Here is a 65,809-nt window from a genome sequence, read left to right on the forward strand (position 1 = left end):
ACACCACCAGGAATACCACATAACACGAAGAACATCAGCGGTTTAGCAAAATAACCAAGAACTCACACAATGATTAATGCAGATCATCAAAACAAATAGGACACAATTAGGAAACACCAACAAGAACGTTAGAATCATCAGTAACAACTATACCAACACCAATTATCAAATCTTCATTAATCAACATTTAAACTCAAGAATACTCAAACAACAACAACTGGCACAAAGAAAGATAACTTGCAGAGCACAAAATCACTAACCATATGAAATGAAGATACATAAGACCATCCCAAACAATCTGCCAAAAACTCAGCTATACCGGAGGAAATACTGAACTTTGCAAAGCACTGATCAGAAAAACAAACTGCAAAGCGGATCATATGATATGATCAATTAAGCTTTTTGGATCACCAGAACCAATACAAAAGAATATAATGATACTAGAAATACTCCATACATTGAACTATGATCCCCATAAACCAATCTGCAATCACCTGAGCAATAAATCACATGAATATGTTGACATCAATGACACCAACATATCCTAGCAACAAAAATGTCCAACAATATCTTGGTTTGTTGATTACTAATGTTATAATGAGTTGGCATGTTTCATTGGATATGTATCTATGAGTTATACAGTTTGTAGGTGTGTACAACCTATTGATTGTAGTGAGATGGCTCAAATGTGGACTGTCTATTTCCACGAGATTGTTTTGATGGTGATGTTGACTTTGTTAGTTGGCCTTATCTATGGTCATTTGTGCATTGGTATGTTTCTTTGAGATAGGAGGTTGGATATACAAAGACTTGATTGCAGGTTTAGAGTTGATATGTTGACAACATGAAGTTTTATCTATGTTGGTATACCTTGGTTTGAGGTATGGTTATTTTGGATGAATTGCAATTTGCTATGGTTGCTATTCTAGGTGGTATGAGTATGACACTTAGATCCTTTGTTATCATTTCAATCTGATGCTTATGTTCATGTAGAGATTGGTGTGGGTTTCAGTGACAATTGACATGGTTCACCTTGGCATGTTCCCTTTTCTTCCATATGTGGCATATTGGAGGATGTGAGGAGTTTGTTGCTTGATGGTGGTTGCCATGGTTTATTTTGCAAGTGTCTTGTTGGAGCATGAGAGCATGGTGAAGATTCAGAGTGTACATGGATGGCTAAGGGATGGTTTTCCCTTGTTTGTGATTCCTATGGGTGTATTTATAATTTATAGTCAAGTGGGAGAATGTTAGGATTAAGGTGCCATCTACCTTGTAAATCCTATGACACATGGTTCCAACATCCTTGGAAAGTGTCCTAAGACACTTAGGATGTATTAGAAAAATAATTTGTAATATTTAATTTCTCACCATTGTTTGTAATACATTCATAATGGGTGATGGGTTACACTAGCAACACAAATATTTTATATTATTGTCCCCACTTATGGACATCTAGAATAATATATTCAATGGATTAAGAAAGCCAAAAAAGAGTGACCTATGGGATTCCCAAATGGGATTATGGAAGAGGCAACAATTGTATGTTGCTTTTCGGTCATTTATTACATTTAATGTAATGTTCATCTTGCAAGTATATGTGTCAATGTTGGAATGAAGGTATTGGAAGCTAAATTAATGTCTTTTCAAGTTCTGTGGAGCCATTTCAAGGGTTGTGGTCATGAGTAATGAAGAGTCTTGTTTGGTAATCTTTGTTGGTGGTTTTGAAGCTCTTGCCATTCTATAAATTCAACCTTTGGGTGCATATTTTATGTGCAACAAAATGTGGAACAGTTGAATGTATTTTTCTTTGTAAGGCATAAGGCGGTTGTTCACATGTACATAGGTGCTGCTATGGTGGAGGTAAAGAGGAGAATGAAAGTGATTGTATTGTAAGCACTTTTATTGTTATTAATACAAGCTTTTCCTCTCTACTTGGTGGAGTTTTTTCCCACAAGGTTTTCTCCATGTAAATACTGTGTTATGTGTGAATATTATGTTGCTGATTTATGCCTTATTGCTGTTATCTTAAGTTGATGTTAATCATTATTTATTTCTGTTGTAAGTTCATATAAGATAGGTTCATAAAACATGGTTAATAGGCTGATTTTTGGCATCATAAAGAAGGATTCAATCATGGGTTTTCCACAATTAAGGCAACTTTATTTTCAGATTTGCACGAGTTTCAGATTTTTAGGTTTCTTCTATCCAAGCCTTGAATCTCATCCTTTTATTACTTTATTGGATAGAGATTGATCTTCACAATCTTTGGTTTCAAACTTGTTTGTTTCCCATCAAACATTTCAATCATCAAACATTTTTCAGATTTGGGCCAAATGCCAAAAAAATTTAAATTGGGGATCCACTTAAGAAATGTGATTCTAAAATTAATTTTATTATTAAATTAGTGAAGAAATATTACAATGAAACTTTTTAAATAAGTGTACATATATGATTTTTATTTTTGCAGTGATGGATTAAACATACTAGATTATGTTTAAAATTAATAATAATAAAATCAACAAACCATAAAGTTGCAACACATAACACAATGTATGTAGAGAGGCCCTTTAAGAAAAAATATCCACAATCTAAGAGAGGCTCAATAATATATCAATAGTATTAATTTCCTCTAGAGTATACAAAGTTTAAAAAATGGCCCAATCGAGTAGACAAAGCAGGGCAAATATCAATAGGTGGGGGAATGTGTCATCAGAGATTCTTACCTTTGTCATAGGTGCGAATGTGATTTTGGTAGGTGGAGAAAAAATGAGATTCCACAAAGGTGCACAGATGGTAGGACAAAAACCTCTAGCGAGGGAGCAAAGGAAAAAGGATTCTAGGTTTGGGAGGTCTTAGAACAAAAATGATGGATTCAGTGCAGGAAGGGAAAATTGGGGAGCTTATTTTGTCACTTGGAGCAGGGCATTTGTTATTTCATCCAAAACCATAGTCTTGACCTAGGATCATCTTAGTAATTATGCTTTCTTTGTAAAATGGTGCAACATGAGTTGTCCAATTGAGCGAACCATACAATGGCGGATCAAAAACTATGGTGGCCGGGTAAGTATCAAATCATACTCTCATTGTTTTTTCTTATAGAATGTGTGGAAAAATTATTAAAATAGGAAATCCTTTTTGGACAGCCTATGTTCTTCAAAGGATTTATCTTTTATTGCATACATTGGGGACCTAATTTCAATTTGTCAAACCATCAAATGAGAAAATTCATGAGATGGATTAGGTTAGAGAACCTGTCTTTTGAATATTGGTGTTTGGAGGCCCTTAGAAAGGTAGGGGAAGAGCTAGGTTCTTTTCTAGGAGTAATAGATGAGTTATGGAAAATTTGGATACAGATCAAGTCAAGGAAACCCTAGACAATTTGAAGATTATCACATAAAAGGCAAATGGTTTTAGAAGGTGGAAATTGATTTAATCCGTTTGGGAGGCCGATGCATTTTGGAGAAAGGTTTTCAAATTAGTACCTCTACACAAGCTGCAAAGAGGCCTGAGGCTCCTAGAACTACCCAACAAGTCGCTACACTTCTGGAAAACCCTAAACAAACTTTAGAGGTTCAAACAGATAAAATAGAAGATTTGAGTTCTCAGGGGAAAAATAAGGGCAAAGTCCCTATGGTAGCCATAGAAAATGGGGAAGTTTCAAAAAACGAAAATTATCCCTTTCCCTTGCTTCATTGAGTAAGAGATCTACCAATTAGGTAGTAGCTAAAATTAGCTTGGCTCAAACTATGGATGACTTCATCTAATCTAATCAAATAGTTTTGATAGACCACATTATAGAGCCGAAGCAAGTAGAAGGAGATGCTATTCTACATTAGAAGGGGGTTCAAATTATGGAGCAAGATAGGCTAAATCTTCAGAGCCCTATAGTGGAAATTATTAGAGGGCAGAAGGAGACAACCTTCCCAAGGACCATAAAAGATCCTTTATTTTAGATATTGGAAATTAATATACAATTAAAGAAGATTCCCTATGAGGGTACATACTTAAGCCTTTCCCTTGAAGTAGAATTAAGAAATGAGGATTCAAAGAGCTCTAAGCTCTCAACAAAGAAGAAGTTCTATAAAAAAATATGAAAGAAGAAGGGGATAACTTAGATGAAGAGACGATTCTACCATTTGTGGATATAATGAGCCTAGAACCAACAAAAGAATCAATGGAGAACCTTGAAAAACTAGGAGTTTCTCAAAAAATTTCCAAAAGGAAGAAACTAGATTGTGACAAAGGGAAATTCAAAGGAAAATATTCTCTTCAAGTGTTGAGGGCCTTAGATGGGGATGTGGAGGGACAAGCCAAGATAACAATGATGATGCTAAGATCTGGGGAGGGTGTTGAAGTAGTCACCAATTAGGAGAGAGATCAAAGAGATCAATCTAGACCGGTCAACAAGAGAAAACATAATGGAAACACAAAGATATGATGGAGGCAATGCATAACAGATTGAATTATAGCATTAAAATTGATTACAACCAACTGGTAACAACTGGGTCATAGATACTGGGTCACAGGCCTGCTAAACATGCTCAAAATACAAAACAAGTCACAATTGGGACCTCAAATCTTAAGATCTATCTTCTATGCTCAGTCTAACTTCTTGGTTACATTATAATGCTCTATTAAAATGATTTATACAATCCAAGGGGATCTGGTCAGCCCAAAAAGGGATCAAAACCCGAAGAACAAGACCTAATGTGCAAAACCAACAAGGTCGGCCTCTGCCAAGAGATTCCTCCTGAAAATCCAAAGGATGAAGTGTAGATCATGAGAAAAGGTTGGCCACATGCCAAGGAACATCAGAATCAATGCTTAGGGCTCTGTAAGCTATGAAAGGGATCTAGTAGATCATAAATGCAAATAGGTCCAGACAACCGATATCAAGAAATTGTCAACTGGTAACATGAAACTGTCTCAGAGTCTGGTAGTGATAACTTGCCGGAAAATGATCCAAACACTCCACGATTTGGGAATAAGGAATATGATCAAGTCTTCAAGCAAAATCCAAATCCATAGGATCTAGTGAGCCAAATCCAGGACACACATAAAAAAATGCTGAAACTGCAAACAAAAAGCAAAAACAAAAAGGAAAATATTTTGGTTGATGCAAGATTTCTATGCACCGGGGATGCTCCTGCATCAGGTGTCCCCTTTCTTGAAAATCCATGAGGTTCATATCCTAGAAGGGGCTTGAATGGCCGTAATAATAAACACTTGGTCAATCACATGATGGAGATCACTAAAGTTGATATCATTCTCATCGAAAAAATAAAGATGACCAATGTTAATTTAGATATCTTCAAGAGGTAAATGAAGTGTTGGGAATTTTAGGGTGTGTAATTTTTGGGTGCCTTAGGTGACATTATGACCTTTTGGAAGCCACAATCAATGTGTCAAAAAAAATTGTTGAGGGATCAAGCTGGACAGGTCTTAAAATTTGGGTGTTTAGGTAAATGAGATTTAATAGGCTTAGCCTCAAAACCTATTGGGAAAGGGGCTGAGCAGATATTGGAATCCACCTACCTATTTTTAGTTTAAAGATGATTTTGAAATGATATAACTTGAATGCAAGAACTAGGGTTGATAATGTAAAATTGATAGCGATTAGCATGCACAAATAGTTTCAGAACATATATGCAGATATAAAGAAAAAATATAGAAATGGGAATTAGAGAGGAACCTGTGGCTAAAATATGGGCTAAAAATATTGGTTAGTGATGCTAGGCAATCTGGAACCAAAAGTGTCAGATGCAGATAACAAAATGGTTTTAAAATCAAGATGTGGGTTTGAGTATCTTCCTAAAATTTGGTTAGAAGAGTGTTAGTCAATGAAGCTAGTTGAACTTGACCTAGTATTTTTGCTTCTTCAAAATATGGTTGTGTGTCTCTATTTGCACTTTTAAAATCTATATTCGTTGTCTCCAAAATTTGTTCACTTGCACACACATGAGGGAAAAAAGGTGTTGGGTTGATAGGGGTTTGCGTAGATCAAACCTTAGATTTGGAATTAATCCTTAATGAAATAAATGAAGGAAAGATCAAAAGTAAAATCTTGGATTTTTAATTTTATTCCTCAAGCTTATTGATGCTAATAATGGTGATGATGCAATGCTCTTTGAATATGACCTAACAATGTTGATACAATAATATGACATGACAAGATATAAAAAAAGATCAATCATTAAAACATGCTTGCATGAAGAATGTTGCAACTTTCTGCTCCATAATACTCATATATGAAGAAATTCACCAATAATATATTCTCTAGAAAGTGATCTTAATAATGCTCAATGTTGTGGGATTGTGTAGGCATGGAAATGAACCAGGAAAGATGCTCTTATATAGGGTTACCAAAGTATTTTATAAATTAGGTTGTCCTCCAATGGTCACATTGAAATACAAGGATTAGGGATCAACTAGCAGTTACCAAGGCACTAACATATATTTAAAAATGGGCCCAATCTAGCTGGGGGCAAGGATGCCTAGTGTCCTTGACCATGCAAAAAGGGGTGAAACAAAAGTGGTTTAGGTGCACTAAGGCTTAGGATAGAGACCTAGATCACCATATGACCATATGACAAAATTTTTGCAGTGCAAATGCCAAAAATAGGCTTGAAAAAGAGCTAGGAGGGGAAACACTAAAGAAATGGCATAAAAAGGAGTGTAAAACTATATATGATTACAATTTACAACAATACACTATACCCTGTATAAAGAAAAGAGAAGTTTGTGTTGAATGCACCAAAAAGTAAGAGGGGGGTTAATTATTCTGGATCACAAATAATACTTAGTTTCTAATCTTTAAACTTTAAACCTCAACCATATAATGATAACAATAATAAATCATGGAAGAACAAAGCACAACACACACATGAACACCAGATGTACGTGGAAAACCCATGTAGGGAAAAACCACGGTGAGTATCAAACTCACAATATAAATATAATTTATTGCAAATTTTCCTCCACTACTCATTGCTCCTAAGAGGACTTATAGAACTAAGGTGCACAACCTTAGGGCAAGATACATCTAACTTGAAAAAATGAAACACACTATCTTAGGGCAAGATACATAAATTTGCTAAGAGACATGCTGTCTTCCAACAAAGAATATAATAGTTGAATTGAAAGGAACAATTTCTCCTAATCATGAAATAGTCCTTGAATCTCTATTTCAAGCAACCAAAACCATGGAAAAGATATTTGACTTAAAAATCTATCTCAAAATACTATCATATAGAAGATATTATCATGAAAGCTCTTCACAACTATTTTTCGCACAACTCTAACTCCAAATCTTCTTGCAAACTATTAACTTCTGCTTTCCTATCAATTCTCACTCCCTCCATTCCTTCACTCATATATCTATGCTCCTTTATATACAAGATTAATCATTAAAACCTTTAAGTAGGCCGACCACAGATAAAATGAACAACATTACATAAATTTGGCTGCTCAGACCAATAACAAACATTGGGGTCCACTCAGTAGATAAATAGGACCCCAAAACATCTTAACACATCCCTTTCAATCAAATTCCAATGAACTACACATGCTAATACATCCTTCAAATTTGGCATCAAGTGAAATGTGTAGATAAACATTAAAACAAGTTAACTAGTCGACCCAAAACTATCCGCCAATACAAATTACACAATGCAGATCTCCACACACCGTGGTGAGACCCTAAATACTAACCAAGCTCATTCTCCAAAGAAAAATTGTACCAAAAGAATATGATCCAAGTAGGATACATCACCATTGTCAATCGAAAACCAGACCAATTAACAAGATAAAACTCATAAAATCATAAATCCATTTTCCAATCAAACCGTCACGAAAAAACTGAACTGGAACACTACACAAACCAAATGAAGAAGTCCTCCAAACTATAACACATGAGTCCATATATCCATAAGCCACCAAACATTCTTCAGACCTATTCTGACAGACACCCTTACTATTAGAGACAACAACTCTAAGCAATAAAGGACATGCTAATTTGATAGTGCAATATAGATAGATCATAAATACCGTATCCAGAGCCACAACACATAATCTTCACATATTAGAGGAATGCAAAACATTCTTGCACTGGGACATCAAATATTGTTTCCTGCATACTGAAACTTACATGATACTATCCATATTTCAACATCTCCACAAGAAGACATAAATACTCTTTATTGCATATTAAAATTTCACTACACCATGCTTACTTTAACATCAATGATAAGATAGGACAAGTTGATATCAATGACACCATAAGATAGGTTGACATAAATGAAAACACAATACAACAACTCAAGTTTTCAATAGCTTGGGGCAAATTGGATACTCTTCTTAGCTTCAACCTCAATCAATGACACATTTTGGGGTGCGAATTCAATACTATACTGATGGACAATGATAAAAAGGCTGGAATCCTTGGCAAAATTAGTCTCAAAAGGATTTCAAAGGTTAAGTGGATGTAAATAAATTTGTAGATAGGCCTATCAAATGGGGCCTAGACTTGGACCAATAAAAGAATGTGATTTAATTATATTGTAGACAAACTAGATAGATTCTTGTTTGTTGGGGATCTAGGCTCCTTCCCTTTTTTCAGTTAAAGACTTGATTGTTCCTCATTTTGGTTTGGATCACTTCTTGATACAATTAGGAATCATTGGAGAGAAGATCCCAACAAGGTGTCTTTTCAAGTTTTAGAACATGTAGACGAAGGACATATAATTTTAAGGTTTGCGTATGGATGGTAGAAGGAATAAAATCCCATTGCTTCTAAGATGTTTTGTTTCATAGCCAAGCTCAAACTTCTGAAGTAGAAAATTAAGCATTGGAACCTAAACCATTTCAAAATATCTTTGAAACCAAGAATCAAAATGAGGAGGACCTAAATTTTTTTGAGAAAGAGGTTTTAAAAAATGGTATAGATCATACTTGCTTCACCAAATAAGAGGAGCTAATGCAAGGATATGAAGACATATTGGCTAAAGAATAGGTCTTCTAGCACCAAAAATCTTGAAAAAAATGGATTTGATTCTAGGGATAGAAATACAATCTTTTTTCATAATTCTACCAAGAAAAGAAGGTCTATTAACATGATAGCCTGTTTGAAGCTTCCTATTGAGATGTTGACAAAGGATCCAAAGGTCATCACCATAGAAATAGTGAATTTCTTCTACAATCTCTTAAATACCTAGAGGGCTCTAATCTTTTGGTAAAACAAAAATGAATTGGAAACATCCCTTCTCTGATCTTCGAGGCTCTGACTAAAATGTTGAGTGAATTTTTTTTTCTCAAGAGATTAAGGATGTCCTTTTCTAACTACACCCTAATAAGGCCTCAGGTACAGATGGATTCTTGGCTAGTTTCTTCTAGAAGTGTTGCAGTACAATGGGAGTTGAGCTCACAAAAGCTATTAAGGATTCTTGGAACTCAAGGAATTTCCTTAAGGAAGTGAATAACACCTTTGTTGCTTTGATACCCAAGAAAGAGGATGCTAATTTATTGGATGACTACCAATATATCTCACTTTGCAACACTATGTATAAGGTTGAAGAAAATACTACCAAAAATCATCTTATATGAATAGATAGGCTTTGTTCCCAGTAGGTCTATTTTGGATGGGATCATAATTTCATAGGAAGATCTTCATTCTCTACAAAAAGATACAAAGAAAGGCATGATTATGAAGTTGGATATTAAAAAAGCTTATGACATGGTTCATTGGAATTTTCTTTTAAAAACAATGGAGGATTTTGGTTTCAATAAAAGATGGCTAAATTGGATATTTAGATGCATTTCCACACCTAGAATCTCTATCCTTATCAATGGCTCTCTTGAAGGATTCTTTGAGATCTCTATTTCTTTCCCCCTTTTTATTCATCATTATGACTGAGGTGTTCAGTAGATCATTGGAGAATGAAATGAATGAAGGGAATGTGGAATGTTTAGAAGTGATTAGTGGTCTTTTGGCTATAACACACCAATAGTTTGTAGATGACATAATTATATTTGGTAGGTCAAAGAGGAGGGAGACGATTGTGTTTAATTCTATTTTGAGCTTTTATTCAATAGTTTTTTGTCAAAGAGTGAATAATAAAATTTTAAAAGTTTTTTCCCTCCATACCCCAACATGGAAAGAACAAGAGATCTTGAGAATCTTGAATTTCAAGAAAGGATAAATTCCATGCACATACTTGGGTCTCCCATTGGCAAGAGGGCTTCAAGTTGACAGAATTTGGTATCCTCTAAACCTAAAAATGAGGTCAAGGATGTCATCTTGGAAAGGAAAATGACTCTCTTGGACATGCAGAATAATAATGGCAAAGGCAATGCTATCGACTATCCCAATATATTTTTTGTCCTATTTGGCATTACTAGATAGAGTAAATAAAAAACTCCACCAACATATGCGGAACATTTTTAAGAAATTAATGAATGACAAATATAAAATTACACTCATTTCTTGGGCGACAATTTGTGAATCAAAGGAAGAAGGTGGCTTGGGGATCAAGAACCTTTCTTATCAAAATCAAGCGTTGGGGGCAAATCTTGTTTGGAGGATGCTAAAAGAACCTCAAAGGAAATGGGAAAGGTTATTATAAAATAAATATATGGATGCAGTTGAATATTGTGAAATCTTAACTACCTCAAACCCCTCTGGGAGTTCAAGGAGTTGGAGCTTTATGTAGGCTTGCAAGATAGTTATTAGTGCTTAATATCTTACCTAAGATATCCATAATGTTCAAAAGACTATTTTATGGGAAGACTGATGGTATGGTTTCCCCAGTTTGGATAGTCAGCTAAACATAACTCAGACAAAATATACTTTGAAAGACCTATGGGGTTCACATGTTAGGGATTATGTCATTTTTATGGATGAGGAATGAACCCTAGGTTGAAAGTTGAAGGACTTAACCTTCTTGAATCTCCCTGCTTTGGAGATAGATCTTCTTACTCTTGTTCCAGTAAAAAGAGTAGACTCGCTGTTTTGGGGAGGTTCCAAAATAGGGGAATATAATGCCAAGGATGGATATCTTTGATTGAATCCAAATCAGGAGCAAGATGTAACTAATTTACCCTTGGACTTGTGTTGGAAAATTTTTTTCCTTTTGAAGGTAGGAACATTCTTTTGAGCTTCCCTTCAAAGGAAAATCTTGATAGTTGACAAATTCCAAAGAATGGGGTTCCATGGCCCCTCAAGATGTGTTCTTTGTAAATCTTAAGATAAAATCATTAATCACCTTCTTCTAGGGTTCCCATTCTCTCAAGAGTGTTGAAGTTGGTTGCGTGCCACATTAGGTTGGTTGGGAGCCTTACCAAACGATATACTTAGTCTCTTTCAATTATGATCGATGCTCAAAATAAATGTAGCCTTTGGATGCCTCTGGATTTTTGGCCCTTCAATTTTGTTGTGTAAGGTGGAAATAATTGATTAGGAGACTATTTCAATATAAGGTGATGACCACTAATTCACTTTATAATAAGATGGAGGTTTCCATTGTGGTACCGGTAGACAACATAATTTCTCTCCTCAACACTAGAAATTTATTTTGATAGATTGGGATGCTAAAATCAGGTTTAATTGGCAAGTGATTAAAGTCCTACCTTGGATTGGTAAGGGAGGTTGAAAATATATATCTACAAGGGGGCTTACATTTTGGATGCTATCCAAGAAAGGGTAGATCAAATTAAAATTTGATGGATCTTTGAGAGGCAACCCAAAAAAATTGAGTTGGATGTATCATTTAGAATTGGAAAGAATTAAACATTCAAAGCTCTTCAAAGTGTCTCTCAAACAGTACTAACAATGAGGCCAAATTTCTTTCTCTCATTCATGGCCTCACTCTCAACAAAGAACTTGGGGTGAAATTGTTAGAAGTTAAAGGTGACTATGCATTGGTCATCAATGCTTTATGTGTCTGTTTTATAGCCAATTGGAACCTTTGTGCTCTTTTAGAAAAGGCTTAAGAACTGTTTAGAAATTTTGACATAATTTTGTTTAATCATATTGTTAGAGAGGACAACTTAGAGGATGACATGATGGGGCAGACGAGAAGGATAGTATTTTTATTAGAGATGACATGGAAGTGAAGCAGTCACTAGTGAGGAGGAACCTCAAGGAGATCAGTCGAGATCGGTCAAAAAGAGTAAACACAACAGAAACACACAGATATGATGGAGGCAATGCATAATAGATAGTTTTATTGCATGAAACTTGATTACATCCATCTGGTAACAACTGAGTTACAACATATCGACACACAGGCCTAGTAGAATAAGTCACAACCGGGACCTTGAATCGAAAGATCTATCTTCTAGGCACAGTCTATCTATCTGATACTCTGATTGACTCTAATTAATTACATTCTAATGCATGATTACAAATATATATATCGATCCAAAGGATCCAGTTGACCCAAAATGATCAAAACCCGAAGAACAATACCTAACGTGCAAAATGAATAAGGTTGACCTTCACCAAGAGATTCCTTCAAAAATTCCAAAGGATGAAATGAAAAAGGTCATCCACACACCAAGAACACGAAGATCAATGCTCAAGGCTCCACAAGCTTTAGAATGGGTTCCGATAGATCACTAGAATAGGTCTCAGGCAACCAATAACAAAGGAACAACCGGTAACAAGAAACAATCATGGAAATCAATGGTGATATCTTGTCGGTAAGTGATCCAAATGAGATACGGTTTGAAAGCAAGAAATATGATCAAGTCTTCAAGTAGAGTCCAACTCCACAAGATCCGGTGAGCCAAAACTAGGACACACAAAAAGAAACATTGAAACTGCGAACTAAAAAAAATAGAAAGGAAAATGTTTTTGGTTGATGTAAGATTGTTGTGAACCGGGGATGCTCCTACATCAGGAAGCTATCTTGACTACTTGATTGGACCCAAGATTACAAATTCCTCCTTTTAGATTGTCCATCTCCATTAATAGATAGACAAAAGGTATTTTAAATATGCTTTTAATCTTGATAGATCCCCTTGCCTTTGGAAACCTTCATTGAAACCCTAGTCGATATTATTAATCATTACATATGGGACGCCCTATTTCATACTTTCTATTGTGATGGCTAGAGCATTTAAGTCGAAGCAAAGATATCATCTCAATTGGATTTGAGCCCAATTTTGGCTTACATGGCAATCTGTTCATTTTAGTGAAGGACATTCTTATTAATGAGATGTTCATAATTGTTTATTGTTTGTGTGTGGGAATGGGAGTGACCACCTTTAAATTGGCCTCAACCCCTAGCTACCCTCATACTTTGTTTCCTCACTGCCATAAATTCCCCAATTCATCTTTGTAGCGAGGAATGATAAATGTCCTTTCTTGGGTTAATCTTAGACATGATATTGCAATCAATGTGTAAAGTTCCAAGGCTTCTAGCTATGGAGGCGATAAGGATGGTTCTAGGAAGAGAGTTTCTCACTTTGTCCAACCAATATCAAGTAAATACTAAAATTTCCAATCACTTTTTGTCATCTCTTCTTGATTTGGGTGGCATAGAAGTTAAAATTCTTCTCATGCTTCATGAGGTGTTTATGGAATAATTCCTTCTAAATGATATTAAAATTGTGGTTTTTGCTGAAATGGATGTTGGCATACCATGGCTGAGGATATTTTCTATCTCTTCTAGTTGAGGGAAGTGATGGACAAACAAGCATTCTTTTATAATACAGATGCATTGGACTTGCTCTGCATCAAAGATGGGTTGCGATGGGGAGATATTTCTTGAGGAAGGGGGTGGGAATTGACATTGATAACAACTTCTAGTGGCTGGATAGGTTTGCAAAGATTATTTGCTGAGATGCTTTTTATGGCGAAGACTAATTTGGGGCTCAAGTCTCTTTTTGGTTTTTTTGCCCGAATCAATTTTTTGGTGATGGTTGCCCTATTTTGTTGATGGGTTTGCTTCTCAAGGTTTCATAGTGTGGTTGCCATATTTTGTTTATCCTTGGTTTGGGTATGGGTTTACATGTTTCTCCTCATTATTATTTTATTGTGTTTCTTGGTTGTCTGGGTGGTTGGGGCTTTTTTGTAGTGGGGTGGAGGCATACTAAAAATGGGTTGTTTTGGTCTTATTGAACTCATGTAGTCAAAATCGTGTGTAAAGAGTCAGAAATCCGTATGTAATTTTTTTGATAATTAATATAAATTTCCCATAACCTAGTGTTGCATTTAATGGAACAAAAATATATATCTATATTTAAAAATAGAATACATATGCAATACTCTAACTCCCTTCAATTTGACAACACTTTGACAACACCTATAGTTGTAAAATAATATAACAAAATATTTATCTCAATCCTCCAATTCATAGAGAAAAGAGAAAGGAACACCACAAGTAGTTTCACAAATTGATATAACATCAAACCATAGTAAAATGTGAAATATCCCATGGCTTGAATACAAAGAAAATATGACACACATGAAAAAAATATATTTCATACTACTAATAGATGACATATTTGGCTCATAACTCTTCCATAATAGCCCATATCCCAAGGAAATCATCCACATTGACCATCAAAATCATATAGACCCACTAAATACATGCAAGATGCTCCACTACTCAATTCTCATGCCTAAGTTAAGGATTATGTTAAAAATAATATTATAACTATCACTATCAACTCCACCTCATTCATGAATCTCATCATAAATAATATTCTATGTTAATAAGGAGAATAATAATAAAATAATTATCTCTTCAACAATGGGGTGTCCAAGTATCCATCCCACTATTGTTGGAGATGTATAAAATAATAATATTAGCACTACTCAAATATCACACTCTCCTAACATTCTCTCCTTATATGATACATGCAACAAAATCTAAAATAATAAAACATATCAAGTACAAGATTGAAGGCCCATGGATTTCATACACCAAGAGAATTTCTTCGTGCTCATTTTCTTGACAAGGGAATTCATAACATTATGATGCGTGTCAATGTTCTATAAAAAGACCCTACCATTCTCTATCATATTATGCACAAAGCGATATTGAACATCAAAATGCCTGGAACATTCGTGATACATGGGGTTTTTGTCCAAATTATAGCACTTTGGTTGTTACAACCAATTCTACCCAGCATGCAATCAAAATTGATACTTGGAAAAAGTCTCTATAACCATATCGCCTTCTTAAAGGTATGTTTAGTATCCATATACTCTACTTTGGTGGTGGATATGGTTATAGAGACTTTTTCATTGAATATCCATATAACCAAATAAAGAAAATAGAGCTATTAGTGGATCTTTGAATATCCAAATCACTTTACCAATATACATCCACAAATCATTGTATGTTCATTGTTTTATCCATGTAACACCCCACTAAGGAACCCCAAAGGACAATGCAACAACTAACTAAACTCAAGGAGGAAAACACATTTTTTTTAAGAGAGATACATTAACTCATTAAACTATGATAATGAACAACATGATATTAGGCATGAGAACAACTAATCTAAGAGCAAGCAAAAACATCTTAAAGCAATGACACCTTTTTCCTCTAAGGTCCCCTAACATTGCTACAAGGCAACACTATCACATACTAAGGCATAAGAATAAAATCTAATCTAAACATTTCATAAAATAATGCTTAAACATAAGTAAATGGATACTAACTTGAAATGGAATCTATTAAGAATTATCACATAATTACTCCTAGGATCTAGGTTCATTTTAAATCCCAAATCCAAATGTTCCTGAGATCAATTCCTACATAAACATATAACTATAACATCGAATCTTAAAACATGATACAATGCTCATGAAATAAAATCTAATGCATTACATCTAACATCTTACTTATTAAGAATCTAATCATCCATATAGGATATATTGTACCAACACCAAACTATCTAAACTCATATTACATTCACAAAGTTAACATCATTACTTTAAATAATTATTACATCTTTCTCTCAATGAGAGTGTTCTTATTACATTATCAATATAAATGGAAGCCTATTATAAGTACATGAATGAATCATTACATAAGAGAATGCTTCTACATCATGATTCTAAAACTCTTGCATATGAAGAATGTAAACGTAATATAATTTCCAATTTAATGGAGAGGTTATATGCAAGCTGGTGTATTTTAATTTAATATTATGTCAATGATACTAATATTGTAGTCTTTTCTTTTTACTGCAGGTAAGGAGAATGAACATTTATTGATTTCGATGTCATCTCCTTTGATCAGAATGATGTATAAGTATTAGTGTGGCCACGATCAAGTGGCACCTTGATCGAACATGTCTTTTAGACATGTCCGACCAAGATGTCACTTGGTCGTGACCCCTGCTAACAACAGCCGATTCATAACTAATCGATGCTTCATACATACCCGATGACGAATCAGTATCTTTAATGATAACAATGTTTATACCATGCCCGATAATGAATCGACATCATTAATGATAACAACATTTATATCATGCCCGATAATGAATCGGTATCATTGCTGATGATAATAGTAATCATATCCAATCGGTATGTTATGTTAATTGTTAATTGTTACAGATAAAACATACCCAATTATGAATCGGTATCAAAGCATATGGATTATAAACAATAACAATGTATGCTATCGGGTTAATACCCCGATAGCATATTAATGCCGATATGGGTCGACATTAATATGCTATCGGGTTAATAGCTCGATAGCATTATAGATTGACGCTTAACATAGTTAAGTAGGTCGTCAATCTAATTCAATATTAATATCATGATTGTGATCAAAACATAAAGCATGAAATGAGTAAACAGAATATAGGAGATTACTGAGTTAGAAGGTTCTTATCTTGCAGAGGCTACTAATGCATTAACACTCCCTCTTAGCTTTTGGAAGATAAGGTAACCTGCATCACATTTCTTTTTCAAAGCGTCAGTCTTCAAGAATATATATCATCTATACATATAATATGAAGTACCATAAGAACATAGGATACAAACATAAAACATTATCCTAAGTATGTGACATAGAGTATCACCAATCTATGTGAGATAATAGATTCATCATTTTAGTATGACAAGATATCACCTAAACACGTGATATCAGTATTGCCTAAACACGCAATACAGAGGATAAACATATGAGGATGGTTGAGTTCTCATCTTATCCAAGTTGTGATATGTGTACAAACATTTCATTCAAATATTTTATCACAACAACATCATGGCACATCCATGACATACCAAAGATCTAACATGATAACTGGTTTGAGAATCAGAAGATCGTCACCTTATGATGTTTGCATGCAAGTGTTCATAATCTGAGAGATCGTCACCTCTTAGACATGAGCACAGGGGGTAAAAACCCAGAATGTCTCAACATGACAAAAGAAGTTTACATTTTCAACATCTTATTTACAAGGCAGATTACCTTTCTATCATACCTAAACTCTTTCAGAAGTGATCAACCTTAACTCTGGAAAGTGGTTTGGTCAAAATATCTGTAGTCTGATCTCCTGTACTAACATGTTCTAATTTGATCACATTTTTGTCTACCATATCTTGCACATAATGGTATGGGATCTCAATATGTTTGGATCTATCATGGAACACTAGATTTACTAAAAGTTTTATGCAACTTTGATTGTCGCAATGGATGATAGTAGGTTTCATCAGATTGCCAAACAATCCCACAAGCAACTTTCTAAGCCACACTGCTTCTCGGGCTGCCATGGAGGCCGCAGTGTATTCGACCTCGGTGGAACTTTGCACTACAGAAGACTGCTTTCTGCTGATCCAGGATATCATGGCTGATCCCAAACTGAAGCAGCACCCAGAGGTGCTTTTCCGATTAGTCACACTTCCAGCCCAATCTGAATCTGAGAATCCGTGTAGATTAAGATTAATTTTCTTATGCTTGAGACCAAGGTTTAACGTGCCTTGCAAATATCTCACAATGTGTTTTACTACTACTAGGTGTATTTCCTTTGGATCACACATAAACTGACTCAAGGCATTTACTTCATAGCAGATATTTGGTCTTGTATTTACAAGATACATAAGAGACCCAATCATTTGCCTATATAGAGTAGGGTCAACTGAAGGTGATTTTGCTGCTGCTTCTTTAAGTTTATGAAGATTGGTTTCCATTGGAGCGGTCATAGGTCTACAGTTGAGCATTCCAAATCTCTTTAGAATATCTAATGTATATCGGCCTTGGTTTAGAACAATATTGTTAGGATTCTGCCATACTTCCAACCCTAGGAAATAATGAAGGAATCCCAAGTCCTTCATATCAAATTCTTTGGATAGCTCTTTCTTGCATTGATCTATAAGATGATCCTCTCCTGTGATTAATAAATCATCAACATATAAAATCATTATTATCATATCACCTTTATTCTGTTTGTAGTAGAGATTAGGATCTGCTTCATTTTTTGAGAAGCCTAGTGTTGATAGATATGTGTCAATTCTTTCATACCAAGCCCTGGGAGCTTGTTTGAGCCCATATAGGGCTTTCTTGAGTCTGCACACATGAGATTCTATATGATGGATCTCAAACCCTTTAGGTTGCTCTAGGTATACTTCTTCAGATATCTCTCCATTAAGAAAAGTTGTCTTTACATCCATTTGATGTACCTTCCATCCCTTTGTTGCTGCAATAGCTAGTATAGCCCTTACTGAGGTATATCTGGCTACAGGAGCAAATGTTTCTTCATAGTATATCCCTTCCTTTTTGAGAAAAACCTCTGGCTACAAATCTTGCCTTATATTTTTCAATGCTGCCATCTGCTGCATGTTTGATCTTGAAGAGCCATTTAGAAGAAACAACAGACTTCTTAGTTGGCCTAGGGACAATTTCCCATACATCATTTTTCATTATGGATTGATACTCTTCAGACATAGCATCCTTCCATACTTGATGTTTAAGGGCATCTGTTACATTGTCAGGTTCATTTTTAGATAGGTCATTCATAAGAGCAACATAGCTAGTAAACTTGTTAGGTCTTTTTCTTTCTCTGAAGGTTCCAGAGGGAGCAACAAACCTCTGAGCTTCTTCTACTATTTTGGTGGCCCATAGTAGTCTTTTCTTGATATTTCTAGGTGTGTTTTCATTTTCATTTTCATTTTCATCTAGATTCTCCCTCTGAAACTCAGGGGCAGGATTTTCATCTAAGTTAGAGGTAGGAATGTAGATTTTAGGTTCCATGAAGTTCTGAGCTCTTTTGAAAGCTAGGTCTTCTGCAAATATTACATCCCTACTTAGTTCAATATTTCTTTGACCAGGTACATAGATTCTGTAGGCTTTGGAGGTTTCACTATATCCTACAAGCAATCCTCTTTTTCTAGAAGGTTCTAGTTTTAGTCTCTTTTCTTTAGGTATATGGATATAGACAAGACATCCAAATATCCTAAGGTGACTAATATCAGGCTTAATCTTAGTGAATACTTCCTCAGCAGTTTTATCCTCAAGATGGGAGTGAGGGCACCTGTTTAGTATAGATACAGCAGTGCTAGAAGCTTCAGCCCAGAGATTAGTGTTAAGGTTTTGATCTAGTATCATGGCTTTGGCAGCTTCAACTATAGTCCTATTTTTCCTTTCTGCTACCCCATTTTGTTGAGGGTTATAAGGTATAGTAAGCTCCCTCTTAATCCCATTATCTATACAAAATACTTTAAATGAATCTGATGTGTATTCTCCCCCATTGTCGGTTCTTAGGGTTTTAACTTTGTTTCCTGAGTGGTTTTCAATTAGTGATTTAAATTCTTTAAACCTAGAGAGGATCTCTTTTGATTCTTTACTTTTCAGAAAGTAGATCCAGGTCTTTCTAGAGTAGTCATCAACAAATATTACATAATACAAGAATCCCCCTAGAGAGGATACGGACATAGGTCCACATACATCAGAATGAACTAACTCTAGAATTTTGCTAGTTTTCCTAGTACTATTTTGGAATGCACCTTTGGTATTCTTACCTAGGGCACATCCTTTACATGCCCCTGAATGATCTTGCTTTAATTTGGGTAGACCTGTGACAAGGTTTCCCATTGAAGATAAAGCCCTAAAATTCAGATGGCCTAATCTTCTATGCCAAACTTCATTTGCATTAGTGGCTTCATGGATTAGAGCTAGATTGGTTTCTGTGCACAACTCATACAAATAACCCTATCTCTGTCCAATGGTCTTTGCCTTCTTGATGGAGGAGTTCCTTGGCCAGGCCAATACTTTGTTGTCCATGAACGTCACTCTGTATCCTTTATCTTCCAGTGCTGATATAGAAACCAGGTTTCTTTTGATACCGGGGACATATAGTACTCCTTCAAGCTGTAAGGTTATGTCTGTCTTCAATTTGATGGTGCAGGTTCCTACTCCTCTGACTGGATATGTAGAGTCATCTCCGATGGTTACATCCTCATCACTCTTCTCTGTCATGGAATCAAGTGCTTTTCTAAACCCAGTGATGTGCCTGGATAAACCACTGTCAATTACCCATGAGTTGATTTTGTTAGAAGCTTGACTTGTGAGTGCCGAATAGAATACGTATTTCCTGGAGTCATCTTCTCCTTTAGTCTTCCTTGCTTTGACAAATGTAGCATGTTTCTTGGTTCTTTCTAGGCATTTTGCAACGAAGTGTCCGAACTAATCACATCTGTAACATTGAATATGAGATAAGTCCTTCTTTGGAGTGTTCTTGCCTTGATGACCTTTTCTCTTTCTAAACTGCCTTTTCTTGTTTTGCTTGTTGGAGTTGGTGTTTAGAACCTGCAGGTCTTCATCTATATTCTTGTGTTTCATTCCTAATTTGTTCAATCTTGATTCTTCTTGGAGACAATCATCCCTTAATCTTTCAAATTTGGGATATTTGGACCTTGCACTGATGCCTTGGATGAATGTGCTCCATCCACTAGGCAACCCATCTAAAGCAATGAGTGTTAGCTCTTTGCCTCGGATCTCGTAGTCCAGAGTTGCAAGTTCATCTTTTAGAACTGATATCCGCATGAAGTAGGCATTGATTGTCTCCCCTTCGTTCATGGTGATATGATTTATTTCTCGTTTTAGTGCTAGAGTTCAACTTGCATTTGATATCTCAAATGTGCTTTCAAGAGCTTTGAACATTTTATAGGTTGTCTGATGTTTTCTTACGCTGGGCATTATGTTGTTTCTCACCCCATCAACTATTATTTTTATTGCTTTCTCATTTCCTTCAATCCATGCTATTTTGTCAGGTTCATTCTCGGGTTGATCATTTTTAGTTTGAACAAACAAATCCACTTTGTTCTCCTTTAAGATCATTTGAATTCTGAATTTCCAGGATGAAAAATCATCGCCACCTCTGAGTTTGTCTTCGAATCTGATAGCACTGGCCATTAGAAGAAATGTGATGTAGTATATAACCTTGTTCTTAAATTTGTTTCATGAAATTAAATAGCCTCAAGTTCGATCAACTTGGCTCTGATACCATGTAAATGTAATGTAATTTCCAATTTAATGGACAGGTTATATGCAAGCTGGTGTATTTTAATTTAATATTATGTCAATGATACTAATATTGTAGTCTTTTCTTTTTACTGCAGGTAAGGAGAATGAACATTTATTGATTTCGATGTCATCTTCTTTGATCGGAATGATGTATAAGTATTAGTGTGGCCACGATCAAGTGGCACCTTGATCGGACATGTCTTTTAGACATGTCCGACCAAGATGTCACTTGGTTGTGACCCCTGCTAACAACAGCCGATTCATAACTAATCGGTGCTTCATACATACCCAATGATGAATCGGTATCTTTAATGATAACAACGTTTATACCATGCCCGATAATGAATCAGCATCATTAATGATAACAACGTTTATATCATGCCCGATAATGAATCAGTATCATTGCTGATGATAATAGTAATCATATCCGATCGGTATGTTATGTTAATTGTTAATTGTTACAGATAAAACATACCCGATTATGAATCGGTATCAAAGCATATGGATTATAAACAATAACAATGTATGCTATCGGGTTAATACCCCGATAGCATATTAATGCCGATATGGATCGACATTAATATGCTATCGGGTTAATAGCCCGATAGCATTATAGATTGACGCTTAACATAGTTAAGCAGGTCATCAATCTAATTCAATATTAATATCATGATTGTGATCAAAACATAAAGCGTGAAATGAGTAAACAGAATATAGGAGATTATTGAGTTAGAAGGTTCTTATCTTGCAGAGGCTACTAATGCATTAACAAAGAAGACATAATCCATCCACGAAGTCACAAACATAACACCAAGATTCCCAATGGATGAAAGAATCAACCACTCGACCATGTGGAACCAAAAGGTCCACCCCCCATACTCTAGAGAAGGAAATAATGCCCCACATGCACCATTATACCTCTAAGGATATTGTGTGGGGGAAAAAGTGACACTAAGCAAACATGCCCTAATCTCACTTTCAATCACACACTTGTGGAATACGAAAGAGCCTAGAGGTATCACACAATTGGCTACTTCTTTTTGTGGAAGAGAGAGCCACGGGCTACCTATTAGGATTTCTATTCCTTTGTTGCAAATGATAGATAAAATGATGCAAGTTCAACTACTAGCCCTAGAGTGCAAGTATGAACTACTAACAAGACTGCAAAATTGGAGCTAAACAATGGAAAGCTGCAAACACAAGGACAAGGAAATAATGCAAATACGTACCCGGAGTTAAAATCTGAGTGGAAATGTTCGGGACGGGGGCGCGGGCGCCATTGTCCTGCTTCTGCTCCTGAAACTGCTGTTTTGCAACTTGAAAAGCTGTCAGAAAAATGCTGAAACTTGCTGTCTGACAGAAGGACCAGGGCGCTGGGCGCCCCTGTCCCAGGGACCAGGGCACCCAGCGCCCCTGTCCTGGCAGGACCAGGGCACCCCACGCCCCTGTTCTGGTCTTTTGCTCTGAAATTTGGTGTGAAGTTCTGTCTCAGTCTGCTTCTGTCGGATCTGCAACTTGCGGCGTCGTCCGAATCCCGAAACCTGCACTTATATCTGAAAAGGTATGGTGGGCGGCTATATAGGGTTTTGCCTTAGTCAAACCCCCGCTTCGGTGATTTCCACCTCCACGAATAGCCAAGTTGTATTGTAACAGTAATGTGTGTGCAGACCTTGTGTGTGTGCAAGATCCCAACCCCAAGGGAGGGGTACAAGCCAATCTTCAGTCGGTGATCCCTTATTGCTCTTCAATGTCTTCAAAGCCCTAAATGGATGAATGAAATTGATGAATGCTTGATGGATGGATGTTGAATGTTTTTGAAGTCTTCAAAGATCTGCTCTTTCACTGCATAGAAGGTCCCTTTTTTGGCCAAAATCCGGATCCTTTCAAATGAAGAAAGAGAGCTCTTATATAAGAAACCCTAGGTCTTAATTTCAACTTTTGGCCGACCTAGAGATTGAATCTCCCGCCAATTTCTTGGGGTTAAGCTTTATTTTATGATTGGATCGCGCTCCTAAAATTTCAGGAAAAATGTCCGGGACCGTGTGCACTCCGGGTGCCATGGTCTCGACAACTTTTCACCAAATTTTCAGGGCCGTCGGATATGATGATTTTAGAGCGAATCTCAAAGTTACAGGTGATTTCGAGATGTTTTGACCCCCGAAATCAAGCCCCCAAGTTCAAAATAGGACCTAATTAGGGTTTTAGATTAAATGATGTATTGGAAGAATAAAATGAAAGGGGCACACTTTAATGAAAAGGGGCCAACTTTATGATATGGGAGATGATAAAATAGAACCTTAGACCTAATTAATTTAATTAATTAAGTGCTAAAGGGGAAATGCAATGCAAAATGCAAAATGCGCCAAGGCGGGTGCTAAACTAGGTGTGAAATTGTACCACCAAAGCAAGTGCGTACAATTTACGACACTACAGATATCACTAACAGATCCATGGAAAAGCAATGAACACACAAATACAACAATGACAAGGACTAGGGAAAACATAACACTGACTACTCCCAATTCTCATGTGACATTCATGCGGAACCAAATCCACATCTCATGAGGACAAGAAGGTACGGTTTGCCAACAAACCTTCCCAATCTCATCTTGAACCTATACGAGTAGTGTAGGCGATGAGTTGGGGGCAACATCATTATCTTTTTAATGTGAAATATACTTCACTCATTAATACATTTAATTAAGTTATCACTTATTAAAGAAAATTTCAATAAGATGATCCTGACAACCACTTTGGGCCCCACCACCTACTTGAAAGCCACTCCCCCTAACATGTTCCTAGCCACCCCTAGCTTATGGTTCTTAACATGAAACATAAACACATAGGATCATACGAATAATCAAATAAATTAGATTACATTTAATACATATCACAAAATAATTCATAAATCACTTCTACTCAACATCACATCCTCTTATCCAAATGTACTCAAGGTACCATCACAAATGCAAAATCAACAAACCCGAATGGGTAAATGCAAAAAAATGAAAGGGGAAACATGAATATAATTCATAAAACTCACACAACCTCTAGAAAACTCATATCAGAAATTAGAAAACCAAGAAAAAACCCATGGACTGACCCGGATTAACAGGGGTCCTAAAAACTGAATTGGGAAGCCAAACTAGGTTGACTTTGGGCTCAAAATTCAACAAACAGACCAACCGAAAAGAAAACTATAACTAGAACCCATTTGAGAGGGGTGAAACCCTTTTCTAGAAATTCATTTTGATCACCACCAAGAAACATAATACATTTGCATGAAACCAAACACTAAAAATAGACCAGAAAAACACTACATAGAGAACACATACTCCATTTTTAATCAAATAAATAGCATTGAATGCATTAAACTTTCAAAATGAAATCATGGCATAGAAAACAAAGATAATACAATCATTTCAAATCCACAAATAATTTTGATGCATAGAAATTAAGTAGCACACCAACTTGGAAGTAGAAGAAAATGGACAAGAAAGATTAAAGGCCAACCCTTGCACATTCAACTCCAAATGAACAACACTTTTAGAAAATCAAGCAAGTATTCAGGTCACAAAAATAACAATAACCAATCTCCAACAAGCCACACAAAACCCTCTCCCAAATCTTCACAAAAACTCTCCAAAACCCCTTCAAATCAAAGCAAAAATTGCTCTCCAATGTCACACACAAATCCCCTCTCAAACTTCAATTTTTTCTAGCAATCATTCAAGAATTCTTCAGTATCCATAAACAACCAAAACATGTTATTTCTTGCACAAAACCATTCCCAAAAATGGGAGTTGGTGTTTGTACGGGAAACAACCAAATTTCCCAACAAATCACAACTAATCATAAATTCATATAAACCAAGCTTATACTAATAATACAGTTATAACATATTATCCCTCTAAGAGTTTATTTTGCATATAATTATTTGTTCCCACCAATAAATTCTCAAGTCAATTCTCAAATTATTCCCTCTTAGAAAATAGGGTGGGAAAAATAGGAGAACATAAACATAAATAACCATATATATTCCATGTTATATTATTTAATACAAACAGAAATACACATATTAAATGCAAAGGGTGACATTATAATAAATGCACCTAAACTTATAAAATAGACATTTAATTTATAAATTAATATTATTATTAATACTATTTATCCATATATCATAATAAATCATTAATAATTCAAATTAAATAAAAAATAATTAAAGTGATAAAGCACAATTACTCACATAGCCATCCACAAGACCACATAACCAAAATGAAGATTAAACCAAAGGTAAAACAATCAAGACAAGGGTCAAAACTAAGACATGAACTAGGGTTAGGTGTGGTAGGGCCTTATTGTCACCTTTGATCAACTACCATTGGGAAAGGAGGCATGCTCAAACCTGTGGAACCAGGTAGAGTTGATGCCTAGTACCTGCACCTTGCACAACATAAAAATTGGACAAACATACATACATACATACATACATATATATATATATATATATATATATTATGTATATATGTATATGTATGTATGTATACATCAATTCATCATAGTTAGGTGAAGGGAATTAAAATATCACATCCTTCTCATGATGAGTGATGTGACATCATCCCTAATAGGTTTGCAGACAATAAAACATCATAAACATAGATATAACCTTTAAAAGCAACCAACATCCATATCAAATGAGATTATCAAAATTAGGGTTAGCACAAACTATAACATCATAGGAAGTGAACATAAATTATATCACCTAAGAAATGCATAATCACAAAGTCCATCAAATGTTAAACCCTAACATCATCAAGTAACCCTAAATATAGAATCATCATCATATATATCATAATGTATTTACTGAAATGAAGAAGTATCTCAACAGGATAGAGCAAAGCATGAAAGCATGGAGTAACAAGACATAGAAAGAGTCCATTAGTGTCCATCACAACCATCAAAGAGTAGGAATCATGGAGGGGCACTACAATTCACATGATCAATACCATGATAAAGTAAATAGTAATTAGAAGTCCTTATAATTTTTTTGAAACCCCTCTTAACATGTTCAATGCTCCTACTAAAGTTAGACATAAAATTTATCAAAATTCACACTACTTGGGCAATATCTAGGCTATTTGTAAGCAACAATGATACCAACAACACTAGCATAAAATACATTAGCCATAACCTCAAAATAATTATTCAATTTGGGACATATAATTAAAGAAATATTAGTTCCACTAGGAAATTAAATACTCACAGGTTTACAATCATGCATATTAAATCATTATAAAATGGTAGCATCATACTTACTTTGACTTAACCAAATATTTTTATGTACTTGAGATTTACTTATCTTCATCCCAAGATATTTTGTATCTAATCCTTTATATCAAATGTTCTAGAAAGTTAAGTTTTGAGCTCCCTAATCATCTCCTTGTTATCAATAAACTTGTCATCCACATGCAAGACAATGATTATAATATGATCATACTTAATTTTAACATAAACATAATGATTCTCCTTGTTCCTAACAAAACCAAAACTCAATGCAAAAGCATAAAACAATCTTGTATCACATCTTAAGTGGTTGCTGCAAACCATATAACAAATGTTTTGACTGCAAATCAAAATTTGCTTCCTTTTCACAATAAAATTGTTAGTTTGTTGCATACAAGTCTCCTCCTCAAGTTCTCCTTGAAAGAAAGTTTTTTTAACATCCCTTTAATCAATATAAAAATCATAACTTGCATTAAATGATAGTAGGTATCTAATAGAAGTTAACTTAGTGATAAGAGATTTTTCCACTAGAATTAACTCCCTCTCTAGAAATATACCTTAGCCACTAGTTTTGCCTTGTACCATGGGTATTTGTATATGTTGTTTTTTCACACTTCAAGTTTTAATCTTTTACACAATATCCCTTCTATAGTATTCTTTATATTTCAATTCTATAAAGAAAGTAACTCAAATGATTATAAAACCTTGGGCATAATAACTTATACCTATGTTCCTTGAAAGGTTTTGTGAGGAAAACTACGTGCGACTTGGATACTGTCTAGAAGTAGGTATGTAGGTAATCTGTGGATGAAGGATGCCTCTAGAACCAAATCAATAAGAGAGAGCTCCAAGGTTTGGAGTTGTTTTTCAACATGTTCATTCCTCCCTCTTCGATGGGCTTGATATAATTTTTTTATACTAAATGGTTGTGAACTCATCCTTTCAATTAATATCTCCCCACTATATAGGTCTAAGCTAATAAAAGGTAACCCATCATTATCAAGCTTGTCTACATAGAGGTTTTGCGGGTTTTGGCTTTCTAAATATACTCCAATTTTGGATGAAATTCTAGAGTCTCCATCATCATGGTTATGTGAATGTGTGAGAATACCTCTAATTATACTTAAACTAAAATAATTAGAGTTTTTTTGTTGAGCACTATGGCCTTATACCTTGGCTTAGGGATAAGAATAGGAAGATATGTTTCAGCTTCAAATGAGGTCTATTCTTCCAAGAAATAAGGGCATGATAAGCTTGGTCATGCCATTGCTATAAATGAGTTATGAAAATTTACTCATGTTTATTTAATGATGGTGTTGATTTAAACAATTATGATTAAATGGTATGAACAATTCTTATTCAATTATGGAAGGTCTGTTGCTCTAAATATGTACCTTAATTTGTGTTGACTTTGAGATCGAGTATCATATCTTTGACTTTGCCAATTGTGGAAACTAACAATAAGTAGTACATAGTAAAATTGGATATTTTGTCTTTGTATCTTTTTGGCGGAAAAATAGATGAAAAGCTTTATGATTATTAATACACAAAAATGTTATTGAAAAGTAGGATAATTAGTGTTGGTGCTTCTAGATATGATTGCATGATTTTTTTTGCAAATCCAAACCGTTGATACAAAATAATTCATGCAATCAAATCTAGTGCTACATCCCACGTGCGCCCTAAATGTTTTGATGATGTTTATGCATTGAAACTTGATGTTTATTATTGTTGAATGGTGATTCACAATACACATGTTGATGATTTGGTTTTAATCATTATGACATATGAGTTTATTCATTTTTACCAATATATGTAATGATAGAGTTATGCTGAGGACTAACTACATGATTTTGACCTAGTGGATGCAAGAAGATGTCATCCTTTGAGAAGGGAGGGAAAGTATCATCAGGAACGGGAGGTAATAAAGGAAGGATCTAATGCCATCTAGAACCCTAACCGGTAAGTTAAGACTTATTGAGATGTGGTAGGATTGATATTGTCAGTTCAATATTTATTAAGGTAACCCTATTGGCCAGTCTAGGTGATTAGGGTTGTATCATCCATGTCTTGGGTTATGTTAATCATTTAAAACAAATAATTAAGGCCTTTTATTTTCTCGCAATATGTGTCATATGACAAATAAATATCATTTTATTTATGAAATAGTGAGAATATTATTATTATTAAAATGTCATTTTATGCACACACAAACACACACACACACATATACATGTATATATGTATCTATCTATCTATCTATCTATCTGTATATGTGTATGATATGTGTGTGTGTGTGACACACACACACATATGTACATGTATATATACACACATATATGTATATATGTATACATATACATATGCATATGTATGATGTACATATATGTATATGTATATATACATGTGTACACATATACATATGCATGTATATGTACATATACATTTATATATATATGCACGTACACATATAAATAAGCAAAAACTTGTTTTAATCTTTTCTTACCTTAATAGTATATGTGGCCTTATGGACCCGCCACGATTAAGAGAACTATATTCATCGAATGAGTTCATGTTATAGCAGGATTTTCTCTTTTGAATAAGTTTTTGTGAGATCGAATTGTGGAAGCCACGACTTATAGTTGGTGGTAAAGAATTAAATCTTAACTAAGTCATGATTACTGCTTTCAGGAAGAAGGAACGGGAAAAGTGCAACGTGGCGTTAATTCAATGAAATGAACTCTAATTGCCTCAAGATAAGTTGGAATGCAATCAACCGTTTCATTAAATTAATTAATGGAAAAATTTGGAGTCTGAATGTTACATACGGGAGGAGAGAGTCTTTTTAAAGCAGACAGATTTTTCTTTGAAAATAAAAAAAGGAAACAAACGGACTTTTCTTTAATAGAAACTTTGTTCTAAATATATATATTGCGCTACCACCATAGCTGGAGGGGCATGCTTCAATATTCCTTTCCAAAGTGTAGACTAGACATAACTGAAGCCAGTTGGGGATAGTTCATCTTCCCGGGAGGAAGGCCTCTTGCATTCTATTCAGGCTAGCATACAAACAGGTCATGCACTTGTTCATTATAAGTTTTGTGTAGTATATTGAACAACAAGCATTAAATTTTTCCCTTTAATTTAAAAATCTTACATCTCTGCTAGTTAAAAGATGAAAGTAAAGGATTTTATTTTTAATCAAACGACATAAGATTATAAGTCTTTTCGACATTTATAGTTAGTCTTGCTTATATAGTGATACGTAGCAATGTATAATGAAAACTCATAAGCGTTAAGGGAAATGTGTTATTACTTCTCTCCTTGAATAATGTTGAGGGTCCTACAAAGGATATTGAACCTTCTTGCAACAAGAACATCTCAGTTAAATGAAGAAGTCAGAAACAATGACTAGTGAGACATGATTGTAATGAAACTTAGGAACCCAAATTGATGTCAATGAAGGCTAAGGTTTTGGGAGACAAATTAAATAGCAATGAAAGGACTAATTTGGGTTATGATTCAACATTAATGTCAGATATTAAGGGTGAACTATTGGTCTCGTTTCATGAACAATCAGTAATGAGATTGTTGCAAAAAGTGAAACAATATAACTTCTACAAGGTAAGACGAACAAAATATGATAAGGAAGATGTCACATAAGAATGAAGGTTAGTGAACTCTACATTTCTTTAAAACATAGGATTTCATTCTTGTACTCATGAGTGAGCAGATTGCTAACTTAAGAGCACCAGTATGAACTCAGAAATTTAGTAACCTAAACAATTGTTAAAAGGAAGATTATTCCATAAGAGATAATGTCACCATGAGTCTATATGACCAACATGTGAAACTTTAGTCTAAACATGAAAATCAACTAGTGAACCTCTTTGGAGTAAGAATGCAGTTGGCACATGAGATAGGCATGATGTCTTGGAAAACCTCCTTATGTTTTAAGTCTTGCTGAGTAGGGTGATGAAAAATGACTACGTGTTGGCATGTTGTAACTCTTAAATCCTTTGGCCAAGGTGATGCTACAAACTATTAGCGTCAGTTAGTTCCTTTCATCCAATTATACAACCCAGTCAGAGGTCATACTAGTTAGGAGTAGGAGGTATGGTATATGATCGACTAGGGATTGTGTATGGTCAAGCACCAATCTCAGATGACATTAAATCCAACTTCTTTTACTTCCCTGCGAAGAGTTGGGGCTTTCCAGTCAGAAAGAGCATGAGGGGCTAGTAAGTTCGTGGTTGGGTGGAAAAGCGCCCTGATGATACTTTCCTTCTCCAAACAATGTAAAGATCATTTAAAGTTTAGAATGAGTACTAGGAAAACTATAAATAATAAACCTCTCTTGATTACTTGCTTATGTTGTACTTTGATATATTCATGGTTATGCAATTGTTTACATCCTTTCTAGCATACTTTCTTTCTATTAGTTTCAAAAAAAAAGTTAACTGGTTTTTCATGCTTATAAATTTTAGTTCAATATTTTATGTTGATGCAAATTGTTTAGTAGCTAGATAATGCAAGTTACATATGGTATTAGAGCATCGGGTTTGACTAGGCTCCCCATAAAGAATTTTAGGATAGTAAAACTGAAACAAAGCATTTTAGTTTTTTTTTCAGGATATGGATTCAAACCACAAAATGAAAGAGAGCTCGAGATCCAATTTATTCTCAGCTTTGGAGAGTAATAAGTCTAAAACATGACCACTCATTTTTCTCTCCACCCTCTGACAACTAAACTCTTGGTGATGCAATTAAAAGACTAAAAAGAGAGAGACAACTCTGAACAATTTCAAGAAGAGAAGCAACAAGAGCAACTATCCTGGCCAAAAAAACACCTAAAATTGAAAACAAATCAACAAACCCAGTTGCTAACAAAAACGAGTTTGTTGATTGAAAGGAAACTTGTGTACCCACTTCAAGTTTCTAATTAGTTCCAATTTTTTGAAATTGAAGGTAGGAAAAGCCTATAACTGAATCTGAAAGTAGCTCTTAGATAGAGCCTTGATTATGTAATAATGTAAAAAGTGATTTTGGAGTGAATAATAATAAAATATCAAATTTGTAGTTTTTAAAAATTGTTTCAATTACATGCAAGTAGATAATATTGAGATTGAATGAATGTTTAAATTCACAGATCATTAAAGTAATATTAAGATGTCTCATATGCAAGAGGGCGAAGGAGAATCTTGATCACCAGAGACTCCAATACTGCAAGACACCCAAAACAAGCTCCGAGTTTTGGAACAGAGGGAGGGAAGTGAACACAAGTCTCAATTTAGAGATAAATAATCTAAAAAAGAACAAACTCATCAGAGTGAGTATAGAGGTATTCAATCCCATACCCAACATAATAAGGATAAACATGTAGCAGGTGTCATCTCTGATGATATGAAAAAGGGTAAACCCCCTTAATATGATGGATTAGAGGGTGATGATTCCACAAAGGCATGGTTAACTGGTGTGAAAAAATATTTTGAAATCTAGGATTATAGCAAGAATATGAAAGTAGTCTGGGGGGCCTACCAACTGACTGGAGAGGTTGTTGATTAGTGGGAGAATAAGAAAGCCAAGCTAGGTTTAAAGTCAACCAATGTGACATGGGATAAATTTGTAGAGATCTTTAGACAAAGATGACTGCCTCTGTTATTCTTTGAGCAGAAGATGACAAGCTTTCAAGATCTTAGACAAGGGGAACTCTCTATGCATGCCTATCGGGAGAAGTTTACCCACTTAATTAAGTATGTGCCCCAATTCCAAGCAAATGAAAAGTACATGATTATGAAGTTTATCATGGGTCTTAGCAATCGCATAGGGGGGATATGTAGAAGTCTTGGTGCCTTCAATCATTAATGAAGTCTATGAGAAGGCTGTCCGACATGAACAAAAGCTCTGAAAGGATGATTCCATTAGGGGGTAATTGGTCTCAACCTTCCCAAACTTTTAAAATGGAGACAAGTATAAGTTAGGTATAAAAAATGGTTGGATTCAAGGGAGGTCGATAGGACAATTGAGGGGATCAAAAGGGTTTTAATAAATCTAAAAAAAGATAGTGAAGGGAATAACAGAGGGACAAAAAAGAGAGGACCCCCAAGGGGATGCTATACATGTGGAGGCAAGAAAGACGTCGATTAGTGTCCAACGAAAAACACATGGAGGACAGCAATAGAGGAGTCCTCTGCCACCACAACAAACAACATTTCAATAGAGGATACATGCAACGATGGATAACTAATAGGCTAAGTCTTAGTTCACCCTAGTAAAAACTCCAGGTATGCTTTATGGAAACCCCATAATAGTGCTAATAGATACAAGAGCTACAAAAAATTTCATTTCTCCTAGTCTACTTAGTAAATTTCCTAAAAGATCCAGTTTCATGGCTAAGCCTTGGTTTGTTGAGTATGCCAACCAATGGAGAGCTCAGGTAGAGCAGTGCTTATTTGGGGCAAGGGTTGAACTTCCTGGCTTCACCTCAAAAGTTGATTTATATGTAGCACCCTTAGACAACTATGATGTCATTTTAGGTATGAATTAGTTGGGACAACACAAAGATAGGGTTAATTATTATGACAAGACACTAGAGTGCTTACATGACTTAGGAAACAAAGTACTCTTACAAGGCACCCGTGAAGAGGTCAAACTGTAACAACTCTCTGCTATCTAATTAAAGGAGAGTGAAAGGAAAGGGTGTCAAGTGTTCACATTTAAAATGGAAGAAATTAATGAATTCAATGATGTCAGATACCATGACGACATGATGATGTATGAAACTAGTTATCATCATGGAAGAATTTCTAGTGAGAGCGTGAAACCAAAGGACTCATTTGAAGAAAGATATCCTTATCTTTAAAATTACTATGACGTATTTCCTGAGGAACTACTTGGGTTGCCACCCAAAAGAATATTTGATTTCTCCATTGAATTAGTGTCAGGGTCTACCCTAGTGTCGAAATCTCCCTATCATATGATAAATGTCATACTCATGGAATTAAAGCACAATTGTAGGAGCTACTGAATACGGGTTTGATTAGACCTAGTGTGTCACCGTGGGGGGGAACCATTAATTTTTGTCAAAAAGAAGGATGGGACCCTTTGTCTCTGCATCAACTACAAAATGGTGAACAAATTAACCATCCGAAATGAATACCCCTTGCCACATATCGATAATTTGTTGATCAAATGCATGGAGCTGTGATATTCTCCAAAATAGATCTATGCTCAATGTACCACCAGTTAAGACTTAGGGATGAGGATATCCACAAAACAACCTTCAAGAATCGCTATGGGCATTACGAGTTCATTGTTTTACCTTTTGGACTCACCAATGCACCAGTTGCATTCATGAACTGTATATTCCATGATTTCCTCGACAAGATTGTATTGATATTCTTAGACAATATTCTAATATACTCTAAGAATGAAGAAGAGAATCTTCAATATTTGCAAAGTGTTCTTCAACATCTATACAAAAACAAGTTTTATGGAAAGTTATCCAAATGCATTTTCTTTCAGAATGAGGTGCAATATTTAGGACACACCATTTTCGCTAAGGGAATAGCTGTAGATCCAGCAAAAAATAAGGCTATTTTCGAGTCGACAACTTCTAGAAATGTGCACGAAGTAAGGATCTTTATGGAACTAGCAGGTTACTATAGGAAGTTCATAATAAACTTCTCCAACATAGTTTACCCAATCACTTCATTTCAAAGGAAAGGAAAGAGATTCAAATGGATTGTAAAGTGTCAGAAAGAATTTGAACTCCTAAAAGAAAAGTTGACCATGACACCGTTATTAAAAGTGCTAGATCTCGAGGGTCATTTTATAGTAGTAGCCGATGCATCAAGGGAAGAATTGGGTGGAGTTCTAATGTTGAATGGATATGTTATAGCCTATGAATCCTAGAAACTCAAAAACTTTGAACATAACTATGCACCCCATGATTTAGAGCTCACTACAATAGTGCATGCCTTACAAATGTGACATCACTACTTGTTAGGTAAACCTTTTGAGCTTCGATTTGATCATTGGGGGCTGAAATATATTTTCACCCAACACAATCTCAATGCATGGCAAAGACGATGTTTGGAATTAATCTCCGACTATGATTTTGAGATTAGTTACATCAAAGGAAAATAAAATTAGGTGGCAGATGCCTTGGGCCGTCGATGTCACATTAATGCCATAATTGCAATATATACAAATTTTAAGAATCTTGTGCTTCAATAGTTAGAAGGTGATAGATATTACCAACACGTAAAAGAAGCCCTACAACTTAATCCTCAATATCTAAGATATGAGGGTTTTTGAATTGAAACAAATGGGATACTAAGGTACCAAGGTAGAATGTATGTGCCCGAATTCCCTGAATTGAGAAATTTAGTATGGAAAGAGGTGCATGCAATACCATATTCTGGACATCCAGAAGTTACTGAATTCCTAGCTAATATCAAACCCTTATACTTCTGGAAAGGAATGAAAAAATATGCTACAAGGTTTGTGGCTAGTTGCTTAGAATGCCAAAGAGTTAAAACATAACATCAATGCCCTATAGGTTTGTTACAGCGTAATGTTATTCCCAACTGGAAATGACAAATAATTAGTATGGACTTTGTCCAAAGATTGCCTATGTCCAAGAATAAACATAATGCCATTTTGGTAGTGGTTGATAGATTAACCAAGGTAGCCCACTTCATACTAGGAAACCTAACAGATGGGGCACCCACTATTGCCTACAAGTTTGTACAAGAAATATTTGGATTGCATGGGGTACCAAAAAAGATTATATTAGATAAGGATGCCATAATGACATCTAGGTTCTGACAAACTTTGTTTACAACTTTAGGTACTCAATTAAACATCAACTCCTCCTATCATCCAGAGACAGATGGCTAGATAGAAAGTACTCAATTAGGTGCTAGAGGATCTTCTAAGAATATACTACATGGATCAATAGTACAAGTGGGAGGATTATCTTCCCTTAGTTGAGTTTTCTTATAACAACTCTTATCAATCGTCTATAAAAATGAGACTGTTTGAAGCACTATATGGAAGGAGGTATAGAAATCCTATTAGCTGGGATAAGGTGGAAGATAGGATAACCCTTGGTCCAGAAATGCTCTCAGAAATGGAAGAGAAAGTTAGGCTCATTAGAAAAAGTTTAGCAGCAGCTAATGATTGGTAGAAGAGCTATGCAAATGCAAGGTGTTCTCCTAGACAATTTGAAGTGGGAGAGAAAGTGCTTCTACAGATCAAACCCCACAAAAGTGCCATTAAATTTGGAAAGTTATCCAAACTTGCACCTCGATATGTAGGACCATTTTAGGTCCTAGAAATCATCAACCTGGTTGCTTATAGATTTTCTCTACCACCAGCTCTGGCCCAGTTGCATGATGTGTTTCATGTTTCTTATCTTAAAAAGTACATATCTGATTTTGCAAACACGATTGACTGAAACTCCTTGTAGGTATAGGACCTAGGGGTGGTAATGATCAAGTTGGTCAGGGTGCTCGAGGTATGTAAGCTTCACTTATGTAACAGGGAAGTCACTAGTGCAAGGTCTAGTGGGACCAATATTATGATGACAGTGCCACCTGGGAGGACTACAATGAAATCCACCAAAGATTCTCACATCTATTAATATTTATAACAATTGAACTTGTTCTATTATGTTTGCATAAGCAATATTGAATTTCATATTTTTTAAAAAAATACTTAAAATCGTCGAGGATGATGATTCACAAGGGGAAGGATATGTTGATAGTCCTGAAAATGATGTAATGCAATTTTTTTTCATGCCTTAGTCAAAATATTGGTCATTTTGGATTAATTTTATTCTTTGGCTTGTGTTTCATGCTTGGGATTTAGGGTTTAATGTATTTTTAATTAAGTCTTTATTAAAACCCCTAAACATTTTCTAATTCGGCGTTACCTTTTTCTACTTAAGTCTAAGGGTCTTATACCGTTTGCGGGGCCATGTCTTTTCCTAGGCATTAAGTTGTTTCTATGTTGGGCCCCTATTAATTTTTCCTAAGTCTGCGTTTTAATTTTTCCCATGGGCGGGTCCCTTTTACTTCCCAATGTTGTGTCTGTCTTTATTATCCTAGGCGGGTCCCCTTTTAATATTTCAGCAGGCACATCAAATTTTGCTAAGTCTAAACTTTATTATTATTGGCGGTGTCTTTATGGTAAATTCTGAATTACTACTAAAGGATTTCTCATTTGCACATGCGAGTAATGGAGGAAGATCTTTTAATCACAATCGAAAAGGCGCTCGGTGTTTAACTTGTTAAGACTGGCGGTCACCGTGGCAAGGAGATAAATCTTGAGCAGATCCAACGACCCTTGCAACCCTGTGGTTGAAGATGCACAAAGGATAAGGACCGTGACATCACGAGATGATGCCACATGTCCAAGGCGGGCCAAGGTGAGCTCATGGTGGGGTCGCTGACCGAAATGAAGTGGATGGTGAGCTGGAGATGTTGCATCATACCTTGGATGGGTCCACTTGCCACATATGACGGTCAATGTCAGATTGACCAGTGTAGATCTTTCGATGCGCCAACGTGGAGAAGATCAACGGTCTTGCTTTAAACTTAATTCAAATGCAAATTTGAGTCATTTCTTCGTTCGCACGAGTAGTAATGGCAGATGATATGACGACTCTTTGTTCCAGAACGATAATAAAAACATTTTCAGAGCCATTTTTGACTCACAAAGCATTTCAGAGGTGATAGAAAGGTGATTCTTGAGATGGAGAAGATTGGAATGAGTTCTTGCAGCACGAAATCAGGGTTTTTCTGGTGCATATAAAGCCGGTAAGTTGTGAAATATTTCTTTTGTGTTTTCAGAGTGGTTGAAGTGCAAATTGTGTGAAGATTGTAGGGAAAAGATTGTAAAATGCTCTAGGGTTTAAAATTTGGCATAAAGAAGTAAGAATTCACACATTTCTGTGTTGTAATTGATATTCTCATGTTAAGCCCTGATTTTCTTCTTCTCTCTGTAAGTAATCAATAAAAAAACCCTAGTCTAGTAAGATGGCTCCCTTGCAAAACCACTCAGGACAAAAATAATATTTGAAGAGAAACCTTTTTGATGATTTTGTCGATCAATTAAAGCCCTCAACCAATGATAGATATCAAGGGCAAAGACTTGTTCAGGGCAAAACCCTAGGAGAAGGGTTAACTAATAAAGCATACCACATCGCAGATGCTAGGGTACCAATGAATGGGGTAGAAATGTTCAGATTGTGGTATGCACAGAGAAATTTGTAATCCCCACTTTCAAGTGCTTGGCAATATGACTTGGGCAAGTTGGTAGTGCCTTATGTATTCATGGGTGTCGACCTTCTCAAAGAAGTTGCAGACAGGTATGACCCTATTTCGAGGGTTATAAGGGGAAATGAGGGAGAGATTTTATTGACAATCAGGAGGGAGGAATTCCAAGAGATTTTTGATTTATATGAACCTTCTGCTACCTTGGTACAGATAGATTTGAATGAGTTAAAGACAAAATATTACAAGATGAAGGGTTTCATTAGAGCTAGCCTCCTTTCAACTCATTCGGCAAAAGTAGGAGATGCAACTTACCATATTGGCCCTAGTTCAGAGGAGCCTTTTCCTATTGGTGCTTTTGCCAAATATTTTTAGGCCACTTCCTTTCTCTATGTCATATTTTAGGATTCAACCCTATTGCGGTCATGCCACCTGATTTTATGTATATGGTTAAACAAATTCAACATCCAGATTTTACAATGGTTTTTGACTTTGCCCCATACCTTGAAGAGAAGATTCATGAGGGGTTGCAAGATATTAAGAATGGTATATTTAGCAATGATTTATATTGGAATTCATTGATAATGCACATGTTCTTATATAGAAATGCAGATTACTTTGAGGGAACCATGAATCTCAGAAGAAAAATTAACAACAATGAGGTGTTAGTGCAACTTTGGAGCATGGATATGTCTTAGGACAGGCCGGAGGCCAGTTTTGTAAGGTTTGACAATAATTTTGCTTCCAGGTTGAGGCAGAGATTAACATTGAATACACCAAGGATTCCCACATAGTTGCATGACTTTATAGGACCTAAATATAGGCTGCCACTTTTGAGTATTGAGCACAATTGGGGGGACATTATACCTTATCCTATCAGTACAGTAATCAGAGCTTATGGTTTCCTTGGTGAGCCACATGTATCACCTTTTAATGTTCCTTTAAGATTGGGTTTTGTTGAAGTGATGTGGGAAATATGATGCATACATGATAAGGAGTTGAAAGGGAGAGGCAAAGGGACTATTTTCCCTGATTATACTGTTATTCCATATTTTGTAATTATTAAAGGGGGATATGTGCATTTTGACAAGCTTTTTGTACCATATCATTTAGGGGTCAACTTAGCCAGACATAGTGACCTTGAAGGGTTTTATAATATGTTCAGGGCAATAATCAGAGGAGGTTTAGTGCCCTATGAGCATAACTTCCCTGAAAGATATAATAAGGAATGAGTTTGATTTCATGACTCAAAATTGGAGGAAGGAGAAATGGACAAATTTTAGGAAGCTATGGGCTATAGTGCAGAAAATGGATCCAAGCTATGATCCATTGAGAGAGTTCACTCCATTTTATGCCAAAGTTGATTTTGTGATGAACAATTTTGATGAATTAATTCTTGCATTAAAGGAAAAGAGAACCAGACTTGAGGAAGTCCACGGTCAGCAGGTTGAGAGAAGAAATGTACAACAACCTACACCCATAACACCAAAAGAGGCAACCTTGATTTAACAAATGATAATGAAACCACCAGGCCCATGACCTCCTCCACCTCAAAGAACAAATGGGTGAGAAGGCAGACCTTGTTATGAGCCTTCTCCAAAGAGGGTAAGAGAAGAAACAAGTAGTGAAGAGGAGAGTAGCAGTGATAGTGAAGAGTTGGTGAGGAGAAAATGAAATAAAATAATGAAGACAGAGCCACCCCCAAAAGTAGAAGTAAAACCTTTTAAAGGGGTCAAGATCATTGATCTTTGAGAATCAAGCATGAGTCCCTCACCACCACATGTGCCTCTTTCACCTCCAAGGCAGGTTGAAGAACAAAGAGTGGAACAACACATGGAAGAACAAAAAAAGGATACCATTGTAGTAAAAAATGCAGATATGCAGATTGGTATTCCTCTTATGCCACCAACATTAGAATTGGACCTCACTCCTTTAGATATTCAAGGTAGAGCCTTCAGAGATGCAAGAAAGGAGGCATGTGATAAATTTCTTGAGGATGAAGCTTTTGTGAGAAGCTCGACCTTCTTGCAATTTATATGGAAAATGAAAATAGAGGAATAACAAAGGAGAAGTGCTGAGAAAAAGGCTCAAAGGCTAGGAAGATCCGACCAAGAAAATCAAGAAGAAGTCAAGAATGAGATGATGGAAATTCAAAAGAATCACTATAGATGAAGGTAGGATCATCATAAACCAGGCCGGGGTCTTAATTCTACCCGAGTGGGATATAGAAGATGTAGTGGCTTTTGATGCCAATAGGAAATCAAAAGAGCACCAATTCAATTCAGAGGAAGAAGCAAGGTTGGCATTGAAAGGATCAAGATTTGTAGATGATTATGTAACCTTGGAAATATGGGCATGAGAGTAGGGGCCTAGAAGGCCTGATATCAATGATATAAATCCAAATTTGAGGGGAAGCCTCATCATAAAAAGAGCCTTTGATACATCAAATGTTGAGACCTCAAAGTTAGCTGTTGATGTGGCCAAATTGGCCCATGAAACTTCTAAGAGGGAGGCCATGGAAAATTAAGAACTTATGAAGAAGTTTGAAAAGATTTTCAATGATTATAATGCAGTTCAAAAGAGATGTGTGGAGCTGCAAACTACAGTTCAACTTCTTGAGTAGGGACAGATATGAGCATCCTCTTCCACTCCTACAATTGCATCAACACCATCAACATCTAGGTCTCCACCTATTACTCATGTAGATGTAATAGTTCACTTTGATAGTGAGACTAATCTCCCAAGCACATCATTAGTGCCATATGTTGATGATGAAGAACCTAGTAGACCAACTGATCCAACAAGAGCCCAACTTTTGGAGGTCACTGAGTTGGAAAATAAGCTAAGGAGTCAGGGGATCAGTCTGTGTCCAAGCAAAGAGAGATAGTTAGCTCAGTGCTAACTCATTTGAATGAGAAGGTGGATACTAGGTTAAATAACATTCATTCTTTATATTATTTATTATTTAATGCTATTCAAAGTTTTGACAGAGATAAGCAAGTGGCAATCCGTTTGTTTACAAAATGGTTACAAAGGGGAAATGAACTTAGAATAATGTCAATGGTTTCCAAATACCATGCTGAGAAGCCACCTATGCTTCAACCAACCCATTTGTTGGTGAAGTCAATGCAAGAATTCCAGATTTTGCTGGAAAGTATAGAAAGGAAGATAAGGGAGTTGATGAGTAACTTCAGTGAGCTGAATGAAACACTTATGCCAGGTATTGTGGATGAAAATGGGGCAATTAAGCCTTTACAACTTTGGAAAGAAGAGGCAGAAAGAGTCATCAACACCCAAGTAGAATTGATTTGTGTGGAGCTGGATATTGGCATGCTAGAGGACAACATGGATAAAATAATATGTACAAGAACATTCTTTGAGTCATTTGAAAGAGAGCCAAATCAGGCAGCGGTTAAGTATACTCCATATAGAGCAAAGGCTGATGAGGTCATGAATTTTAAATGGCCATCAGATAAAGAATATGGCGAATGGAGTAATACTTACTTGAAGGAGGAGTAAGGACTACAAACAGTTAGTTAGCTAAATGTTTGATGTGACAGTCTGGTAGGCGATTTTGTTTCCTTGCAACAGTTACCTTTTTGGACGTGAGCAACAACAAGGTGGGCCCGTTTTAGATCTTCATCGACAACAACAAAGGGGGAAAAGTGCATAAAGTGTCATAATGGACCAGTTACAGATATTTGGTGTTGGTTAAGACATTTCTTAAAGGGAATATTTTTTAACAGAATTATGTGTAACCGGTCATTTTTGAATGACGGGTGTCTCTTCTAGCCCATAGCTTGTTTGCTCCCTTATTTTCTATAAAAGGGAATTCAAGGCCAAGAGACAGGGTTCTGATTTTGGTTCCGAGTTTTGCTAAGTCAGAGTCATAGGCTTCTGTAGCAGGTTTTAGGTGAAAGCGAGCAAATTGTAAATATTTTGTAGAGCAATAAGATAAGAGCCTTGTGTCAAGTTTTTTTTTGCAGGTTCTTGAAGGAGTTATGTGTAAATTATTTTATGACAGAAATAGCAAATTTATTCAATAGAAATACAATTTTGATTTATTTCTGTCCATTGTACATTTCTATCATCTTTTGAATGAAATATAATCAAGGGTTTCTTTAATTTAGTGCATTGCTGTAATGTATGTAATTTGTGTTTATGATTTGATCTAAGGGATCAATTAAATGCTAAAACAAAATTGCAGAGTTGTAGGGCTTGTTAAGGGATTTGATAAGTAGTGTGGGTTGGGATTGCAGATAAGAAATATTGTAAGGCAATATTATCTTAGATCTAAATGCTATTAGATAGGATTCTGTTATAGTTCAAATTATATCTTTTGAATTCAAGTACCCAATGGAATAAGGCACTGGTCGTAGCTTGTTTTAAGTCTTTACAGTCATTTACGTGTTCAAATTTCATCTGTATTTGCTACACATTGTTGATTATTAGAATACATTTCAATTCATGTCTGTAATTGCACGTTTTATCCATCTCATGTTCCAATTAGGTTGAGGATCATTGAAGAATTTGTCATTCTCCTTGTTGTTGAGCTTGTACATGAGATTATCCGCTTAGTTTTGGTGTAATTTGTAAGTATGGTGCAAAGATTATAGATTCACCAAGGGATCACCCTCTCGGGTCTTGCAGAACCCAAAGTGTAGAAGGATTTGCAAAATCATTGTCATAGTTGGTCCAAGTTCTAAAGGGTATTGATAATTGGAGTTGGCTTCTCCATAGATAATCTGAAGAATCAACTTGGTTTTTGCCTCTTGCAGTGTAAACCCTTTGGGGAACCAACATATGCTACATCCCACTTGTGCCCTAAATGTTTTGATGATGTTTATGCATTGATACTTGATGTTTATCATTGTTGAATGGTGATTCACAATGCACATGTTGATGATTTTGTTTTAATCATTATGACATATGAGTTCATTCGTTTTTATTAATATATGAAATGATAGAGTTATTTCGAGATTTTAGACTAACTACATGATTTTGACCTAGTGGATGCAGAAAGATGTCATTCTCCGAGAAGGGAGTGAAAGTATCACCAGGAGCAAGAGGTAATAAAGGAAGGATCTAATGCCATTTGAAAACCTAACCTGTAAGTTGAGACTTATTGAGATGTGATAGTATTGATATTGTTAGTTCAATATTTAACTAGGTAACCCTATTAGCTAGTCTAGGTGATTAGAGTTGTATCATCCTTATCTTGGATTATGTTAATTATTTAAAACAAAGTACAATTAAATCAACCAAACAAATTAATAAGACCTTTTATATTATTGTAATATGTGCCATATGATAAATAAATATCATTTTATTTATGAAGTCGTAAGAATATTATTATTAAAATATCATTATATATCTAGGTAAATACATACCTAGCTAAATAGGAAACACATGCATACTTATATAGGTATATAGATTATGTGTGTGTGTAAAAGCTCGTTTTAATCTTTTCTTACCTTAATAGCTGATGGATCCCGCCACGATTAGGAGAACTATATTCATCGAAAGTATTTTGAACAAGAAGCATTAAAGTTAAGAAAGGAAATGAACTATGTGTTCTCCCTTTAATTTAAGAAGCTTACATCTCTACTAGTTAAAAGCTGAAAGAAAACATTGTATTTTTAATGAAACGGTATAAGCTTATAAGTATATTTGACATGTATTGTTAGTCTGTCTTTCTTATATAGTGATACATATCAATGTGTAGTGAAAACTCATAAGAGTTAAAGGGGAATGTACAATGTAGAGGGCTATAAGAGGATATTGAACCTTCTTATCAGAAGAACATCTTGGTTAAATGAAGAAGTCAGAAACAATGATTAGTGAGACATGAGTGCAATGGATCTTAGGAATTCGAATTGATGTTAATGAAAGCTAAGGTTTTGGGAGGAAAATTAATTAGCAATGAAAGAATTAATTTGGGTTATGATTCAACAATTAATGTTCAAAATTAAGGGCGATTATTGCAAAAAACGGAATAATATAACTGCTGCAATTTAAGACTGACAAAATCTGATAACAAACATGTCACATAAGAATGAAGGTTAGTGAACTCTACATTTCTTTAAAACATAAGATTTCATTTTTGTACTCATGAGTGAGCATATTGCTAACTCAAGAGCACCATTATGAACTCAGAAATTTAATAACCTAAACAATTGTAAAAAGGAAGGTTATTCCATAAGGGACAATGTCACCATGAGTTTGTATGACCAGTATGTGAAACTTGAGTCTAAACATGAAAATCAGCCAGTGAACCTCTTTGGAGTCAGAATGCAGTTGACACATGAGATAGGCATGATGGTTTGGAAAACCTCCTTAGGTTTAGGTCTTGCCGAGTAGGGCGATGAACAATGACTACATGCATTGGTGTGTTGCAACTTTAAATCCTTTAGCTAAGGTGATGCTACAAACTGTTAGCGTCAGTCAATTCTTTTAATCCAGTTATACAACCTAGTCAGAGGTCATACTTGTTAGAAGTAGGCAATGGTGTGCGATTGACTAGGGATTGTGTAGGGCTAGGCACTAGTCTCATATGCCATTAAATCGAATTTCTTTTACTTCCCTTCGAAGGGTTTGGCCTTTCCAGTTGGAATTGGCACGCGAGAGTAGTAAATCCATGGTTGTGTGAAAAAGTGCCCTGATGATACTTTCCCTCTCCAAACAATGTAAAGATCATTTAAAGTTTAACATGAGTATCAGGAAAACTATAAATACTTAACCTCTCTTGATTACTTGTTTATGTTGTACTTTGTTATATTTATGTTTATGCCATTGTTTACATCTTTTCTAGTGTACTTTATTTCTATCAGTTAAAAAAAAATGTTAACTTGTTTTTCATGCTTACAAATTTTAATTCAATATTTTATATTGATACAATTTGTTTAGTAGCTAGATGACGCATGTGACATCTAGAAACAATAGCAATCAATGTCTCATAGGTCATAAAAATCTACTAGCATTAAGTAAGATATTGTTTAAAATTTCTTCTGGAGATTTAATGTCCATCTAAATTGCCTTATGAGTTTGTATTGGATACTGTATATGTGTTTAAATAAGATATAAGCTGAAATATTATTAGCTGCATAGTTCAAAGTAGACAGTAAAGAATTTGAGTACAAAAAAATTAAATTTTAGTTGCTTTGCTGTAATATTTCTCTGAATAATGATGTAATTCCTAACAAAGATAGTCAACATGACTATTTAAAATGACTATGATTGAGAAAACAAGCAGCAGAAGCAAAGTCTTCACCTGAATGTGTTGGTGGACCTTGTCATCTTTCTGCATTTTCAACTTGAGATTTTGACATTCAATTGTACATGTGTGCCTATGAATGTCATTGATTTCTAATAATTTTATTTCATTTCTATTTGCTCTCTAACATCTTGATGAAAGATCACGGAGTGTGATCCTAAAAGTTGATGCAATTTTTTTTTTATAAAATCTAATCTAGAAACAACTAATTCCAATTTTATTTTGCCTAAGTTCTAAATTATATTGATATATATACTAGATAAGGTTTACTCAAAGTAAATCTTTCTTAAAGGAGTAATAATAAGCTGCATAACAACAACATGGAAAATGTCAACCCAAATAGAAATTGGTATTTAGGGGCAAGTTGCTTGTTTTTTGTTTCCATTTTTGTAGGTAGAGATGGAAACACCTTCATTACTTCTTTTAGGACCTTCGTAGAAGCCTGTTATTCACACACGAATCAATAACGTGAGCACTTGATCCAACAAGAATTTGACTTCATTCAAATATTAAAATCACTAAATCTCATGATATGTAGGAGATGGAAACACCTCCATTACTTCTTTTAGGGCCTTCATAGAAGCCTGTTATTTACACACGAATCAATAATGTGAGCACTTGATCCAACAAGAATTTGACTTCATTCAAATATTAAAATCACTAAATCTCGTGATAAGTAGGAAATGGAAACCCCTGTAATACTTCTCTTACGAACTTCACAAGAGACACTTATTTGCACACAAATCAATAATGTGAGCACTTGATTCAACAAAAAATTGACGTCATTCAAATATTCAAATCACTAAATCTCATGATAAGTAGGAGATTGGAAACACCTGTTTTACTGCTCTTATGAGTATCACAGGACCCTGTTATTTGCAGACAAATCAATAATGTAAGCACCTGATCCAACAAAAAGTAGACTTCATTCATATATTAAAATCACTAAACCTCATGATAGGTAGGAAATGAAAACACCTCTATTTTTTTTATGAAGGCCTCCGCAAAAGTCTGTTATTTGCACACAAATCAATAATGTAAGCACCTGAAAATTTGACGTCATTTAAATATTAAAATCTCTAAATCACATAAATATCATATATGTTATTATCTTAAGATAAAATAAGATAAATACCTCATTAATCGCAGAATAAAGGATGTCCAGCTGAATTGAGTTTATAAAGACTTCGATGTCACTGATTAATAGCTTTCCTTGATAGCTTTTACAACTGTGGAAGCTGAAGCCCCTGTCAAAGATAAAGTCTGCCCTTTTCTGCTCTGTTTTACAAAAAATTCAGTGTTGACATAACATGAAATTGTAAGGGTTTACAACTATTCTTCAAACTGAACTAGAGCATTTACAAACTGATAAGTTAACTTGATCCATCTTGAACACATTGTCTTTAAATGTCAAGATGAAAAAATATATATATATATAAAAAGATTCTTTTATAGTGTATGATATATTGTAGTTTGTATATGGATCTACAGATAATTTATAACAATATGGATTTATTTTTTGTCGGAAGCATCTAACTGTGCTACAAAAGAAACATACAGACTAGATGACTGACCTAAATGCCATATTTTTCCCACTTTATTAGGTGTTCCTTCAATGGTCTCATCTATCACAAATCTTGTTTCAGAGTCCATAGGATCCACCGAATCCCTTATAAGTTTCATAACTCTCTGAATCATAGCGAAAGTGAGAACATCAACACTTGATCAAAGAAACAGACACATTCATAATTCAGAACACATAATTAATATTACTCACCTCTTTGCCCTCAAAAGGCTCAGAGAATAACGTACGATGCAAGATGCAGTCTTCTGCTAAAAGGTTTGACAACAATGTAAAATCTTTTCTGTTTATTGCAGCATAAAAACTATCAACAATGGCTGCAGCTGATGGTTCTTCATCTTGGCTAGATTGGAGGATGGAGCTCTCTACTCCCTTCACAGGTGGTGCCAATATCTTGGTGAAATTATAGCTTTTTAATGAAGAGGTTTTGGGTGCATAACAGTAATGGAGTTTATGAGTAGTGAAACAAGTTGAGGAAGAGGAAAGTGGTATGGAAGTTGGGCAGCCATGGAGGTATGATTTGGAGCTCAGAGTTTGTTTTCTCTGAGAGAATAAGTGTGGGGAACATGAGTTTGAAATGAAAAGAGATGTGGCTGCCATCTGTAAGAAATGCAGTTTCTTGACTGTGAGATAGCAGGGGATAGAATTTATGTAATGTATGGAAGAAATTCTTCATGTGAGGGAAAAGAATATACACTTTGGATAGATTCAGGTGAAATTCGTGCTGTCTATGATACATTTAGCAAAGAATTGAAAGCATCGAGGTAAGCATGGAATAAGAACACTTCTGCTTTATCAATTTACAGAGCGACAGAGGCAAGGATGGTCGCTTAAGATGTTAACAATATATGGCTTTAGATAAAATTTGGTTATGGTAACTTGGTTCTTTTCAATTTTCTTGAATTTTTTATTGAGAAAGTTTTTATGTGCATGTATTCCTTCACTTACAAGGGAAAGTTATATATTTATGTCATTTTTATTTAATTTTATGTTTATTTTGAAGAAATGTTTTGTTATATGTATATAGGGGAAGAACACTAGTAGTTGAGCATGTACCAATTGTTGTGAGGGTTGTTGATATTTTTTGTTCCATTAATGATACAAATAAAAACTATTGTTTGAAACATAAAATATCAATTTTGTGTGTATTTATGCACCAATAGTTGTAACTTTAAAGTTGTTATTGTGAGGAAATGCACCAATAGTTGAGAAAACTAACCAATCATGTGATGCCACATCAGCTGCACAAGTATTGGGGCCTCTTTTGTACGCCTATTGGTCTCACTTTTTTTTTGGGCTGTTTTGCACACCTTGACAAAAAGCATGCTGATGTGGCACCATACTTGATGACGTGGTCATGAAACCTTAGTTATAAGCAGGGGACTTGCCAAGTAAGCTACTGTAAAAAATTGGGAGTGATTTGAAATTTCCGCATAGGATTTTGAGAAGCGTGAAGTTAGGGTGCACGACTACTAGGTCCTCTCCCCTAGCGATGATTGATATGATCACATGTAAAATGAAGTTCATTTCTTTGGTCTTTTATACAATTATATACACTTCAATCTACATAGTCTTTTATACAATTATATACACTCCAATATGCATATATTTAACCTTACCTTATTTTTATACACACATTATTTGTATATCCATTGTATCTATTCAATTATCATATTTTCCTATGTACACAACTTCATTTATTTGTTAGTCATACAGATATGGTAGTTTGTCCATTCTAGGACACTTCGGCTTATCCATCCATTTATCTCATTTCCCTTCTTTTTCAAAATTCAAGATTTTGTTAATTGACCTTATTTATTTTCTCGCCTTGAATTGACTAAACATGTGCTTGACACAATTTGATGTGTACTAGAATTTAAAGACATTGAATGCATTCATTCTAATCATCAAATAATAATCTAAAATACATGTGTTCTCTCTTATTCTTGAGCATTAGAAGTAATTAATGACAAAACATTTTGATATGGTGCACTAAAAGGAGCAACAAATATGCATTATTAGGATCCTTTCTTGCTATTTTTGATCTTTGTGCGCTTTTGAGGGTTGATCTAGGGGAATTTATCTCCCCATGATGAAATGACAACCATTTAAGGTATTTCTGAATACCACTAGTCCCTAGATATTGAAGAAGAGAAAAACAAATACTTGTCTATTAGACAAGCAACATAGCATAACATTACTATGTGCAGGGACAAGTATGAACTTAGAGGACTAATCCATGACTACGATTCCATCTTAGATTTGTGAACATGTCCTTTGATAGAGTTAAAACAATATTCAACTTTTGAAGCAATTACTAGTTTCTAAGGCCCACATATGTGATGACTCTTTTCCTTGTCTTGATTTTCATTATGCAGGATTGAAAGATTTATATTGAGTTGATTATGATAAGATATAATGGCAATATGGATAATGCCTTGTTTGATTACATTGGCTATGATCTCCATTATTGGATTAGATGCTTCACATTGAGCGTGTAGGAGATTTATAAGTGTTTGACTAATGTAAGGAATGTGGAAGAGAAGACTAGTCCCTATGGTTGAGTTGGTGACCTTGTTGCTCTAGTGGTTATGTTTGTTTGTTTAACCTATCTTATTTGGTTGTGAATGAAAGAATGTTCCTTGTTTTTAACTAATTTGTCACTTATTTAAATCATATATGTGATTCTAGATGAACCTACTGTGTGAAACCCATAGATTGTATGCTTTCATTATACACAATATTTTATTTTTTAATCTGATTTAGTTGCATTGAATGTTTAGAATAGTCAAGAATGATAATATGCAATTTGGTTTAGAGGAAGATCATTGCATTATTACTAATGGGCTTCTTATATTCAAAATAAATACATAAATCAATTGAAAAGATATTAGTCAAATAAAAATGAAAATATTTATTGTGTATGGTTGGAGTTTTTAAAACAAAAGGGAAAAGAAAAGAAATTTCCAAAGACTTGTTCATGTATTCTTTGTCCTCTACGTTGAGTGTGAGCTATTGCTTCATGACAAAATAAAGAAAAAAATATTTTCTTGAAGCCCTTAGATTATTTGAAGAATCTATTTGGAGGATATTTGCTTATTGACGTTCTTAGTGATTCCCTAATGCATGATTTATATTTGAGAATGAAAAATCTCTATTTTGAGAGTTTTATTATTGGGATGTATTTTCTTTTTAACAAATATGAAAATTAATTTATAAATGATTTTCATTTTTAACCATGCTCCATCTTATGTGAATTGACATATGACTTTGTAGATTACTTCAGAATTATGATAAAATTTCTATGGGAATGCGTTTTCGTATTGTTTTGAATTGTTTGAGAATTAAAAAAGTATTGGACTACAAATTGAATTGGGTGTATTTTCAATTTTATTAGAAAACTTAAAATAATCTAAAAAAACCCTTGAAAAGCTCTCATACAATTTATGAGATTGAAATATTTTTTTTTAAAGAAAAACACAAAAGCCTATATATAAATATTAATTAAAAAGAGAATTGCACAGTTTCAATATTGAAATATTAATTACATTAATTAATATTATATATATTAATTAATTATATATATGAGATTGAAATATTGCATCCCCCTTGTCTTTTGAAATTAAAAGGGTATATTGTGTTTATCAAAATTGTGTGTATTAGAATTGAGTTTTTATGGTTCTTGGTGAATTCTTGAAAATACAAATTGAAAATTTTGAGTGTTTCACATGACAATTTATGATTTGTCACAATTTTCTGCTCTCGAACCAATTCTTTCATCTTGATGACAAGTCATATAGTATGATTCGAAACGTTGATGCAAATCAAAAAAGAAAAATACAAAATAAAATTGTTTAATATTTGAATAACATCATAATGATGACGTGCTATGTCTTATATACTATTATAGATTTGGGTAAATAGATGGTTTTTACATGTGATTAAGGTTTGAATAATAATATGGTTTTGGAATTATCTTCCTAATTTCCTTTAACTCCAATGAAATGCAATTGGCAGTGTTGGTGAATAATGAAGGGATATCTTATTATTAAATTAATGTATCGACACTCCATGTATTTAATCTAATTTATTATCTTTACTTGATTGGGTCATGCGAGACCAATATGAGAATTTTGTATTAAATCCTTGGTGAATTGTATATTCAATTATGTTGTGCATTGAATCCAAATTGAATTGCTTATCCATAGCATGTTATGCATTTAATGGCATGGAAAGAATACAATGCAACTCTTGTGTGAATTTTGGTGTCTTGCTTGATATCTTTGTATGTTTTTCACAAATATTTTTCTTTTTATTTACTAATAAAAATAAAGTTATATTATAGAATAGTTAATGTGTTTAGTCAAAATTTATTAATTATTTTTTAAAAATAAGATCAAAATTTCAAAATATTAGTAACTATAAATACAACTATTAAACTTGATATAAAAATATATAACATTTACTACAATTTTCAAATAAAAATTAAATTTCATTATAAAATAATCCTTTCAAGATCTCTAAACATAAAACATAATACTCGTAAAAAAATAACTTGATACGGACCCCATATAAAATCCACCAAAAATGATCTAAATATAGACTTGAATATTGTCTTCATCTTCTCTTGCTATTCCAAGTAAACACCCCAAGGAAGGCTTGATATCCATTAAAGCCTCATTGCTACAAAATGCCCTTCTACTAAAATGTAGATTACCTCGTGTCTTATCTTTTGACTACAAGATGCTTGGTGGATAGTTCTCTCTTGAATATGGACTTTCCCTCCATCTGCACCTGCTATAGGAGAGAGAGACCAGTAATGGATAGGGATTCCGATATATGTTATAGTAGGTAGACAAAATGGGCCCTATAATGGTGCATTATAAGTGTCATGTCAATACTTATTCCCAAAAAGATTCCTCTAAATCTCAAAAAACAACCAATTATGCGATGCCACATCAACACACCATTAAACATGACTTAGTGCAAACCTATTGGTCTTATTATTTTTGGAACCATTTTAGACACCTTCACAGAAAAGCATGTTGGTGTGACATCATATTTGACCATTTGGACTAGAAATTAATTTTTGAAGTAGGGGAATTAACGAGTAAATTATTGTACAAAATTGAGAGTGATTTGTAACATCCACATAAGATTTTGAGAAGCATGAAGTTAGCATACACATGTATTGGTTCCTCTCTCCTAGTTGTATCCTCAATAAGATTGAACCAAGGTTCAAATTACTGGATTTCGAGTCGGTGACTGACTTTTGGTAATTCCTCTTCTTCAAATGTTCCTACTACACTATCTGTGAACTTTGTTATTTGAATTTTCCCTCTGCACTTGGTTGAACTATTTTTTCACATTGAGTTGCCTTGTTGAATCCACAAAACTGCATAACTATTTATTTTTTATTTGCTTAGGAGTGCATGCCCATTTTTTTATTAGGAGATTTGATAATATATATGTTAGTTTTACTTATTAAAGTATTATTTTATTTTATTTATGCATTATTTTATTTTTAAATTTTTTCATTTGACAAGCCTTTCTTTTTTTTATTATGCTTCTTTCACACGCTTATGCACAACACTTCAAAATTATCAACTTCAAGTGAGTCAATTTGAGTCCTTTTCATCAATGGCTCCAGTTGATAAGAATGAAGAAGCTCAACATAAATCCTTTCAAAAGTTTAAAAAAACAAACAAAAATTTCATCAAAATCAATAAAAATTCTTCCAATCATATTGATGCACAAGTGGTAGCTACAACTTCACGTATGACCCCTTTATCATCGATCTTTACACGTCGTAATTTTACTCCTCTTTTTTTTTGAATCATTGTATAGTATCATGCTTAGATTAATTAATGCTAAAGTGATGAATCTTCCTCTTGTCAAACCCATAGATACCTCCAAACCTTTGTCAACTTCGTTTGATCCTAAAGCGCTTTACCAATAGCATCGTCAAGCCACCTATGATACTGAGAAGTGTTATAAATTGAAACATGTGATTCAATATATTATTGATTCCAACACTATAACCATAGAGGTTGTGATTAATAAACGAAATACATCTGTAGCACTCCTAATTAAACCTTGCAAACCTTAACTAATCCTTTGGCTTCTCATTCTACTAATGTCATTGATCCTAAACCTTCAAATAATATAGTTCTTAACGATAGGTGTGTAGAGGCCAACAATGTTGTTAACCTTATTATGTACCTTAAGCCTAAACCTGAACCTCACATCACCTTTGAATCAAGAGAGATTATTGATGCATCTGATGGACCATTATACATTACTGTGAAAATTAAAGGAAACTTCTCACAAGGAGTTCTCATTGATCCAGTATGTATGGTGAACATTATTATAAAATAACATTTTTATACACAACAATTTTATCAGGACACATATATGACAAATATGATGTTTCGATTAAGGTTCACGATGGTTTTATTTGCCCCACTATAGGTTTAATCACTCTTCTTGTTGAGGTTGGTGCTATGCTCTTAGATGTTATATTTTCTATTATCCCTACCTTTGATTAGTTTCATGTGAAGTTGGATACCCTTGGCTCAATTCCATGAAAGCTATCCTTTCTAACATCCATAAATATTTAAAATTCTCTCATAATGGACATATTATCATGATCAATCATAGCCTTTATCAATCATTAGCAAGACGTGAAAAATTCACCCTTGATTTATTTTGGCGTCAAAAACTTGAAACTTTGCAACCTCGTAAAGATGTCCTATTCTTATCTTATAAAAAATTCAAACATGAAAGAATATCGGCCTTAAGTAAACCTGAGGATCCTTGAACTATGGATATTCCTCCTTCACATCTTGGACCTGGAATTCTTCCTACACCTTCTATACCTCCTATAAATGCTACGTTCCCACCCCCTACATCTTATAAAGGAAAACGATTGGCATCCTGTAGCTCTCAACCCAGTGAGGTTTCTTCAATTCCCCCTTCTAGAAAGGAAGAAAAGAAGCCTATGTTGATTGATCCCCAACCTTCACAAGTTTCAAGTCATACCAAGAGAAATCATAGTGCGAGAGTTCACTGACATAGACACCATGCCAATGCTCACAATTCTTCACAAACCATTTCCTCTCCTAAGCCATCAAGTGTTGACTTGGTCCCATTTTCCCAACTTTAACCTAACCCTAGGGAGGAGCTTTATCTTAATCAACCATGCAAAAAAATAAAATTGTCTATTCATCTCCTATGCAGATTAAAGATCCTATTTGATTAATTTGAATGATGATATTGATGCTAACAATGTGGATACTAATGATCATGATGATATGTATGAGATTATTGAGATTAATCATGAGCTATCTCCGATATTTTCAAAAGCATTAATCCTAGCTCCCAGTGACAAACAAAGTGACTCATCATTAGAGCATGGTATTTGTTTGGAACTTGCAGTAGCTCCATCTACCATGTTTGTTGTGGCTCCTCTTGCTTCTTGTCCACCATCCCTAAAAAATATTGAGAAAGATTGGGAGGTGGCTAATTTGCTAGATTAATCAAACTTGTGTTGTGGACTCTTTTATGTGGTTTCTTGCATGTGATATGTTTCCCTAGTGATGTGATGCTTGATATATCTTTGTTCTATGTAGGATCTCTTTATATGACCCTTGTTGCTCCATTTGTTCAAGGTAATGAAGAGACTAAGTTTGTTGTGACATTCTTGTATTTGTATCTCGATTCTTCTATATGTCGTATTCATGTTATGTTGTAAATCTACTATTTTTGTAAACATGTCTTTGTGTTGTCTAACTAGGGATGATAAAAAGTGATGAGATCTCTCTTTTTGGTCTCTTTTATGTTGATCAAAAAAGACCCTTGTTGTTCATCTTATGTTCTATTCTTCCATTGTGCTCATAGTTCCACTACCTTTGGGGAATGAGGTCAATTCATTATAATCATAATTGATATACATCATTATTAGATACACATACTAACTCTAGTGAGTGGATCTTATTGGAAACCAATAACATTGAGAGGGGGGGGGGGGGGGTGAATCAGTGTTATACTGGAATAATAGATTTTAGCCTTAACAAAACAGTCACGCACCAATCAGTATACCAGTATAAACAGAATTGAAAGAAGTAAAGCAACCAATAAGCCAAACACATAAATGAGAACCGTAGCACATAGATTTATACATGGAAAACCTCAATGAGGAAAAACCACGGTGGGATTTGTGACCTACAATATCAATCCACTGGCCATATGAAGAGATATTACAATATATGATGGGCCTACACTTGTAGGAAGGCTTACAGCCTAGAGCACACTGCTCAATCACAATAGGAGCCTCATCGACTACATAAAATTCTAGACAACAATCCGAAGAAGTGTGAACTGCTAAGATAGCATCTTCTATGCCATAATACAGTTTCGGTTTAAGATTTGTTTGTTCCGGTTGAAACCCTAAACCCCTTTGTTGGAATCACCCTTACAATAAATTCCTCACATACGTAATCTCTCTGATATATTTTACATCATATCCTATTTACATATCCATTACCGTGTCCCTCTCCTTATTAAAAAATGATCTAATCAATCTTCCCTATATACCCTATACAAATTTATGCCTTATGTCAGCTTTACAAGGATATACACAATATCAGATTACATGTCGGCCAGATAACATAAATGAATAAACATTAAAACAAGTTGTCGATGCTGGATCCAAGATAGGTAGGCCTCCAATACCGATAACCTTTACTATACCATGTCGGCTTGCATTGTCAGTGACCAAAGAAGTCCTTCTGTCCTGCCAGTGCCTGCCGGTACACCATATGAAGCCAGAACACAAAATCATGTTTCTATAAATGACAACATAGTGAAACCAACCAATAGAGTGTCAATTGCCAACAATATCTCCCTTTGGCATTGATGGCAACACTCATGTGAAAAATGGTCACGGTTTCATCTGTCAGTTTCATCCTACCCTGCTCCCCCTGAGATGAATATGCAAAATGCTCCATATTTTCAAAATTCAAAAAACTCTGTAACTCCCCCTAATGTATGCAACCCTTTTATCCTTTTTCACATCTATACTACTCCCTCTTTGACATCAATGCTAAAAAAAAATGTCAAAGAATAAGTACTGTACACTAAATATCTCCAAAAATGTCTTACCGGAGCTTGACCAGTTTCAAGATTTCCGGATAAGCTTTCTCCAGTAATTCCACATAAGTATCCCAACCGGTTTTGAATGTGCTAGAGGTAGATACAAGTCCACTCAATAGATATTAAAAATATTCTTTCTCATTAACCTCTACCAGTGTGGGCTTTCCCAGCATATCCATGCATTCCTTCTTATGTACACAGAGTGAATCCAATCTTGGACTCACCAAACCTCTCAGACTTCTGGCTCTCTGAATGATTTTATCTCTTTCCTTTTCAAGAGAAGAAATTTGGTTCTCCAAAGTCAAAATTTGTCCATCAATTGATGTTGTCAATGAAATTAATCCATCAAAAGAGTTAGCAATACTAGCAATTTTCTCCTATGTCTCTTTTATCTTTTTATTTGCATTTGCTGTAAGTATTTCAGTATTGCAACATACCCTATATATGTTTGTACTTTGTTTCAAATAATTTTCAATTAGAATTAACTTCTCCTCAATATTTTTCTTCTCTCTCTCAATGATCTCATCAAAAGTGGCTCTCTTAGCCTGAGTGAATCTTTAAAGTGCTTGACAGTTAGAGATCTGCTGTAAGGATTGAAAGTCTTTTGATATGTGCTCAATGATTACCTTAAGCTTGCCGGAAGGGCTCGCTTCATCCTCAATCTTACATTATGGGACCAATCTGTGTAGAACAATGATTGATTGATCTATAATCCCCTTGTCTGTGGTTCCCTCCTTCATCAGTTTCTGAGCAACCATCATCATTAGTTTAGTGGGACTCATCTCTGTGATGGTTTTCTTTTCAACTTGAGAAGTGTCAATTGTCAACAATGATGGGCTCCCAACTAGTACCCTACCAGATTCCCATGTTTTATCTAATGATTTATCCTTTATTACCTCCTCATTTGCATCGGTGGCTTCACCACTTGGTGCAGTTTGTGTAACTGTCGATTCCTCTCTAGGAACAATATCCTCAACCTGTACATTAGTATTCAGAGGAAAATTGTCCTCAATGTTAGTATCTTGTATAATATTCTCAACATTAAACAGTGTTTCAGTATTTTTTTGTACATTTGTGTTTACTGATGGCTCAATTTCCACTATCTTGATATTTTTCAAAATTGAGGGTGGAGTACCCATAATCCCTTTTCCTTTCCCTTCAACTGGGGTATCTACAGTGTCGGTCTTGGTCTCCAGTTAAATAAAGAATCCTCTGTGTTCTCCCAAAAACTTAATCCAAGCTTTTTGAGTTTCCTTTATTACTTCATTCACTCTTCCTTGCATCAGAATAGTTATCCTGTGTTTTCTATTGAATACCTTTCTATCTGTAGCCTCAATTGTCTTATCCATTTTATCTGGAGTTATACTAACACAGATAGCTAAAAGTTCTTGCATTTTAATGTGCTTATCCTCTTGCATAGCAGATAACCTCCTACCATCTAACATGCTATATAACTTAGCTGATATTTGATTTTCTCTCTATTAAGGCTTTCTTATAAATATCTAAGTATAACAGGATTACTTCCTCTACCTCTCTGTATTCATCAACCTCTAATTTGTCATAATAAAACTTAACATTCTTCAACATGCCATCTTTAGTTATTTCATCAACAATTTATGTACAAGTTTAAGATGTAACCTTACCAGAATCAGTGTCATCCTTCTTCTTCCTCTTGACAATATCGAATGCAGTTGTAGGTGTAGCCTTAGGTGCTTTCTTCTGAGTCAATAACTTGATTGTGACCTTTCTAACTGGTTGCTTCTTTGCTTCTACCTTAGCTTCTTCTGGTTTCTTCCTAACAACCCTCTTGAAGGCTAATGGTGTGTCATCCTCTAATTTAGAATCTGCAGTAATAGGTTCAATGTGAACTACCAGATCCTTTCTCTTTCTCCCTTTCTCTGGGACAACATCAATTAGTGCCTTTATGTCCTTTGAGACCTCCTGTACAAATTTGCTTGCTTTTCCTTCTTGTTTTTCCCTTCTCTTCCAGTTGAACTCTGTTTCAACCTCTAGAGTCTTCTGCTGTGAAGTTCCATAGGGCTTCTATGCCTCATCAATTTTAGCATCAATCAGAATTTTTGCATAGGCATCAAGGATTAATGCATCTACCTCATATCCCATTTCTTCTAGCCAAATCTTCTGGGGCTTGGCTACCTCCATGAGAGTCACATCCTTGTTAACCATGAAACATATGTCAGTAGAGTATTTATCTACTGTATGCTCAAGTATTCTTATCCTAGACCTCATAGATTTTTGAAAAGCCTTGAAATAACCCCATATCTTATCATCTCTTTGACTTCCTAATGCAACAATTGATTGTTCCAGCTGTCTTCCTACCAGGATGTCAAAAGCCCATTGCTTTCTACCAGAACTGGGTGTATCATTGAGAAAGTATAACATTAAGTAGACTAACAAATTTCCATACCGGAAGGTGCCCTTCTTCTCACCTTTAATCTTTCCTAAGTTGATCAATAACTTTTCAAGCATCCAACCGCAAAGATCTAACTTTACATTTTCTCTAATCATCTTATATGCAGCCAAAATACATGAATTGGAAATAGAATACAAACAGTTTGACTAAGTTACCTTGTATCCTATAACCATGCTGCCAAACTTGATGTTAGTATCGGTGATAGTGCTCACTTTCATCGATCTCTTGTCAGATGTGGCGTCGGTGATCTGCCTCACGAAGTCATTTGACACTTTCTTATCCGGATGTTTCCCTACCAATGGCAAACCAATAATTGCCCGAATGGATTCCTTAGTGATTTTATAAAGTCTATTCAGCCATATGAATTCCCCATGTACTCTGCTCAGTACATATATGATTATTTCATCCTCAAACTTTGGAATATCTAGAATATTTGTATACCCTATATATTTAATGCGTTGATATGCCAGTTTAATCTTTCCAGATTATCCCATTAGATCATTCATATATATTCCCTTAATCTTTGAAGTTCCTAAGTCCTCTAAATGATAGTGAATGTATGCCCTAACATCTTCTACATACACCACTCCCTCAGGAATGTGAGAAAATGCTCCAACTGAATCTTCCCTGGTAGCCACATGTGGATACCACTTGAAAATTGGCCTGGGGCGGTCCTTAACCTCCACTATAGTTGGATTTGCAACAAAAATAGGAACAAAAGATGATCCTGCTTCCATGTTTCAAGAAAAATACCTTTTGCTCACTCTCGATAGAAACCTCCAACAAATTCTTCCAAACACTGGTGTGATCACTCAAGAAGAAATCTGATTATATCTGAATAGCCTCTGATCGCACTTAGTGGCTCTGAATTGCTCTGAATGCAGGGTGATTAACAATGAAGTGTATTTGACCTTTTATCCTTTGACAAAAACCCAATCTTCCATTGACATAAATGACTACCGATGAAAGATACCAGATCTCGTTCATAATATATCCATGCCAGATAATCCTCTCCAATATCTAGAACATTTTCCAGAACCTCTTCTCGGGGAATATGTAACATATTCATGAATTTTGACTACCCCTAAGGCATCTGCCTTAGTTACTAGATGAGCTCACTGCCGGTGCAGGAGCAACCTCTTCTGCCGGATAGGTGACCGGGACATTCCCATTTGATGATTGTTCTTCAGTCTTCCTAACCCATCTCTAAGTATGATCTTTTCGGATTTCACTAACCTTCTCTTTTCCTTTTTCATTTGATCCTCCATTACTAACCGATGGATTTCTACTTCTATAGAACTTAGCAATATGTCCAATTTCATTGCATGCATAACATGTAACATTGTTCTTCTGAATTGCTTTGCTAAAACCAGTGAAATTTCTTGACCTGCACTAAGTACCCATATGTCCAAATTTTCCACAAGCATAGCATTTTACATTCATTTTCTGCAATCTTTTATCTTATGACCAATTTTATTGCATTTAAAACATTTACTGGGAGTAGATACAGGGTCCTGATTTGCTCTTTTTCTACATTGCCTAGCCATGTGACCAAATCTATTGCAAACAAAATATCTACCATTGAATTTATAAGCATTGAATTGTCTTATCGGTGCCTTATGGTTTTGATCTTCATTAGCAGTACCAGAACTCTATCCTTGCTCAAATCCAAGTCCACTGGAATCTCCAATCTACCTCTGTTTCTTCAATAACTCATCAAGCTGTGCTGAGCTGATCTTGAATTTTTCTTTATACTCACTTGCAACAGTTAAATCTTCTCTTAGTATTATCATTTGTCTCTCAAGTTCTTGCTCATTGCTCTGGAATTGTACCAAATCAGTTCTCAACATGTCATTTTCATGAACCAACCTACCACATTCTTCAAACTTGTTCTTCAGGGATACAACAAGATTTTCTTCCTTTTTCATTTTGTCCTCAATCTCCTTAGACATCCTCATAGTTATAACTTGCATTTCATTCTTCATAACCATGTTCTCCTAACTCAATTTCTGACATTGTTCCTTAAGTGCCTTTTTCTCTTCATCATCCCAATTTTACAAAAGTTCCTTCATCCTAGCTTGAATAGATGATAGCCTCTCTTGTAGGACAAGAATGAATTCCTTAGCAGAATTCAACTCATCTTGTAGCTTTAAGTTCTTCAACCTTTCAACATCATAATCTTTAAGTGCCATCTCAAGCTGCTTCTCCAAAGCCATATTCAATGATTCTGGTTTCAGGATCTTCCTCAAGTTGTTAAACTTCCTCTGAGGCACAAGGCTCTGATACCAATTGTTGGAAACCAATAACACTGAGAGGGTGGGGTGAATTAGTGTTATACCAGAATAATAGATTTTAGCCTGAACAAAACATTCATGCACCAACCTGTATACCGGTATAAACAGAATTGAAAGAAGTAAAGCAACCAATAAGCCAAACAAATAAATGAGAACCATAACACACAAATTTATACGTAGAAAAATTCAATGAGGAAAAACCATGGTGGGATTTGTGACCCACAATATCAATCCACGAGCCATATGAAGAGATATTACAATATATGATGGGCTTGCACTTGCAGGAAGACTTACAGCCTAGAGCACACTAATCAATCACAATAGGAGCCTCATTGACTACATAAAATTCTAGACAACAATCTGGAGAAGTGTGAACTGCTAAGATAACATCTTCTATGCCAGAATACAGTTCTGGTTTAAGCTCTGTCTGTTCTGATTGAAACCCTAAACCCCTTTACCGGAATAACCCTTACAATAAATTCCTCACATACATAATCTCTCTGATATATTTTGCATCATATCATATTTACATATCCATTACCATGTCCCTCTACTTATTACAAAATGATCTAATCAATCTGCCCTATATACCCTATACAAATTTATGCCTTTATGTTGGCCTTACAAGGATATACACAATATCAGATTACATGTCGGCCAGATAACATAAATGAATAAACATTAAAACAAGTTGCCAATGCCGGATCCAAGATAGGTCGGCCTCCGGTGACCAAAGAAGTCCTTCTGTCCTGTCGGTGCCGGTGTAGAATCTGTGAAGTCCCTGTCAATTAACCAAATGAAGCTGGAACACAAAAACATGTTGCCATCAATGACAACATAGTGAAACCAACCAATAGAGTGTCAATTGCCAATAGATCCCTTATGTGCTCTCTCTTTATGTTTTGTGCTCTATTTCCCTTGATTTTCCCTTGCTTGGTTTTCCCTTGCTTGTCTCTTGGATGCATGTTTTCTACCTTAAAGCAATTGCTCCTAGTAAGGCATACACAATCGATTTAACATGGGGCATACACTCCACTCTTTGTTACACTTTGTGCACACACCATGACATGTTTGATGCACGCTCCAACACCCATTTTGTAGTAAATTCTTCTCATATTACTTTGCAGATTGAGCCTTTTTCTTTGTAATCTTTTGCACCAATTCTCTATATGACTCATAGTACAACATAGCCTTACCAGACTAGAAAGTCATGTCTCCTTTTATCTTGAAATTAGATTGATAAGATCCCAAGTCCCTAGAAGATTGATGTTTTTTGGCTCTTTAATATCTTGATGAAATTTATTCAATGGTACTCTATACTTTATCGAGAGTATGAGTTTAAGTTCATACTCCTGCTAAAGTGGGGGCCAAATTTAGTGTTGCAAAATTGTATCCTTACACAATTTCATACTCAGGGCTCACTTTAGTAATCTATCCTTTGTGTTTCGATTATGCCTAATTTTTGCTCACACAAGCTCCAATTCTATAACCTTCATCTTCAGCTCCATCTCATGGTCTTTGGTCTATCCCTAATGGACTTGACAAAGATGTTTGGACAAGGGTACCCAAACGCCCTTGTCCTCCTAGACAGGGATGCCCAAATACTTTTGTCCAAGCCAAAACGACCCAATTTTCGCCCCTCCAATCGTGAAAAAAGTGGGCAAGAATTCTTTTTCTGTGTCATCTTGTTTTATAATTTCAAACATGTTCCATGAGGTGAGGTATAAAAGAAAGCCTTACCCCCTTCATTTTAAACATCTCTCCATAAGTTTTCCATTTAATTATCCAAATTCAAGTGAACAAGTAATCAAGCATCATCAAAGCAACAAAAGAGATGTCAAGTATCCAAAATTCAAGCATTCAAAATTGCATCCATGATCAAGTCCTTATGAATATCTATGCATTCCTACATGACAACATCAACCTTTCCATGAAGACTTCAACACAAAGAACATTCATAAAGACATAACATTCCAATTCAACATTTAAATTTCAGATCTAGCCTCTGCTATTTCAAGACACACTTTCCATTTCAATTTGAATCAATTATAGGATTACTTCCAAACTTGGGGTTTGACCTAGGGAAACCCTTGTCAACCCAACATCAAATTTTTTGCTTTATTGTGTGTAGGTGATAGATTTAGGAGACAATAAATATAGATTCAAAAAGAGCATATAGAGACGCATATAACCAACTTTTGTAGAGGCGAGAAATCAAGAACAAGGTCAGTTGCCCACCATTGTCCGACACTTTTTCCATGATTTTTTAGGGAAACACTTACAACATCTTGGTCTCAAAAATATATCTGTTGTCCACGTTTGACACTGTTGGACAAGGGTGCCTAACCACCATTGTCTCACATTTATAAGTCTAGATTTTGAACAAACACGGGTTCCTTTCTACTTCCTATTTCTAGATTTGTACTTTATGACTGTATAACTAATCTAAAACTGTCAGTGCATGTTGATTATTGTCAATTGTACATGGTTAACCCTAGATCTTGCATTCAATTTACATCATTTTCATAGCTCATTTTCAACTCAATCCTAAGGAGTATTGGATTCACCTTGTGCTCAGTCCTTTTCAATTGTATTTGAGATTGAGACAATTGAATCCATTCTTCTTCCAAATGTAATTATTGAAGATCTAGGTTTAATTCCCAGTTTGCATGCATAATATTGTGAACCTATTTCCAACCTTTACAAATTGTATGAACAATTCTTATTCAAGTGTGGATGGTCCATTGCTCTAAATATGTATCTAATTTTATGCTAAGTTTAAGATCGAGTTTCTTATCTTCAACTTTGTTGGTTGTGGAAACTAACAATAAGTAATACAAAATAAAAATAGATAATTGTCTTTATATTTGTTTGGCTAAAATATAGGCAATAAGCTTTATGATTATTGTTAGAGTTATCTTTTATTAGCTAATAATTATTTATTTAATTATTAGTCTATTATACTCTATGCTTAAGCTAAACTTAGGAATCTTATAATTATTTAGGCTTTTCTCCTTTAGGGTTTCGAGTATCCTTTTATAAGGATTCTCTCTTTGTATTTTCATAACAACTATAATTATTGAATTGCATTCTTGTTGCACACTCAATATGACTCCTCTTTTCTGGATCTCTGAATTCTGGCCTCCATAGCTGTTTTGCTTCTCTCCTCCTGTGACAGGTTTGCATGCAGGTGATCTTTGGGAGCTGTAGAGTTGATTTTTCCTCCACTCGAATATGGTATCAAAGCTCCAGATATGCATGCCCCAATTCTCTTCATGAGAGATTTGGACCTTATTCTTCAGATCTGTGTATTCGAGGGTTTGTGCAGTTGTTTTTTTTTTTCTATTTATGGGGGTAGCTGATTTTTTGGTACATTTTGGTGCCAAAAGGACCTCACGGTTGGATTTAGGAGGCCGTTTCCATGAATTTTGATATAAAATTTGATATATTTTGGTGTCAGGTGTTTGGGAGGCAATTTTTTTTAAGCTGACGCCGTACGGCCTCAGGCATGCAGTTCGAGTTTTTTTTTTTTGGGTGCAGTTTAACGGCCTGCCCAAGCCAACGGGGTCAAAATGGACCGTCGACGGTCTATTAACCGTCGGGGCCGTGTTGGTGGTTACCGTTGGCGGTCACCGCCCGGTGATTTCACTTGACGGTCTTTACACCGCATGTCGGAAGTTGTCGCCGTCGCCACATGGGTTTTGCTGCTGCTACCGCCATCGTTGTCGGGAGCTATTGCCGCCGCTGCTGCCCGGGTCCTACCGCCCACCGTTTGCTCTGCTCGACTGCCGCCTCGCCTAGCGCGACCGCTGTCACCTACTCCGCCCGGCTGACCCGTCCCGCCTCCCCTGCCCACCTGCTGGATGCCCACCCTCCACCTACTCCGCCTGGCCGCCGCCCGACAACCACCCAGACACCACCTCCCTGCCACCAGCAGGGGGCTTTTTTCTTAAAGGTGTTTTTTGGCAGGCTATTGGTTTTTTTGCCATAACTTGGGCAAACAGAGGCGTTTTTCGACAAATCTTATATCATCGGAAATCTCTTTCTGAGTTGTATTCAGATTAATTATTAGTCTATTATACTCTATACTTAAGCTAAACTTAGGAATCTTATAATTCTTTAGGGTTTTCTCCTATAGGGTTTCAAGTATCCTTTTATAAGGATTCTCTCTTTCTATTTTCATAACAACTATAATTATTGAATTGCATTCTTGTTGCACAATCAATATGACTCCTCTTTTTTGGATCTCTGAATTCTGGCGTCCACAACTCTTTTGCTTCTCTCCTTCTGTGACAGGTTTGCATGTAGGTGATCTTTGGGAGCTGTAGAGTTTATTTTTCCTCAACTCCAAAATTATTAATGTAACACCCCTGCTATGAGGCCCAGAGGACTTAATCAAATAACCAATGAGAATGCGAACATTTTATTTTCTTTAACCATACAAGTGCTTTAAGTTACATGATACGACATGATAAATAAAAGATGTACGAATAATAACTAGCAATAGTCCTCAAGGCCTCACAACGATGTTACTCAACTAATAACATTAACCAAACATACAAGAACTTACATTAACTAAATGATCTCTCTCAAAATCAACCCAAAATAAGAGAGTTGATTTGCTTTAGAGGACTTGCGAGAGGTAACGAGATTCCCTTGTCTTCTATTCTTAACAAAGGAATGGAAGAAGGAAGTGTTTATATCCCCTTTCTATAACCAATTAATGTGAGAGTGTTGCTTCTAGAAGATTTCTTCATGCAATTCCCATTCCTATAATTCTTTCATAGCCTTTATCTCTATCCTAAAGGATTCTTTTGTTAAATTGCATAAAATTGGGCAACCACTTATCCATAAAAACATTTGCATAATATTATCTATTCCTTTTTTTCAGCTTGTACTTAGCATATTGAAGCCTCTTGACAAATGAGTACATTGATGTACCAAATGCAAGCTTCCCTTTGCACCACCAATTTGAAATATGCTCTTGTAAAGATGAGTCTTGAAGCCATATAAGTTGAAATTTGAA

At 35.2% G+C, this 65,809-nt stretch overlaps 1 protein-coding gene across 2 annotated transcripts; it reads right to left on the minus strand.

Annotated features, from left to right (window-relative positions):
* Nucleotides 1-45,190: 45,190 nt before the first annotated feature.
* Nucleotides 45,191-47,535, minus strand: LOC131072795 (uncharacterized). 2 transcript variants are annotated; one of them, XM_058009052.2, is made up of 7 exons: nt 47,101-47,535; nt 46,898-47,012; nt 46,459-46,601; nt 46,302-46,334; nt 46,160-46,192; nt 45,875-45,907; nt 45,191-45,765 (listed from the first exon to the last, which is right to left on the minus strand). In XM_058009052.2, the coding sequence occupies exons 1-7, from the start codon at nt 47,503-47,505 to the stop codon at nt 45,610-45,612; spliced, it is 918 nt and encodes a 305-aa protein (XP_057865035.2). In that variant the 5' UTR covers nt 47,506-47,535; the 3' UTR covers nt 45,191-45,609. The 2 variants fall into 2 exon arrangements, with proteins under 2 accessions (XP_057865035.2, XP_057865036.2); XM_058009053.2 differs by having other exon boundaries at nt 46,302-46,368.
* Nucleotides 47,536-65,809: the final 18,274 nt, after the last annotated feature.

This window comes from Cryptomeria japonica, chromosome 2 (assembly GCF_030272615.1).
Source record: "Cryptomeria japonica chromosome 2, Sugi_1.0, whole genome shotgun sequence".
NCBI classification, from domain to species: domain Eukaryota; kingdom Viridiplantae; phylum Streptophyta; class Pinopsida; order Cupressales; family Cupressaceae; genus Cryptomeria; species Cryptomeria japonica.

What these genes read in the sequence shown, in the direction of transcription:
- LOC131072795 (XM_058009052.2), bottom strand. Translation starts at nt 47,505, where the DNA reads ATGGCAGCCACATCTCTTTTCATTTCAAACTCATGTTCCCCACACTTA. An exon ending in GGGAAAAATATGGCATTTAG is followed by an intron (nt 46,602 to 46,897) that starts GTCAGTCATCTA and finishes TTTGTAAAACAG; the next exon opens with AGCAGAAAAGGGCAGACTTT. An exon ending in TCATAAGAGCAGTAAAACAG is followed by an intron (nt 45,908 to 46,159) that starts GTGTTTCCAATC and finishes TGTAAATAACAG; the next exon opens with GCTTCTATGAAGGCCCTAAA.